This window comes from Atractosteus spatula, chromosome 21 (assembly GCF_055471065.1).
Source record: "Atractosteus spatula isolate fAtrSpa1 chromosome 21, fAtrSpa1.hap1, whole genome shotgun sequence".
Taxonomy (NCBI): Eukaryota; Metazoa; Chordata; class Actinopteri; order Semionotiformes; family Lepisosteidae; genus Atractosteus; species Atractosteus spatula.
The window spans coordinates 16,069,876-16,133,611 of NC_142726.1; the positions used below are offsets into that span (position 1 = coordinate 16,069,876).

Here is a 63,736-nt window from a genome sequence, read left to right on the forward strand (position 1 = left end):
CTCGCCAGCGCTGAGAGACTGCTGCTCTCTTTCCCCATTGCGCTTTGATGAGCTCTCTGTCCAATGCACCTGCAGTGAGTCCAGAACATAGAGCCATTCATTCCTGAAGAAAGAAAAAGAAGTAAGAGAACAAATCCCGTAATTAGCCTGTGCAGTGAGGTTTCCGATCACCAGGCCATCGCTGAACAAACAAGCCCGTGAATAATAATGAAGACCGTAAGCTTTCCCCCAGATCACGAGTTCGCACCAACCGATTCTAAAATGGGGTTGTGTGCTGTCCTGTACGGTCTCATTGACCTGTCTGTCTTGAACGGGACTGTCTTACTCACTTCCTGTACCTTGTATCTGCAGCCCAGCGGGTCCTGGAGTTCCCTGCTTCAGTCACGGTTCACTTTCTTCCGCAGGCGCCGCTCAGCTCCAGGCCTGTAGGAAACAGCTCCCCCCTGCTGGCTAGACCGGTTCGCCTCCAGCTCCAGCCAAGTGGCCTTGGGGGGAAAAATGAATTCAGATCTGGTTTTTGCGTTGTTCCTAGAGTGCGTAGCAGGGGAAAGGACAACACGCAAAAAAAAGAGATGACAGATACTATCACAAGGGAACTGAAAAGAGTGTTTAAAAAACGGTTAGTTGCTTTCCAGAAGCTGGAATGCGGCCAGCGGTGGCACTGTGAGAGACAGAGGCGTCGAGTGGACTGGCGGTGCTGCGCCCCTCCTGTGAAGATTCCCGGTGGTCCTCCTGTGGAGCTGCCAGCAGACCGGTTCCCCTGCCCACAGCCTGGGCTGGCCTGGCAGAGCTCCTGCCTCGGTTTGGGATCTGTTCGTTGTGCCAGCCAGCGTCTGCAGCACTCAGCACATGGCAGGCTTCCACAGCACTCCTCCACACCTTCTGCGCCTTCTCGCTGATCAAAGCAGGCCCTCGCTCTCGCCTGTTCCTCTGAGAAGCGATAAAAGATGTCAGCGAGTCTGACGAGAGCCCTCCCTGAGCACCCTGCAGCCATCCCATTGTGTGTGAGTGAGAGAAGGAGAGAGTGCGGGGGTGCGCAGGGGACTCAGGGAGTGTGTCGGTAACTGATCCCTTCTTGGATCGGGTGGGGAGCACAGAAACCACATGCAAGGAACGCACCTGAGACAAGCCTCACTCGTGTTTAAAGAATGGGTGAAGTATGGGTGTTTTCTTTCCCTGCTGCCCAAATCTGAAAGAATTCAAGAAATGAGTGCTCAGTCATTAGGAGCTCTGCTCTTCCAAATCTGATCTCTTTCACTGCTGAATTTGATTATAGCTCTCTTTAACTCTCATCTCACTGGTGGTGAGTTTCAGGCAATCCTGATTCCTCTGAGGTTAGATAGTGCAGTGGGTAAGCCTTCCGACTCGTGATGATCAGATAGTGGGTTTCAAGTTCCTGCTTGCAGACACTGCTGTTCTGCTTTTCAGTGAGATACTTCATGAGGGAACCAGCACTGCAGCAGGTCTCTGTAATGGACTGGTGTCTCATCCCCGGGAGGGAATCTTGATCTCTCTAGTCAGCTTAATGCCACTGCTGATCAGGTATGGACTATACCATACCTGTTCCTGCCAGTCTTTTAAGATCTCTCTTTCCGAGCAAGATCATTTTATTTCTGTCTTCCAAAGAGCTATAAGCTACAGTAGTTATCCTGCATGGTCAATCAAATCTGAGGCTCAAGTTGATAGAACTCGCTTTTAAGTATTCGTAAATCTGCTTCTCTAGCAACCTGATGAGAAGAAGATCTGGTTATTATAACAACCCACTCAGCTAAAGAAGTTCAGATGACAGAAGGCTAACTTCGTTGTCACGATACTGGATTTCAAAGCAGCAGTTTTAAGCACTAGAGCATGTAGATCACACTGCTGTTTCACAGGGGGGTTTAGTATGAGATACGCTGAAGATGACTAACAGAGTTGCTGAATGCTGAGATTTGGGACAGAAAATCACAGCAGCACAGGCCAGAGCCTGAGTTATGCTCACAAGTGGTTTCAGTCTCCCAGACCTGACAGCGACAGTCTCACATCTTCCAAGTTAATAACCCCCAACTGGAAAACAAAAGTGGAGAGATTTCACGTAGAGATGAGGTGCATTTTTTCCATCTAACACACAGCTGGCCTTGCCATTGCTTAACGTGGAGGAAATGTTCATCAAAATGTGGTTTATTTGACATTCAATTCATGCTCCATATGGGCCGCACTAAAGCTGCAGGCAAGACAATGAGTCTGCAGAGAGATTCAAAATTCTCAATTTTTCTCAAATACTAAGCAGATCTAATAACATGAAGTCCAGGTTGGGTGCAGTATGCATTTGTAAAGGAGACTGTAGCTGTCAGGGCTTTAATTACAGGCCCAGGGCAGGAAAGTGAAACATTAAACAACCCAGAATCTGGCCAGGCTCAGACCAGCACTAGGACTGCTCCCACTGGCTTAATAGGGTTTCAGATGTGCTACTCTCCATCACTAACTATATACTAATACGAGTCACTTACTAACTGCATTTCTGTTTACTGATCGCACGCCTGGTAAATAAGTGATTGTTCAGAATATTATACTAAACTTATGTTCTTCCATTCATGGGAAGATGTACATAGAACTGGACAAGAAACATTAAAAATGAAACAAATGTCTGAGCAAACACAGTATTTGGTATTTAGGGCGGAGCGGTGGCTCTGTGGCTAAGGCAGAGGAATCCTACTCCGTTGGGCCCCTGAGCAAGGCCCTTAACCCCAACTGCTCCAGGGGCGCCAACCCTGCGCTCTGACCCCCAGCTTCTCTCCCTGTCTGTGTGTCTCATGGAGAGCAAGCTGGGGTATGTGAAGACAAATTCCTAATGCAAGAAATTGTAAATGGCCAATAAAGTGGTTGGCTAAGCACTGGACCCTGGACTTTGTGAACCCATGGAAAGCCTGGCGTGCGCAGTGATCTACCTCCAGCACTTCTCCATCTGCAAGGCCCATTTCAGCATCTCGCAGTGCTGGAGAGGAAGAAGAGGGATAACTCCTCAGATCTAACAAGAGCCGAAGCAGGAGAAGAAGAGCTGCCACCCTGCTCTGGTCCCAAAGAAGCACAATGTGAAGCAGCCTAAAGGAAGGCAGGCTCTGGGCACAAAGTGAAATCTGTGTAGGACTCCAACACACCCACATCTCAAAGCACTGCAGCTCCCTTCTCTTAAGCCCAATATCTTTCACTTGCTTACGGCATCAGGACAACCCACTGCTGTCCTCATTAGTGGGACTGGTGACGATGAATATTACCAGGAGGGGGCTTTAATCAGCCACAACCATATGCCATTTAACTGGAGATAAAAGTCAAAAGGATAATTCTAACTTTAGAAAAGGATGCGGTTAACTGCGCAGCAGACCAGAGGGTGGAATCTGTTCAAGGATGACTATGCCTGACCCCATCCCCGTCCCCCTTTCAAAAACATCAGCTGAAAAAAATATTAAAAGAGCTCAAAAAACAAGTCGCACGCGGGCCATCCCTGCCTTTCTGCGTGGGAGGGTGCAAACGTGAGTTAAATGAGAAAAATGATAAAGAGTGGTTGGGGTTCCAGGAAAATAAAAAAGCCCATCATCTATTTTGACAGCTTTTGATCTGCGCTAGCCAGCTCTTTGCAGATGTTCTTTTGAGGGCTGCATCCACCATGGTCTAGCTCTGGGAAACTGCTGTTCAGAGCTATCAATATCCCCGGCGCCTTTGTAAGCGCTGTTGGTGGAAAATACTTGCAACCTTGAAGGAACACAGAGGAAATGAAAATCACATTGATCTAGGCATTAGTGTATGAATTGTGTTGACCCGAAAAGAGAAAAACTGGAATAGCTTTACACGGCTGCCCTGTCCTCCTGCTATCATACTAGGAAATAAATGTTCCTTGTGTGTTTTATTTTTCAAGGCCTTATTTGTGTAGAGGCTGTTGTCTGCTTTGCATGTCTCCTCCTTGCTCTCAGAACACAGCTCAGAAATCGTCATTTGAGTGCTTCAAAACGTCTGGAGCCTGATATAGAAGGAGTCACCAGAGGCCATTGGTGTTGCAGTTAATCACAGCACTTGCCAGGCACATTCAATCAGCCAAACCACAGTATTCTAGAAGCTGTAAAACTGTACCTTGGGATACAAAGAGAATGATATTTTAAGATGTGAAAAAATCAGATTTTCCTCCTTTGGAAAACATGTCAACTAAGTTTGCTTTGATATGAAGTGACCCAATTACTGGATGGGCCTTCAGAAAGCGCAGGAATGAAGGCCAAAGCTCAAAGAGTCAGAAACCAACTGAACAGGGCAGAGAGAGAGAGAGAATGTGTGTGTGTGTGTCCATAGGGGGTTTTAATTGACTAAAAAGATTAAAGCTCACATCTAAGGCTTTTTCAAGAGCAGGAAAGTTTATCTTTTTTTCCCCAAAGTAAAAAAAGTCTCATCTCTGGCACTTTTCAGAGTTTGGGAGTGGCATTCAAGGTTAGCAAAAACTTATCATGCTGGGTCTTTGCTGTTAGATATGCGTTGCCTACTTGTTGGACATTCATTATCAAACTCTGTTTTCTCCTTTCATCTCCGGTCCTCTGCAGTACTCAACATAAACTACACAGGCACCTTGCAGCTTGACATTTCTCCATTCATGCTGTACCTTAAACAGCATGCTGCGACATCAAAGAGGAAGAGCTGCCTTTGATGTTATAAAGAGAAAGAGCCCAGTGATTTACTAAAACCAATGGAACTTCTGGGCTGATCTCTTTCCCCCCTCCACTCCCTTTGGAAAAGATTTTTTTCCCTCTGTCTCCCACTTCATTTCTTTTTACCTTTCAGAGCAGGTTGGTTTTTTTGGCACAAAAAGGATCTTAATCTATGAACAAGAACGACAAGGATTTTTTGTTCCCCTTCCAGGGTGGACGAACCCCAACTGTTTAACATCGGCAGCGGGGAGAGGGGGGGTCTCAGCATGGGGAGAAGGAAGAAGTGGTCCGCTGCCTCGTTTTTCCAGCCCACAGGGTACAGCACCACTTTCAGACAAGACCTGTGCGGGTGATATAGGCCTGTCAGTGCATACGTTCACTTGGGGATTATTAACACACTGATCGTGAATAAACCCTGAAAACGTACTGACCGGTACCCAGCCCCATACGAATACAGCACATCCCTTTGCACACATCAGCAGTTTGTGAGCAGCAGTGAAGAATGTGCCGATCAAATAAGCACATGAGCAGTTCTTTTCTCCTGACTTCCCTTTTCACTTGTTTTTATCCATTTGCTAAAAACAAGCTGAACCAGCTCTTTTGCAGAAGTTAGCAAAGTAGAAGACTTTGCTGGAACAGAACAAGCAACAAGAAGCAATATTCTTATCAGAGGGGTGATAGCACTACATTAAGGGGCTACTGATAATTGTTGTATTAATGCTTTACACATTTTTAATATTTAATGAAGCTCTAAAGGATTAATAAAGAATTGCTGGTAGCTTATAAAATGCAGTAACGAGGGTCTTTATTCAGATATTGTACTTGTGGTATTGAGAAGTCAGGAAAATCACCACCACATTTTAATAACATTATTAATAAGCTGTAATGTTCACATTACCATGCTACTGTCCACGCTTCAACGACAATATCGATTCTGGGTCCCATGCAAAGCCCAGTTTCACCACTTCTGTACAGTGTTTTTTTTTTCATTTGCGTTTCACTTTTTGAGAAATTAGCATATAGCTTTTCCTAAAGGAGAGGTTCCACAATCCTACAGCCTGACATTTTTGAGCAAAGGCTCAGAAAACACGCTCCACTGTGAATGTGACAGAAATGAGTAGTCACCTCTAGCTTTGCCGCGGGACATGTGTAATCCTATATGTATTGAACACATTAGTAGTTCATTGATATGGAATAGGTACAAAATGCAGATCAGATGTTTCAAAAGAGCACTTCAGTGCAAAGTGTCAGTGAGCCAAGTCTATAACAATGCACCCTTCCCACATTGTAGAGGCACTGAGTCTACCGGCATCTTGCAGTGTGTATAAAACACACGACTCATCCCTGTCTACCAGCAAAGGAAAGAAAACCATCTGGGATAAATTCAAACAAGCTGCTTCCATTTACTTCCAGTGGGGCTCCACTAACAGGTTTCTGCCATTTCACAAAAGACTTTCAGGCCACTCATTTTCTTCCTTTTTCCCCCCACAATCGTTCTACAAATCAAATTCCATATTAAAATGGAATCAGACAGCAAACAGACACTGGAGAAACACCTTTCTGTATAAATGAGACAATAATGGGACCAACTATGAACTAGACTGTTCAAAGAAACAACAGAAGAGAGGTCTAGACACAGAGTCGCTGCACAGACGAGCCCCAGGCTTGACAAACCAGGCTGGTCACTGTTACATATCTCTCCCTCTAGTTCATCTATCAGAAAAGATCATGGACTCACCCATGGGAATCTTTTATGTTGATATGAATATAAACTGTCAGTGTTAAATGGTTACATATTATGTAATGGTGATACTGTGAGACTGTCCAACTGAAACTGAAAACCTTGCATTGTAATGTCTTACTCATTGTACCAGGACAAGATTGTACCAAACCCCCATTATGAATATTCACCATAGTAGACATGCAGGGAACCATTTTCCTTTGGTTTAACCATGCTTATACCATGACTGCCTCTCTCTTACCTTGTTTTTCGAGTATGGATTTGTGTCATGCCTGTCTGCTCTCCAGGCTGGAACGGGAGTGCACTGTGCATTATTTTACAATGGCAAACAGCAGTAAAGCATTAAAATGGGACTACTCCTTTTAGAAATGCAAACACAGAAAAAAGAAACACTATTCCTGTCATGTCCAGCTCCCTTAGTGCAGGGAGTAGTCAGTGCATGGACAGTGGGTCAGAGTGTAGGGCTCTCCTGTTGCCCCGCTGAGCAAGGTACTTCTCTAAGGCTCTGCTCGAGGTCCTGTTGAATGAGAGGGTCTCCAGGCCACCAAGGTCAAAACTTGAAAAAATGAATAAAATCAGAGCTAGTGGTCCCAACAAAAGAGGACCAGCAAAGTTACTCTGCTGATACAAAGATTCAGCTGAACCCTTTAACACACAAGCAGAATGATTAAATGCAACCTATTAGACTTTACAGCTTTTCTGTATCAAACTTTAATAACGCTTCCTAGTGCAATTTTCAACACTTCCCTGAGTAAATGGGAAAAGTTACTCCTAACTAGAACTGCTCATGCATGGGGTTTGATCTTTAACACTTTGTCAATTAGTCCTTTATTTAATGAACTTCAGAATTACTGAAGTGTTTCCCCCCTTCTTTTCACACATAAAAGCCCACCACACCAATTAGCCTTAATTCTTTTCTTCTTTCTTTTCTTGCTTGGAGTCGGCAAAAACTGGCGTATTCCAACGATTTACATTATCCTCCAAATCTCCTTTGAAGTTCTAAGATACTGTAAGAAAAAGGAGCCACTTATCTGCACATAAAAAATGTTCAAAGCCTATAAATACCCTGGAACAGATGTACATTATCATTGGATTTGCCTTTTTCATTTTGGTTCTGTATTGGTAAAAGAGTACCTTGTGTCCTTCTCATCCTTAGCATTTAGCATCTCCTTTCTACAGAAGCTAGCACCCCACTGTGCCAATCCACACTTCAAAGGACTCTCCCTATCTGCTGGAAACAAAGCACAAAGTGAAAACATATGGCCACTTTTAATTTTCCCACATTTAAGTCAATATCATTGCCTCTCTGCTTCTGGCAAGAACATGATAGGGTTCATCTCCCCCCCCCTTCCATAATACAAAATCTCACAGAAGGAAAAAAACACATAAAATGTGACACCCTCCCCCCCACCAACCACCACCTCCTTCTTATATACTTGCCACTGCGGTGTCTTTCTTTTAAGAGAACAACATATAAATAAATGTTTTTTTTTTTAAATTGCCTTTAATTCTCGGGGATCAAACGGCTGGATTGGGACGATGAACACGTGCCAGGAATGGCTGCCTTCTTTCCAAGATAAGCAGAGTCACAGAGGAGGAAATCTGCTCGATGTGCAGGACAGCCATCCTGTGAAGTGAACATGAGCCCCCCCTCGTTCCTTTCGTCTGGGGGCGGGGGGCACGGTCACGGACCGATATTCCCTCTGCCCTGCGTTCTGTTACTCCACCCGTTTACTCCAGAATATCCCAAGGAATACAAATACCTCTTTATAACAGCGGCGCAGATATAAATGTGGGATTTCGATCTAAATGTGTGATGGACACGGCGAGCCAGCCAACCAAGCGAGACTAAAGCTACAGCTACAGCTACAGTAGAATCGAGCAACTGCTGTGGGATACTTTGCAAAGTGCTCTTCAGGTGCTTGAAAGGCCCGCTGCTCTACAGAGGGCAGTATTAAACCAAGCCTGCCAGTTGCACATTCCAAACCAGAACCTCAATGGCTGATTTCCATTGGAGTTAGAATCAAAACAACCTCTGGCACACGGAAAGCTTTCAGCAAGTGGTACTTCCAGAACACACTGTTTGTCATGCAGGTCAAAGATTTAATTTACCTTGGACCACAGTCTCACCACCCTCAGATAATCGCCGAGAGACGCGTCCAGGGAGAGTCAAGCCAGTTGAACCTGCTCTGTTTAGCTACACTATTATCCACATGGCTGTGGTGATGGCAAGACAAACTGCAGCTGTGTCCTAGATCGTAATATCTTCCATATGGAAAGTTCCACTGCTCCCCATTTCATTCAGGACCTGCCATCAGAATAGATGCCAGCTCCCGAACAGATTAATTCCTCATAAATATCTTCCAAATGAATTGACATCAGTTAACATTTCCTGCAGGATCTGGAGGAGGGAGGGAACCACACACTCTGAGCAATGCAGGCCTAAAGATTAACTTGCACAGAAAGGGAATTGCCATTCGAGTTGTAATGACAGCATGCTAGGAAGAAGGGGCCAGAGCTAAAAAGGAGGTTGTGGTGGTGGTGGTGGTGGTGTTGGTGGGGGGTAGCCCGCAGTAAATCCACATGTGTCTGTCACATGGCGAGTTCAGAGCAGTGCAGGAATCTCACTAGCGCAGTAAGCACCACATTCCAGCCCCACAACCTCAGCACTGCTCATTCACAAGCTACAGTGCTTCATGCTGCCAAATCAGTCGGAGTCAGTTGTAATGTACCACCATCTGCACCTTGGTGGCATACCTTTGATAAGCACTTACCTTTGTCTTCAAACATTTCTTCTAAAGCAAAAAAGAACCTGTGACTTGTACTACAAAGGGGTTCGTACAGCTGAAATCCTACGTGCTCCGAGTTGAAGTTATCAGCCCGTGACCTTTATGACTTCACTCCTTGACCAGGTCCTTCACTTCTTTTCCAAGACGGGATCTAAGGAGTGAGAATCGCTGCCCACAGTCGCAATATGAGTGGGGGAGGTTGCAAACTGAACTGAATTCATCTGAATGAATTTAATACGAGAGACAATAACCGTTCTTGGGGGGCATATGGGTCATATGGGCCATTCAAATAACCAATATTTCAAACTATTGATATTAAATTATTATTAAAATACTCGAATTAATCAATCTGATTAAATAAAGCAGGAGGCTCATATTTAAGATCAAACAGGGAAGAAGTTCTCTAAAACTTCTCTAAAAAGTTCTCTAAAATGATAACATGGTTGCATGACGTTCCTGAGACTTGCTTGTGTTATCGTTATGTTGTTTAAACATAGTGACATCTACCCGCACTGCGTTTATCAATGACAGCCTCACAAGTTCAGGGGGACTCCCAGAGCATGTCCGCTCTCACCCTCACCTCTCCGCACATGCATCTGCTTGTGCCGGCTGCTGTTCAAACCTTTTACTAGTGAGCAAACGCTCCACATCACTGGAGCACCGAAAACAGGATCGGACACAGGCATTCAATCAGAGAACCTCGTTCGTACCCACAGCCAGTGAGACGTCCGCTCACACAGGCACAAATCACTGCTGCCTCTCCTGGACCATGACGAAATCAAGAGCCCAAACACTGTTTGAGGAACTAGTTTTAAACTTTTAATGAAAGAGGGTTCTCTGGGCACAGATCTGCTATTAAATAAATAAAGCATTGAATCAAAACCATCTATATATATACTATACAAAATACTGAAAGAAAATTAGGCAAAAAAATAAAACATACACCACTGTAGCTCTGACGCTGTAAAAGCTGTCACGTGCTGGAGATCTCCCACAATATGTACTAGAAAGAAGTGTCAAATAAGAGTTCTCTGCTGTCCACATCACTGGACAGAGAACATTTAGGTGGAATGATAACGTAGGCGTACTGTATGTGATAGCTTTGCAGACATACTTTTGACCAATAGTCATTTTGTTAATATAAATAAGCTTATTCCTTCAAAAAGACACTTGTATATCCTTTTCGGCTGTCATTAAAATATATACAATACCTTTCATGGGTGGGTTTCATAGACGCACGTACACACCCTTTAAATCGCACAACCTAGTGGCAACATACAGTATGTAAAATGTTTTTTTTTCCCTCTGTTTAAATACTGCAAATCCTAAATATCTTAGCAAGGTCCTACAGTATGGTGGTTGCCTGCCTTGTATTGTAAGGTACTACAATATGGATATTGAAACATCTCAGATTTTCTTTTCCTGAAAGGAGAGGCTCCCTTTCCAGAAAGGCACAGGAACACAGAAGGTGGCAGTGCCCTTTTCTCTACACCAGCCCTTGCCAGAAGCCGGGAGACACCTCTCTCCTCAGGAAGGGTTTGGTATGCTGACCCACATGACAAAAACGCCACAGCTCTGCTGATCGAAAGCAGACCCAAAGCTATGCTCCTAACAGAGTTCGAACCTCACAGAAAAACTTCATCCAGCCAGGCGAAATTACTCTTACTAGGCCACTTTGTCACTTCTGACCAACCATCAATCAGCATGAACCAGGTACACTGTAGTGTCCACAACATAGTTAATGCCTACATAATATACTATGATGTATACTTATCTCAATACTATGCAAATGTATATAATAAAGCCTATATAATATACATCCATTCGATACGCTATACAAAATGAAGATCTCACTTTTCTTTTGACCATCACACCAGTTTGTCACATTATGTGTTAGGTCTAACAGACTTTTTCTTTCCAATCAATAAAACGTGATGTGTTGCAAACTGCTAAATACTAAATACTATTCTAGAACCGTTTAGTGTCAATCTAGCACCTGGCTTGTAGATGAAAAGCAGTGATTTCAAAACATAATTACACCTTCCTACCACACTGTGGCACTATATGCTATGAGAAATCAAAACCACACAAAGAGAGCTAATGGGAAAATAATGTTAAATCAAGAAGTGAATTAGCCATAACTGAACACACCATCCTAGAAAAACATTGCCATGTCCTCTATCAAGGTTAAAACTCAAAGCAAGCCAAAATGTCTGATCAGTCTGTGGGCCAGCGCATTAGATCAGTTGGAAAGTTGGTGTTTTTTTACAACTACTCTTTGCTAGTGATGCGGCAAAATCAATAGGCACTGGACAGACTTGTGTGTTCTCTAAATCCTAAATGTCCACAGTCTCTGTCATATCTTACAACATTAATCCACAGTTATAAAAAAGAGCAAATGTACCTGAGAGTGAATGTATACTTGCCAACATTATTTAAATTGGAAATTTGTGCATGAATTTCGTGCATAATAGTCCCCTTTGTGTCAGGCAGCCACAGGTAGGCATTGTTTTAAGGATGACTACAGGGTGGCCCTTGTTAGTGAATGCAGACGAAGTGGTCTTCAGAAACACCTAAACAGCATTCTTTGATTTAAGAGCCGAAACAAAGAATCTAACAAGTGAAGAAAAGATACATGTTTCCGAGTGTGAATGGTAAGCTTCAAAACAAGACTTAGTAAAGCATGTGCTGTTGACAAGTATAGTAAGTGTTAAAAATGCAAACATATAAAAAGATTTTGTAGAGCACAATAAGGATACATGACTCTAGAGTACTTAAAAAAGACCTCCCATGTGGCACATTAAAAATCTGTCAACGAAAATAACATCTGAATAATAATAATAATAATAATAATAATAATAATAATAATAATAATAACAATAATAATTAGAATAGTAATAATCATAATAATAATAGAGGTAGCAGCTGTTGGAGATTTCAGTTTGTTTTAAAATGTTTTTCCTTTTGTTTTTTAAATGTGTCCAGTCCAGGTATTGCTTCTGGCTGGGGAATCCAGTCAGCACTGGTCCGCATCAGGAGGGCATCGCGGGTAGTCTTTCTCTCTCGCAGCCCAGTTCCGGAACAAGAGAACAGAGCACCTGGTGACTGGCGGTCAGCCGGGGAGCGGACCCAACCCTGCCACCCCAGGCCAGTCAATCAGAGTGGCATCGCTCAAGCCCAGCTGCTCTTCGAGCCGGTGAAAGCAATCTCCCACGCCCGCGCGCCCGATCTCACCCCTGCTCACCCATCCCACAGAGAGCAGGGGCCGAGGGCGTCCCGGGAGGCCGATGGGGGGCCAGCGCTGCAGGGAACCTGAGACAGAGGTCGGAGCAGGACGGTGGGCAAACACAGCAGCCCAGCCGAGCCCAGTTCCTGCTCTTCCGGTGCTCCACGCGCTCACTTCACAGCCCTTCCAGCAATCAAGGTGGAGACCGGCCCTGCTGCAGCTGGGGAGCCACCTGGCTGCCTCTGCCAGGCTACAGCGCCCTGCCCCAGCCAGGGGATCCAGTCCACAAGGGCCCCCGAGGGAAGAAATCTGGGGCTGTGTTCCTCCAGCCCGGCCGCAGTCTGCTGTCGTGTTTGTGGACGTGTAGTGGGTGCAGAGGCGATGCTGGGCGGCGAGGTGCGGGGGCTCAGGACTGGTAGAAGTGGTGGTAGTGGTGGTGGTGCTCGTGGTGGTGGTGGTGCTCGTGCCGCTGGACGACCTGGCCCAGGCCGCCCTCGTAGAGCAGCACGCCGGGCAGGTCCCGCACCTGCTCCTTCTCCAGCACGGGCCCCGGCACACCCAGGGCCCGGTACGCCTGCTGGCTCTCCTTCGCCCGCTGCTTGTGCCTCCTGTAGGGAGCCGAGGGCTGGGCCGGCGCAGGGAGGTAGGGGGCGTTCAGCCCCAGCGGCGGAGGGGGGGCGCCCCTGGTCCTCACTGCCCGGCCGGCCTGCTGCGGGTGGGGCGTCCGTCCCTGGGCCTTGGGCGACCGCACCGAGTGCTTCCCCGAGTCCTGGCCCCGCACCTTGGACCCCAGCTCCAGAGCCCGCGGGCATGGCGGCTCCGAGGGGGCACCGTGCCCGGGACCGTCTGTGGCCTGCGAGCGGCGGGGGTGCAGGGAGTAGGCGTTCTCCGGCTCATGAGACCGCGACCTGGTCTGGGTCTGGGTGCTGGCAGGATCCACATTGCTGCCTGAGATGTGGAAACAAAATGGTGTTAATACTCAGACACAACGTCTCTCCACCACGAAGATGAAAGGGAAGACACAAGGCAGTTTCTGCATACTAGTACTGATTTCAGGTGGGGAATAAGTAAAAAAGGGAAAAGTAAATAAAAAAGGGAACATTGCAGTGCTAAAACGATAATTTCATAGTTTTCTTGATCCAGTGCAAAACCTGCTGTTATTTTGAGCAAGTGGGAAGTATGCCCATTTTATTACCCTGGCTAACAAAAATCATTTCTAAAATTTATCTCATGGAGGTGGTCCTGTCATGGGTGCTCACCTGACCCAAAGCGGGAGGTGTCGTTCTTGATGCTCACCTGACCCAAAGTGGGAGGTGCCGTTCTCGATGCTCACCTGACCCAAAGCGGGAGGTGTCATTCTCGATGCTCACCTGACCCAAAGCGGGAGGTGCAGTTCTCGATGCTCACCTGACCCAAAGTGGGAGGTGCAGTTCTCGATGCTCACCTGACCCAAAGCGGGAGGTGTCGTTCTCGATGCTCACCTGACCCAAAGCGGGACGTGTAGTTCTCGATGCCAGCCAGGTCCAGGTAGTGGTTCCGGCGTTCCAGGTTCTCATCCACACAATGGCGCTGGCAGCCCTGCTGGGCGTGATGGTCGCTATGGTGACGCCTGCGGGCAAGAGAATGTGCCATTTACTTCTAATGAACACTGCAACGCCAAACACTTCACACCCCGCCGAGCTCATTCGCAGGCCCTGCTTGAGCTGGTTTCGAGAAGGAACACAAAGACCGCTTATCCCTTGCCCTGCAATGTCAGAGCATTCCAGACAAACCTGCAGAAGAGGTCAAATGCATACAGAAAGAAAGACCAGATCAGATATTCGGCCTGTCCTCTGCGCACACAGCAGGCAATGAGACCTACCTCAGGGGAGCTCGGGTTTTCTTGTCCAAGCCTTTTGGGTCCTCAGGACATCTGATCTCTGCCTTCTGCCTGGGGTGTGGGGTGTCTACGGGAGAGCAGACATCATTACTACGTCAGCTGCAATCTTTCAGACAGAAAGGCAAGACACCCAGAGACTGGCATCTGTGCAGACATCCAGGCCAGAGGCACCTTCTCCACCCATTCACCAGCTGGGTCCCCGACTTAGCAAAACGAGCTGGGGTAGCAGGGAGACAGACAGGGGTGGGGCCACCTTGCACCCCCCCGGGGGAAGACAGAGACAGCTGAAGTGGCTGCCTGCATCACAGCCCGTCACAAGTGGAGAGAAGGAATCAACAGCCACAACTGTACACAAACCCGTCTGCAGGTTCTATACACCAAACTGTAAGTATCTGTACATTATCTGGTATGTTTCTAAATTGGGGAAATGTTTGTATACAATTTCTTTTTCTGTACTCATCAGAAGTCTCTGTACTTGAAGCATTTCTGCCTGTCATCCTGTGCATGCGTCAATACTTGGGCAAAACTTGTCCAATCTTGTCACGACAATAAAGCTTCACTTCAACTGAAATGAACTTTTGTTCACAGGCTTCTCCTTTGAAGATTTATACAAGCCAGATACAATGCTCCCTTTCTTCTAATGTAAATTATAGCTCTCATAAAAAAAAAACTTATGAACAGAGGGCAAACATTTAAAATTAGGACAAGGAAATCTACCTTTCCATGAGAGGCATTTGAAAAACATACAACTGAAAAATCATATCAAAGACAACATGAGATTAACTAGATAAATTGCCTCAATTTACTTTTTAGTTGTTTGCCAAGTTTAAAGCTTTAAGCTTGGCTTGCAAAGAAAAAAAAACACACACACATTTCACCCGTTATGAAAGGAGCCCTCCAAAATGATTACTCTGCTATCAAAAGGAATATTTTCACCTCTTAAGTTTTCAAACTATTTGAAGACAGTGGGGGGTTTCTCAATGCTGTCGCAGTTCAGATCATTAAAAATAAACCCCATCGCGTTCTAGAAAGGAGAGAGATAGGAGACAGGAGAAAGAGAAAGCACAGTTTGACGAGCTTTCGAATCCAGGCCCGTCTTAATGAAAGGGTGGGTGTCACCGGAGGTCTTGGAAAAGAGAGGCACTCCCCTCTGTTGTCCTGTCATACCTCCAGTGCCCTGGGGGGCGCTCTTCCATTTCTGGCTGCCGTCTGGGGCCACGGACAACTTGACGCGCAAGGTCTTGCTGGTGCTGGGGGAGTGGTTCACCGACGCGTCCACCACCTCGTAGATGGTGTGCAGCAGGCTGGTGATGTCCTAGGAAGGGAGAGGGCTGTCATCAGAGGGGCCACAGCCGAGAGGTCGATTACTGGGGTCAGGGGTCAGACCAGCCCCTCACTTCCAACCGGCGTCTGGAGGGGACCCGTGCAAACCTCAGAGCAAAACCTCAGTGCAAACGTGCCAGCTCCCCACAGACAAGCCTCACTGCAACCTAAGAGGCAGTCGAACCCAGGACCTAGAGCTACAGGACAACAGGCCACAGTGTCTCCTGCAGAAATCCCATTTTGCAATAATTACTCCAGCCACAGAACAGGAATGCGAAAATTGTGTGTGTGTATGTTGGGGGGGGTTCTCATTTTAAAACCGTGGTACAGTGTTGGGGTGGTAGGGCATGGTTTGGCAGATTTTGTGGTGAGGTAAAGGGGAAATAAATAAAGGGGAAAGCAGCAACGGGCTTTCCAAAAGAGTGGAGCCAAACCACACACACACAAAGAAAGACTTCTGAAATCTGGAGACATGGCTTAAAAGCTTGTTTAGGAAGAGCACAACACTAAACTCCCTGGATCAAAAAACATTAGGTTTAATTATACATGTTTCAAGTCTTATTAGTGCTCTCCCTCTGAAGGTAATTACAGTCCTGCTACAAGCTCTCCCTCGACTGTCACTGTAAGAACTAGGCCCACGAAATGACTCCAAAATGAAGCCGTTTTTGCCCTATTAGTGGGGCCTTTTTCAAAAAGCTCCATCTCTGATCCGCCAGTCCCCTCCCTTCCCTCTCTCACAGGCTCCAACATAAAGGACTATTAGGAGGGTCTTCAGGGACAGCATCAAGATGCGATTTCAAACGCTAATATAAAAAAAGGCTATTCTGTCATTTTTGGTTCCCATTTTTTTGTGCTGTGAAATAAATAAAGAGTAAGAAAAAAGGATTTTTCCCCCCTTCTGTTGCATTTTTAGCAGCTACCGTCTGCTATCTTATGTGCAGGAGGGCTAGGGGCGATGCCAGAGATGGAGAGGATTCGACAGCGAGGAAGTTGTTTCATTTTCACAGCATAGCTTTAATGCGCAGGCAGAGAAAAACGACAAAAATCAATCTCCTTTTCGCCTGTCATTTTTAGATCCTTACAATCCGCCAAGAGTGTTCGAAACATTCATACTGAACTGACTCTCACCCTCCCCTCCCAATCGCTTTCACACAACAGAATGTAAATACCAGGACAGAGCTGCAGTAATTTGGAAATGACTGACCAAGATGCCCTTCAAATCAACACTTGTACAGAAAAAACTGAGCGGACATTTAACTGTGTTGTTATTTACTCAAAATCCCAGCTGTGAACCATATCTGCTTATCATTGTTGGGACAGATTTGTGATTTTTTGTAATCATCCAAGCACCAGAAATGCATTATTCATTGCTGCCTTCACCATTCTTCAGTGTCAGAAGTCCCAGAGGGTCAAAGTCAGCTGGCAGCACAAGTTTTCACATCCGCATTTAGAGATGGACATGGACGCCAGTCGAGCAGTGACAGGGAGAGGGCTCCTACCTCGCGGGTCACCTTGCCGTAGTTGTCAAAGTCGTACAGCGTGAAGGTCCACTCCTGGCGGTTGTCCTCCTCTAGAGACACGGCACATTCCAGCTCCTGGGTGGAAACCACAGCAGAAATCAGGGAAAAGTGACACGCAAGAAAAGGACATTCAGCCCTAACCAGGAGCTCAGTGAGCTCATAAGCACTGTTTCAGCATGGTTGGGTAGTTTGTAGTCTGTTGTGTTCTGTGACTGTGATTGCAGTCTGTCTGTACTGCAGGCTGATTATTCATGCTTGTACTACAAGTATTTCTATATTGGAGACCATTTCATTATTCTGTGAGATGGAATGTACAAGTGAGAAACTGCACATTTTACTGCTCTGAATTCCAGTTCCTATCCCTGCCATGACCCCCCCCCCTCCCCCAGTAAAAAAGTGATGGTGAAAAAAGGGATAGACAGAGCCCCTGAAGACGGTCACCTCACCTCAAACTTGAGCTGCTTCTTAGGTCTGCCCTGCGCCTGGCTCTCCCGGTCCTGCGGCTTCTCCTCCACACAGCCACTGTCGCTCTTCTCCGGGGGCAGAGCCACTGGGGGAGACGCACGGCAGCATGAGTAAGACGGTCAGACACATTTGGCATTTCCGAAGAGAAAAAAATCGTGCTCCCTTCATCTTACACCAAGCAAGGGCGCAGAACACTCAAAGCAAGTTAGTCAGGAAAGCAGTGCCGCAGCCCAGAGCTGGAGCCCCAGGTCAAGGGAGTAAAGCATGCAAGATGACTGCACACACACACATCAAAGAACGCCACTGTTCACACAACACGCCGGCTCTTACAACAGGGTCTTGCAATGAAATACTATGAGTCAAAGGTCCCATGGCACAGAGGTCAGGAGATGGCACCTGTGGCAACTGTGACACCTGTGGACCCCTCACGGTTGCTTCCTGCAGTGTACTACATTCGAGTTACTCCTTTCCAGCTGCTTGTCTTAATTAGCTTGTATGTACAGTACATCCGCCTTGTAACATCCTAACCCAGTACAGGGTCGCAGGAGAGCCAGAGCCTATCCCAGCAAGCAACAGGCGCAAGGCAGGACACACCCGGATGGGACATCAGACCATCATAGCCCGTGTATACAAACATGCACCTACGTGGAACCTTGTAAAATTAACGCAAGTAGCACACCCCTTCCGGTTTTGGAGAATTTCAGGGTATGCGCCTGTGTTAACTGCATGATTATTAAAAGGGTTTCCAGAGGCGAGACCGAAATCTGGCTCGATCCATGACCGGCACTTTAGCCCTCTTTCCCTGGAAAGCTAGAAGAGTGCTCGCTGATCTGCATCCAAACCTGCGTTTGCTCTTTTTCCCGATCAACCCCACCGCTCTTGCTCCGAGAAGCGTCTGGAAGTCGTTCAGGAATTGGTGAAAAAACCCACAGGCTAACAAGACAAACAGTAGTCATTCTGTTTCTTCTCCAATTCAAAGCTTCCACGTGTTTTCCTCTATCAGACACAGAGTTTAGATGTTAAATACTAAAGGCCTGGATCAGTTGTGAAGAGTTACAAAATTGGCTTTATCCCATAGGTAGTGCCTGCCAGATTAAATACTTTCCTTTACCATCTCTGCCTGCCGTACTTTGAAGCTCTATTCTCAAGCTCCGAAATGCCTTTTGGATGAAGATCAGAAGGCTTTAAACAGAATTACTAATTAATTAAGCAAAGTTAAATTTTAAACAGTGTTTGTTGTGTTAGCCAAAAGGCCAAACACAACAGCCCTCTTTTTTCTCCTCTCTCTCCCCCGACAGATCAAAGAAGATCTGTCCCTTCCTTCAGCAGAAAAAAGGGGAAGGGGAAAAAAATTAATCTTTGCAGGCTTTGACTAAGTAAGTCGAGGCAAATAACATCAGTCCTGTCGTTTGATCAGTAGAGGCTTTCAAAGGGGACATTGTGCACAAGCAGTTGCAATGTTGCCAGCTCTATTTTCTGTAGATGATTATCTCCCAAGTAATGAGAGTAAAGAATATTTTAATCCGCCACTCCCCCCCACCCTCCCAGGAATGAAAACATTGTGCCTTTGAATGTAACTATAACACGGAGAGGATCTGCAGCAGAGAGAAAGCAGGACTGGATACTGTAGGCAAAGCTTCACAGGGCAAACAGAGTATTGAACAGGGAGCAGAAGAGCACTAGTTGCAGATTTCTTTGTGCTGTTTTCTTCAAAACCTATGACTGTGGGAACTCTTTCTTTGAAAAATGTCTCCCTGGAGACTCTTTGCCATCATCCTTCAGCTTTTGATATGCATCACAAACTTCCTTAGGAGCCAGGTAGCCTCCTCCAAGGCAGGAATGATGGCACTTTTTAACAAAGCGTGCTTTCACACAGAACGAGGTGGATTGAATAGCAGATCTCACCTATCAGGTTCTCGAGGAAAGCCGCGGCTGAAAGCAGGCAAGCTGGGTCTCGATAGCGAGACTGAGGCAGGTTTAAAGCACCGAGGGCCTGCGGGAGTCAGACTTCCAGACACCACGTGCAGGAAAAACGCAGGAGACGGCAAACGATAGCGCACACAAGCCCGATTCAGGATGCAAACCTGGAATTTCTGAGACTTCCCTAACCAAAAAGTCCCATCTACCGCACATGTGGAATATCTGTGAAGAGGGGGAATAAATCTGTGCTTTTGATCTTGGATTGCTTTCCACTCGTCTGTTTGTCCTATGTTTATCTCCCCTCTCTCCTCCGGAAACACAGTGCAGCACACGTTCCAGCCCCTGTTCCTATACTCCCTGCAGTAAAACACCTCTCGGTTTGCCCTCTCCCGCCCCGGCCCTCCCTCGAGCCCTTTGCGGGAAATCCTGAACAGCGGCCTGCAGTTTCTCGCTCGCACCCCAACACCGAAACCTGAGCCCTCCAGCGCTCCCTCCCCTCGCACAGGAACACTCACACTTTCCATCCTCCAGCCGAGAGCTTTCATGTACCACAGGCCTTCAAGTCTGTCTGCTCTGGGCAACAAAGGGCACTTGTCACACCACCTCATTTACTAAAAAACACCGAGAGGCAAAAGCTCAACGTCTGCTCTGTGACAGGCTGCCCGGGATAGGAGTGTGGTGGTGGGAGGGGGGGTTGGGTTATTAATGAGACAGTCGAGTCGCCCAAGCTGGTGTTAGTCACCTAATATAGATCCCAGCCTGGCTGGGTCTCCAATGAGGTGGGTTGTGTGGTCTGTGCAGTGAAAACCCCCCCTCAAACCACCCCCAGGGGCAGGTATGGTTCCAGAGCGAGAGATGTCTATAGAGAACCCCAAATAAGCACCGGCGCCACCTGCTGGCACCCTTCCCAACTGCAGCCGGCACCCAGAAAACTGAAATGTATGTCAGTGGCAGGGGGGAGCAAGGGGGGGCGGCGGCATTCATTAAAGGGAAAGACTTTTTGCCAGGACTCAGATGCACCGCAGAGCACCAACGATCTGAAACAGAAAATCCCTTTTATCCAATGTGTATCAACAGAGCCGCGCGCGCCAAGCTGCGCTGCCAGGAGTGGAGTATAAATAGCCCTCTGTCAGGAGCTGCTGTCTCCGCGCGCCAGCTCCAGCTCCAGCTCCAGTGACAGAGCAAGTGCCATAAGCACCACCTGAGCTTGGCAGAGCGCGGCCCCCCGAGTTCCAGACGGCTGCAGCCCTCGTTCTGGGACGCAGGGAGCACGGAGCAGCGCGTGCGTCTTGAGCGTGCTGCTGCTTTCTCACCCCCCCACCACAGGAACCCCTTTCTAAACAGCTTTCGCTCAAGCACGCGACCGGGACACCACGTCTGAACCGCCCCCGCACTGGAGAGAAACGACCGGCTCTTCCTTCAGGGCAGAGGCATGGGAATGTCACCCAGACACGCTTCGTGCACGCGTCCCTGTTAAACTGAACACTGTCGTTTCACCGGATTTCAAGACCCAAGTCAGCTGCACAAAAAAAAGCTTCCTTTTGGCTTTAACGTCACGTGGCAGACATCACTGCTGGGCTACCCAAACTAGCTCTAGGGTCTTAGCCTGTAAGTGTGGAATACTGGACATGTGCTCATTTTTAGGGTGTTAACATGAACACAAACAAAATCAGCGACAGGAGTTTACTGCACCTGCGGCCTAAAGCTTTAGCCAGGCTAAAGCTTTTTTTAGAGAAATCGCCACCTAGCTGGTATGTGATCAAAGCTGATAGTCATCTGCTACAGCTGCAAGGTTCTAACTGTTATGCTGAACTTCAAAGCACAATAAGAATGAAACGTTCACTTGCAACAGCTAGTTTAAATGTTTAATTTTTTTCTGGTGACACCTCTTAACGTTCTTGCAACAAACTTCCAGTTTCTCCCTACAGGAGACAGCACTCAAGCCTGAATACATGCAGTTCATCTGCCTGTCCAGAAAGGGGAATATCTGCACAACTGGACCCTGTCCTGAGGATGGGGTGGACGCCAGAGGCCTAGCTGGGAGTGTGTGCCCCCGTCTGTGCCCAGGGCACCGCTCCAGCCCACAGCTGGGCCCATCCATTCACTAAGGCTCTCTGTGCTGCTCTGGACTTTGTTCTGTTCGCTGGGAGTTCAAAAGAAGAGAAAAGCCCTAATGCATCTGGCCCCTCTCACTTCACAGAAACCTTTAATCCGGGGGATCGTCAGCCAGCTGCGAAGAGAGACAGATTAAAGGCCACAGATTCAGGGGAAGAGAATAAAAGCTCGAGCTCGTTCAGAGGAGCAGTGTCCTACTGGACGCTGTCCACCCCTCCCCAAATGTGCGACATCGTTCTGGGATTAAGACTTGAAACAGCCTACCTTCTAAGCGGTAATGCTCGTCGCCGATCCCTTCCCCGCTCGCCTCGCCAGAAGGGTCCTGCAGAGAGAAGAGAAATTTTACACCTTCGTCCTTGTCAAGGAATGAGAAAAAAAGCCCAAGATTAAGCAACGCCATCACCAGAGCAGACCGTTCAGTCTGCCCAGCAGCTGATCAAGGATCAGGGCAAATTCTGAAGTTTAAAATAGAGCGTTAGCCTCCACAGCAATAAAAACGACAAGTTCACAAACACAAGCAGAGTCCCACAGACCTGATGAGGTTCCTCCGAAGGACTCCAAAGAGTCCCTGTCATTATTTCTGCAGCAGGTCTGTGGGTCACCAGCGGTATTTATACCCCCAGGATTAAATTAAGCTAATTTTTCACTTGACAACGGATCTTAAATTCGAGCCCATCCAGTGCCATGTATGGTCTGCGCACACATACCAGGAGATCCTGGTGGACACAGGAGCAAGGGACATGATCAGGAGCTCTGCTATGACACCGTGTGTGAAGATAAATCGCCACCTAGCTGGTATGTGATCATTTCAAAGCTGACAGTCATCTGCTACAGCTTCAGGGTTCTCACTGTTATGCCGAACTTCAAAGCACAATAAAAACAAAACATTCTTTTGCCACAGCTCATTTAAATGTTGTTGTTTTTTTCTGGTGACATTTCCTAACGTTTTTGCAAAGGTTGGCCATGATCTGCAAGCAGGCCTTCCCCACGTCAGAGAGCTGCCCCCTCTCCCCCTCAACGCTCAGCCCTCTGCCTCAACAAAAAGGGAAGAGGGCACGGTAGAGGGCTGCCAGCAGGATGGCGTGGGCACCCTAGTGGGCATCCTGCTGTCCTGTCAGCCCTATGCCCATCCACCACTGAGGACAACACCTCCATCCAACAGCAGCATTAGAACGTCAAGCACAAACCGTCCACGTTTCCCCTGAAATGCAGTGTGGCAGTCTCAAAACAGAATGGTAGGCACTTTTGGGAGTGGGAGTGTGGAACAAACTACCCAAATATCGACTACCCAAATATCGACCTTAAGCTACAGTTGGAATCTGATCAATCAGCTACTAAATACCCAACGGGCCACTGGTCAGAATGGCTTCCTCTCATGGAGTCTGTCCCTGCAAGTTAAGTAATGTACGTGACCAGCTCACTGCGCCTGTTCCTAAATGCACAGTGGAAAATTTCGCCACATTTTCCAGGTCGACCCATGAAAACTCCGAGGCTTGTAAGAGATTCTCGTCAGTCTTCCTGGCAGGGAGAGCTCTGAGCTGAGTCACGAGCCTGGGCCTTCAGTGGCAGGACCTGCAACTGGGACACACCAACCCAGTCCTTCCTGAGAAACTGGTTCAACTGTAGCTGGAAGGTCCATGAGCACTTCTCCACCTACTGCTTCATCTGCACAGTAAAATCACCTGCTCCCAGTCTTTCCTCCCTGGGACTGTAAAAAAGAAACACTTAAAAATCTCCAAAGTATTTTGAGAAAGAAGAAAAAAGAAATGTTGCAATTCTTGGTATTCCACATTCAAAATGAGGACGATGCCTCGAGTTCTCAACATTTGAGACAATCGGTAAAAATATTTAATTTCATCCAAGCAGGTCTTCATGACAGCAGGAAAATCAGTCCAAGCAGAATCTGCTTGGAGAACTAAAAGGGTTTTAAACTCTGCGTTTTATTAGATTGACTAACTAGAACCCAGCATGCCTCTTGTTAAAGCAACCAGGCATGTGAACACAATAACAGTTCCTATGACGGGATGCCATTCAGTCAATCAAGCTCATTTTTTACCTTTAGCTTCGAAACGGTCAAAGAGTAGTCTCGCTTTAACTTGCAAAACAATGACCGTTTCTATAACCTGCTGTGCCCAAAGGCCAAACTATGTGAAAAATATAAAGGCTACTGGACCCCCCCCTCTTACTCGCCTGCCCTCTAACAAGTGTGGGTGAGAAGAGTCGCATTCTGCTCACGGGAGGAAGAGACCTCTACAAAAAGGGAGATTAGAGAGTTTATCCTGGGCCTGTTCTTTAATCTGGAGAAGTCAAGATCGGCTTTTGGAAGATTGTTGCAACTCTAGCCAGGCTCCTTCAGGGCCTGCACTCGCTGGGTGGCCCAGCCAGGGAAACTCGGGAAGGAAGAAATAAAAGACGAGATAAAGTTTCAGCTTTAAAGAAGTTATCAGCAAACTATTCCGGCTTCAAACACAGATACAGGACAACCCCCCCTCCTATTTTTAAAATTCCTAAAGCAGGAGAGAGGACCCCGCAGCCCTTCGGCCAGCCCCACAGAGACCCCTCGTCCGGGAGGAGGTGGAAAGCATCGCGGATGGCTGGCGAGAGAGGAGGGCGGCCGAGTCGGATTCTGGAGCAGGACCTCCTACCCCACCCTTCCCAAACAAAATTCCACAAAAAAAAAAAAAGCACGTCGCGGAGCCTCAGTGTCCAGACTGCAGCTCTTACCTAGACCTAACGGCATGTTTGTTGTAGTTTAAAAAATCTGAGCTCATAGTTCTTCCTGTGCTGGCTGGCGGCCGGCCGCCCAGCTCTCCCCCTGCGTGGAGAAGCCCCGCTGTACAGCGCTGGCCGTGTTGAGAGCTGGGAATCTGTCACAGCCACAATGGCTGGTTACAGTCAGCCCACCGACCCCCCGCAAATCGCAGCCCTCAATTAGCATTCCTCTCGTCCCCCAGCAGAATCTCACCCCGCAATGTAGAGGGCAGCAGAGCTGTGGTTACTGCACCCCCAGACTGTAATAGCGCATCACTGCTTTTGATAAACGGCCCCAAATTATAGAGGGGCTAGCCAAGAGCATGCGAACGAGGGAAACAGGAATGCACTAATTGGCCGTTGTCTGTCGTGATGGAGAGCAGCTGTTTTAGTAGTATAATTCTTATCTTTTTTTCCCCCCAACTTTCTTCCAAAAGCGGTCCAAGCTGGGAGGAAACCCAGCGCTATTTGGCACCTTCTCGTTTTTCACAGAAAATGAATAAATCGCCAGCTCAAAGGCTGGAGCCTAACGCCTCTCAGCTCTGGCCTGACATTTCAAAAAACATGGAAAAGGAAAGTAAGATATGATCGTTCATTGTTAATTTAGTGTTTGGAATGACAAGAAGAGTTTAAAAATTCCCCACGGCTTTGCTACATTTCTGCCGAGAGCGATGCTCTCCAGGATTTTCCAGTGCTGGTCCTGGTGCAGGGTTTTGTTTGGAGTAGTTTTCCTGGATCTCCCTAAAGCAGCAGAGCTGGGACAAGTAGTTTAAGTAGGGAGCTGTGTCAGCATGCGCAGGCTGCAAAGGAGCAGGTAAAGGTTTATTCCGTGCTGAAAAGAGAAGAACGGAAACACAATGTTTCAGCTGTGGAGCCTTCTTCACGTGTGTGGGAGAAGGCCCCACAGCTGAAACACAGTGTTTCCTTTCTTCTCTTTTCAGAATGGAATAAACCTTGTTCTTTTGCAGCCTACGCATAGCTGACACAGCTCTCTACTTGAACTAATACTAGACTAGACTTTTCCTGCAATAGGAATGAAACAGACAAACAATAAAACAAAGTAAAATTAAATACTACATAGGATTGAAATTCAGGAGTATCATTGAAGTACTATAGGGGGTAGGTCATTTGCTTACAACAGGTGTTCTTTGTGTTTTGCATGCTTTATATATAGTATATTTACGACATGAACTAAAGATATGATAAAAAACACAGGAATAATTTGAATTAACTGTGCCAATTGCAATGGTGTCACACCCGAAGAAGGCTCCACAGCCAAAACGTTGTGTTTCTTTTCTTCTCTTTACTTGACTTGTTCCAGAGCTGGGAGAAGCCGTTCAAAGGCCCGGTGAAGACGATAACCAGAACTGAGGATACCTGCTCTAGACCGAGACAAACCCGCACAGCACCGTACAGCACGAGCTGTGGAAGCTCATATCGTACTCGAGAATGTTGAGGTGACATCAAGTCCAGGATCTGTGCAGAAACAGCACTGCTGCCCCCACAGGAAAAAAGACAAGGCAAGAAGAGTGAGAGGAAGAAAGTGGCACTGAGCTCGGGACCTCTGTCAGGGATGTCAGCCAGGCCACTCCAGAGGAACACGTCCAAAAAGCTGTGCCAAGAGCTTCACTATTGGGTGGGAGGAGTTCCCTCGTGCCTAGACTACACCTCTGAGGGCTTTTCTGCAAAACTATAGTGCAGATAAGAGCTGCCTTCAGGAAGTGGCCATAAAATGAAATGTACCAGCCGTTTTACAAACTGATTCCCTCTAAACCTGTCCTGTTCCATGTTAGTTACGAGTGCTGCAAATCTTGCCTCCTGGAGTTTGAGAACCTTTCTTTGTCAAAAGCGAAAACAGCCACACAACCAGCACCACAAAAATAGTGTTAGAATGCTTTTAACATTGAAACAAGAATGACTAGATTATGTAATCCCTAAATCAAACCATGGAGCGCAGTCTCTGTATTAGATTCCGAGAGAGTGCACTTCACTAAGCCTTTCATTCCAAAACAAGGATGCCAACCCCCCTCTTCAGATGAAAACCTGCCAACAGTCTATATGGCGTTACTCTGCCTGACAGAGAAGAGACAAAACTGCAGAGGTGGCCTGCTTCTTACACTAAACCTTCGAAAGGACTGAGCTGGGCAGGCCTGCCCTTAGCTATGACCACCACAGAGCTGGTGCTCCAGTGCAGGGTTTTGTTTCACAGCTACAAATGTATTTAACAGCGACCATCTCGTACACTGGGGAATGCAGGGTGAAGCAATTTACAGTAGGCAGAATAGATCTAAATGGAAACACGGGTGAAGAGCATTTAATAATACTGAACTAGCCTCCTCAGTACTTGGGGGAAAAAACAAATTGACAAACCCCATGCATTTGAGGTAGAAAAGCCTTTTCTAATTCAGCAGCAGTTCCAGTAATGGCTCCAGAAGCAGAAAGAGTTACCCCAGATGTGCAGAATGAGGATCAGGGCAAATGACACAATGGAGTCCAAAGTCCTGCCCAAGTGTCTAGTTTTAATTGCATTAAGAGTTAAACCTGGGTGCAACTGATTGACAGAAGAAGCCAGGAAAAAAGGCAGAAGAATAGGACAAGTTGTGTTTCACACATCCGGGCGCTTTCAGACACTCCAGGACTGATCGGTGACCCCCGACATTGCAATATTAAGACATAAGCCACAAAGTAAGAACGAGAGCTCGCCGCACAAGTTAGACATCCAAGAGCATTCCTGTCCTGGAGCAGAGTCGGGGTGTGTGTGTGTGTGTGTCAGTGTATGTCTGCAGCGTGCATGTAAGGGGAGTCCCACAAGTCTCCGGGCCGATGCCGCCAGTCGCCACACAGGCCGACGATTTACGAACCCAACGACAGCTCCCACTGATCCTGCGCCAGGGCCTGCTGGAGACAGCCCCGCGCTCTATTTTGGTTCATGAGAGTTTGGAGCCCAATCAAAAACAACATTCAAAATAAAAAGGAAAGAGAAAGATTGGAAACTTGGGTTTTCCTGAGCGCGGCACAACACCTTCACGCTTTGACATTTAAGCAAAACAGCAGGCGTACGAGCACAGGGGAATAAATAGAAGCAGAGAGAAAGGAAAAGATCTGGTCACGCACTGTGAGCCCCAGAACGTCCTCCGAAAGCACTGTTCACACGGACACCTTTAACTTCACACTCGCACCATAATCTAGGCATATACCAGGATCAGCCCGCATTCTGAAGTGTGAATTCGAAGTGCTTCTAGAGAGAGCAGAAGAAGGCTCAGATCAGCCCCGGGTTCAAGGAGATAGGGGGCTCAGCCCAGACAAGCACCAAAACCGAAACCAACCTACTACTTGTATGTATCGTATTGTTATTATTGTATCATTTGTTACACTGTTGCTGTGTTGTCTGTGTTAAGCTGCTGTTGCACTGCAATTTCCCTCACGGGATCAATAAAGTATCTATCTACTCAGCATCAAGTCAATGTATGGCTGAAAAATAAAGTTACTTCCAAGCCAATCGCAATGCTTTCTTTAAAAACTGTTAAATGTAAATTGAAGTCAAAGAGTTATAAAGAATGCTGAGTTCAGGAGCATCTCACAATACAGCACATCCCGACCGTGAAAGAGAAGATACGTCACAAAACAAAAGGGGCAAAAAAATGAACACAAGACAACAAAACAGGCTCAGTGCATCTTTAATACGGATCGTTCCCATCTGAAGGGTCTGGACTTCTGGAGAGCAGTGGCCTCTGTGCTTATGTGCTCTGCACTTAATGGATTGCTGCTGCCAAAATGGTCTACTACAAGCTCTCCTTCTCTCCTGTGTCACAGGAACATGCCATGTTACCAAAACTCTCTCATGGTAGCCTCCTGGCTTTATCACTGTACAATAAACCGATCCAGGGATCCGCAGATTCATCAGGGTAAAGCATCCAGTAAAGACATCAAGGACACAATGACTAAGGACAACACTTCAGGTGTGACTTTATAACATCCCAGATATGTCTGCTAACATCACAACTGCATTTGCCGACTAGCCTGCAGGATCCAAGCCTGGACCTAAATTATGCCCACAGGATCTGAAACACTGTGCCTCATTCTGAAAGGCCAGCAGAGGACATCTGGTAAAATAAACTGAACTCCTTTCATGCATTGTTTTTTAACAATGACTGAGGCCCACCATTTCCACCGGCCTGACCTCTGTTCCCCTCCACACTCGCATGGCTAGATGTCCCCTCATAATAACCATGCAGGCCCACTGCGATCCATCCCACCCAGGAGTTACACTGTGGAGTCGGGCACAGCACAGCAGTGACACTTTATACATCCTCTCAAATTGCTTCCCGGAGTTGGTGCGGAGAATCCCAGCTTGGCTCATCGGCGCAAGACCCAGAGCCTGGCACTACACGTGCTATCAATGTCACTCCATGTGTCTGGGAAGAGGGTTACCCCCAAACTGTTTTTTCCCCTGCCAAAACAGAAAATCACCCCCCTCAGCTTGGGCCAGATCTGGGACACCTCTGCTCTGCGCTAAGTGCTATGGTAGAGCAAACTGCAGTTCTGAGATTCATTAAGGCCAAAACTACAAGCACATCTTTGAGGTGTGCTCAGTGGGAGGTGAAGGAAGCTGAGTCAGACAGTGACACGTTTGATTGCCTGCGATCCCTTTACATACAGTAAACTGCCAAAGCAGCAGAATGTTGAATATTAAAAATGCCCTATTTCATGCAGATGGGCTGATTTTTCATTAGGATGCCCCTGTGATCTTTGACCTTACTGACTAAACAGTGTATTTCAGAACAGATATACTGCAAATGCCTTCATACCTGCACTTTGACAGATCGCCAACGAGATCCAGTTGACTAACTGGTAACAGAACACAGAGCTGCACCAGCCTGTCATATTTCACAGAAGATAAAATTAGTTCGTTGGCTGCAAACACTCCATCATAAAAACCTCAAAAGAAATTTACAACTGTTGTTCAGCACTTAGGAGACAGAATTATAGGCTCTGTGATATCCTAATCTTTCAGTCTTTCTGATATGAGAAGTTAGCCAAAGGTTGCATTTTAGGAGCTCTCCACCTAGGTTTTGCAACCAGAATACTTTTAGGAAATCTGTTAATCCCCCTGCTGCTGAAACAACAGGTTTTTTCAAAGAACAGGCTCTCATTATACTTTGAATATGTAACCAGGGGCAGTTCAGGGTCATCCAACCCATATTACTGCATCTGAGAAGAAAGGCCTGGAGCACCAGTCTGTAATAACAGCAGACTACTTTGCTGAAACAACGCAGCTGGGAAAAAGAGTAAAGACTACCCTTAATTCTCCCAGGATTCTCTCCTAGAGCAACCACAGGCAGCCTGCAAATCCAGCCTGGGATCTTCTCTTCTTACAGACAGGGGGATTGGAAAGGAATGGAGCCTGTCTGTCACTTACAGTCGATTTACAGTCCGCCACGTCTGCCAAGAGCAGCAAATCACCACGTTATTGCTCTTTTAATGCGAGTGCAGTTCGGTACACATGAAAACAATTAAAAGTGCGAGCTACAGTAGATGGGAGCACCCCGAGTACAGGAACCACATGGCACCTCTGAAAGCGAGCCCATTCAGATTTTTATTTTTATTTCCGCTAAATGCAGGCCATTTTACTGTTATTAAACAACGATTTCTGACATGGCCCTTAGGACACAATATTTTAATTAGTGTAGAATTACATGTACAGTATTCTTGCAGGTTACGTTTGGCAGGTTATATAGGGGATATATTTGCTTGAAAGCTGCACAGGCCAGCCAGTTAACATAACCTCGATGGGAGAACAGTCCTTCAGACACTTCTATGGTTGCGACTGCCACGCTGGAGACAGAAAGCCAGGAAAAGAGCGTCTGAGGAGAGGCTCTCCGACGCTTGACAAGAGCTCTTGGAGCAGACAAGGAGTGGCCAGCGTGCCGATTAAGTCCTCCGGGAATGAAACCCAGGAAAAGACCCCACCCAGCGCTACAGTGCTGCGATAGAACACGCGCGCACCACATCAGGAAGGTCAAAGGGCGCCTTCAGCTTCACCGTTTCCTGATCAGAAATATTTCCTCAGCCCAGGAAAGCACGCGCATGACACACAGAAATGGGAAATGTTCCTTTACAAAGTTCTGCTACAGGTCTGCCTGTAAGAGGCCATTTAAATAGAAGGAACAAGTAAAGGGTTCCTCCATGCTGAAAAGAGAAGAAAGGAAACACAACATTTCGGCTGTGGAGCCTTCTCCGGGTGCGTGCATGCCGACGCAGCTACCTACTGGAACTACTTCAATTTAGGGAGAACTCCCCCTGAAGACGACACAAAAAGGCTACAAAGCAGGAGATGCAGCAGAGAGAGCCGCCGTCAGCTCAGGCAGGTGCACCACAGGGCGCCTGCTGCTCCGCTGCCCTCCAGTCTGTGTCAGCGCTAAGACCAGATAAGACATCATAATTAAGTGTAAGCGGAGACCGCCGACGAGACACATGGCAGGAGGTTCAAGGCCCCTCTGCGCTGGCACCGCGCGCTCACACCTTGTCAGCCAGGGGCTCAGGAATTCCTGATTCCTGAATCCGTCAGCGGGCAGCAGGCGTGGAATGCCTGACCACCTCGTCCTGGCCCTCTCCGACCGTCTGATCCCTCCGGCTCTTCACAGAGAGAGGACATTCGCTCTGGATTTAAAAAAGGACGAAATTAAAGCCTTTCTCTGGGAAACAGGCTTGCGTGGCTGTGCTGTAAAACCCAGGCTTAGCTTCAAGGCCCGTGTACTCAGGGCAGGAATTCAAGCAATTCACCCCAGGTACACCTACGTAAACAGAACTAATCGGTCTACCAGTCTATTTTTTCTTCAGAATAAATCCTCTCTAAGCAACTTCATTGCTAAAAAACAATATCGGGGTTTAAGCATTCCATGAAATAAAAGCAATCCCATTGTTTCCTTGAAGATTAAAGCTTAAGCTGACTTCACAAGGACATGACACAAATCATCACTCTACTGTCTCCCTCCTCCAGCCTCATTGTCACTGTCCAGCCACTGGCTGTGCTCTCCCACATCTCGAATCACCTCCACATTCACCCCAGCCTGCGGAAAGATATGCCCTCTAACATGCGTGCGACCTTCCCCCACTGTGGAAGATTGAAGGCCATTCAACCCATCTAACTTGTTTGGTAGTTTGTAGTTTATTGATCCCAGGATCTCATCCAGCTGTTACTTGAAAGAGGCCAGAGCACGGGCTTTAACAAGATGGCTGGGCAGCTTGTCCCACACTCCCAGCAGCCACCAGGGCCACAGACAGGCCCAGGAAGATTGCCTTGCTCAAGTCTTTACTGAGGGAGGCTCAGCTGCTCACTTCACCCTCTCCAGCCCCAACCTCCGCTAAACCACAAGGCAAGCCTGCTTTGGAAGCACAGCCAAGGGCAGCCTCCACAGATCCCTTTTCGCACCCACAGGCACAGTTTCCTACAGCCGCCACGAGACTGGGCCCAGAAATAAACACTGTCTCTTCTGAGGACCCGGGACGTCACGCTACCCAGCATTCCAAACCCTCCTCCCGGAAAAATCACAACAGGTCGCCGCCGGGGCACAGCAGGAGCTGGCCTGTACTGGGAGACACTCCGCAGCCAGAACCCCCACGAACCCCACCAGCTCCTTTCGATATCGCGCGCAAAGACTCAACGAGCCCCCTTCCCCCCCCCCCCCCCCCAGACACGCCGCTTTCAGCAACGACTACGAAACATCTGTAAGAAAGGAGAAAACACGCAGGCAGGCGTGCATACCTGTGGACAAGCACATTCCATTCAACTGCAAGCCTCCCGTGGCGATGGGCTAGCCGCAAATAAAACCCCGAGCTGGCGGCTCCGGCGATGAGCTCTTCCTCCGTGCTTGCACGGCGTGGGGCTGGGCAAGAAACGGCGCTGCTCTGCCAGCCTGCCAGCTGCAGGGCTCTGCCCGCGGACAGCTCGAGCCCGCTTCCAGACGACGGAGCTGGGAGCGCCGGGGGGGAGACCGGCTGCCATTGCTGAGAGGAGCTGCTGCCACCCACGAGCTGGAAAGCCTGAATTTGTCACTGCTGTCTAATACCATCGACAAAGGAGCGCACAGCGCCCGCAGCCCCCTCTGCCCCAGAACAGGCCACCTCGCTAACTGGTACAGACCGTGGAGACGCAGCAGGGAAAAGGACCACAGTTATACAGCCACTCCTGGTAACCTGGTCTTCACTGCTCCAAATTCCATTTTAAGAAGCTGTATTCTAAGAAGCCTTGTGTATTGTATTGTTCCATTAAAGTAATCTCAAAGCACTGTACATAGGAGGGGGCCTACATGGGAATTAGGGACTGTGCAAGCACAGAATGAAATGTAGCAAGACCACAGCGTAAAAACCCTGTTTTTACCAACAAAGCCACAGGATATTCAATGACTCAGCAGTCAGGACCTTAGTTTAATGTCTCATCCGAAAGACGTCGCCACCATTGGTTTGCAAATTTTGGTTCAGGGGTAAAGAGCACCACCAACTGGTCCACCAATACCACTTGCAGCTGCATCAAAGATTGCCTTAGAGATCTCTTGGAGAGGTCTCCCCTCCCAGTACCGACCAGCCCCAGCATTGCTGAGCTACAATGTGATAGAGCTACTTACCACAATGTTCAGTGTTTCTGCTGCTTTCTGGTAACCCTGTTCTTAATATTTTTCTTTTAGATTTTTTTTCCCAATACACTCACATCCTTAGCCGCCTAAGCAGACAATTATTCACAATCACTTTAAATTAGAATAACAGCCAAGCAAAAGCCAAGCTCACCAGTTTTCCAAACGTAGCACTATTTTTAAAGCATGCATATCAAAGGCGGCGACGCAGTTCAAGCTTTGGAGCAGAACCAGAACGGTAAGTGAAAACTGGCTGGTGATCAAAACTCAGAAACCTGGGGCTTTTGCATCGAAACTTGAGGCTCCTTTCAAAGACCCCATGTGTGCAGCGCGAAAATGATTGTTCCAGTCATCAAACCCCAGCTTTGACTGGCTGTACTCCAGCTCATCAGCGATTCTGTATGAGCTCAACCCAGCAGCAACATGACCCCAAAACAGAGCGGGGTCATTCCACTGTCCACTTCTCCTTCCGCAAGAGTAGAAGACTATTTTACCAGGCTCTTTACAAGGCTCAATCAAACAAACAAACAAAAAAAAGATGAGCCTGAAAAGGCCATACTAAGTTTCAAGGAATTCATTCATTTTCATTTTCCTTATTCCTAATTGGTCAGCAGTCCAAGCTGTCACAGACCTGTCGGACTTGTACAAACTTGCCTCGCTCAGCTGCTGCAGCTGGAGCCTCAGGCTCGGCCAGGGCAGATCACGCTGTCTGCAGTTTGCCCTGCCTGCACTGCGGGTCCGAATCTCAGCACCCCCCAAACTGTTTACGTCTCCACCCAACGTCGTCATGGTCTATTTTTAGCCCTTAAAATCAAAGCATTCACACACCACAAACGTCTCCAAATGAATATTCATAAACCATGCATGCTTTCCAATTAAACAGCCACCAAGGATGCTAAATCTCCAGATTAAATGCTTTAATTTCAGAATAATTGAACATTTATGATTAAAATACCTTTGAGAGAAATGTGGCATCTCGTTTACATTCAATTCCCCCACGCGCACACACTGGTCTCACCGTTTGCAAACATCCGAAAGAGCCTTTTCTGCACCCCAGCGATGCATTACAGCCTTTAACTGAGAATCAATCCATCTCTGACTTAACTCTTCAAAACGGTGGACACCTCAGCATGCTCCTTGAGACTGGCAGCACCGCACACCAAATTTCTGTAAGACACCCACAATCTCATTCACACATGGAAATTCCAGGTCTCGCATACAAAGTGGGACAGTTTGTAATAATAAAATAGATAAAGCAGCAGCTCAACAAAGAGATGACTATTTCAGGCTGCCCAGAGCACATAATACTTAAGTTCAGTCATCTGGAAGGAGATCTTTCAGCCCTGCAGGCTACTTGTGGCACGTAAAACACCTCAACTGTTTGTGCAATATATGCCAGGGACCTGTGCAATACATTTATATTTATATTTATATTTATATCTATAGTTACTCTGTGTTCTGTGTACTGTTCTGTTCTAGTTTGTTCTTGTGCATCCGGACTGTGAGTAACCTTGTATTGTATTGTATTGTATGTATTGTACCATTATTATATAATTCGTTACACTGTGGCTGTGTTGTGTGTGTTAAGCTGCTGTTGCACTGCAATTTCCCTCACGGGATCAATAAAGTATCTATCTATCTAACTGACAAGGCCCTGATTTTCAATATGCTGGCTGTTCTGCGTGGGGTTCCTGCAACAAACATATCTATTTGTGCATCATACTGCTTGGAGCTAACAGGCGGGAGATAAGCAAGAAGGCGCGAGACAGCACAATGATTCCAAAACCACAGTTTATTTAAACTCCACTTCCTGCCCCTGCTGTCGGACAGCCCTGCGCCTAAGGAAGGGTTCTCCTGGACGGGTCCTGCCCTGTTCGGACTTCCATTTGTCCCAGAAGCTGCCGCTCTAATCAGGCTGCACAGAACTCTCAGTACAAGTCACTCTCCTGCGCAAAGTCCTGCTCCATTTCGCACAGCTGTAACCATGCAGGCAAGTCAAGGAGTGTATTTTAAACTAGCTTAAAAACTGCATCCACCCCCATGGGACAAGCACAACAAAGAGGGTGAAGAGAATTCTCTAGATTTTAAATATATAGGAACCTTCGACAAGGGCTTTGAATGAGTATTGTTACAATAAGCAGGCCAATGTAAAAATCACATACTTCCCCCTAAAACAGAGCAGAACCCAGAGGAAAGCTGTGGCATAACATTAGACGAGTTCTCTTCCTTTCTTCCTGTCCCAGCTCCCTTCTTAAGAGCTCTCCAGTCCCGAAAGCTGAGCCCCCGTAGGCCCTTTCTGGAGCAGCTCTGTGAACTCTTACACGCTAAAAAAATAAATAAATAAAATCCACTTCACGCCAACTGGAGTCTTGGCTTGAAAGCAAAGACCAATCACCGTAGGAACATGAAACTGGTCTGCTATTCTCATCTAAAACATTCCCATGGGCTCGTCTTCCAGGCCGGTGCTAAAACGGAGCTGCTGCAGGCGTCCGCTGTTCGCGCCCACCCTGACAGACCTGGGCATCACAGGGAACTCCTCCTGGGAGCGTTCTTACCCAAGCACGGACCCCCAATGTCAGGAGCTCATAGGAAAGCAGTGGAACACATAAAATGAACAGGGGAGGCTGAAAAATATCCTGCAAATGCAAAGCGTTACGGTACTGCTTCTAGTGTTCATCAACAGCTTTTACCACTGGCATGTGCTTGGATGCTGAGAGCACCAAACAGTGCACATTTAAAAAAAAGGTGCAGAAAGGTCTCTTGGAAGTAACAGACTTTAGCTGATGGGATATGATACAAGGAAATTCCACCCCAACTATAATAAGATAAGATCACTTTATTGGCCATTTACAATTTCTTGCATTAGGAATTTGTCTTTTCGCATACCCCAGCTTGCTCTCCATGAGACACACAGACAGGGAGAGAAGCTGGGGGTCAGAGCGCAGGGTCGGCACCCCTGGAGCAGCTGGGGTTAAGGGCCTTGCTCAGGGGCCCAACGGAGTAGGATTCCCCTGCCGGCCACGGGATACGAACTGGCAACCTTCCAGCCACAGGCACAGATCCTGAGCCATAGAGCCACCGTTCCGCCCAATAATTCCACCATATTGCTTAAAATGAGGAACGAGGAAGAAATCCTGGGCTCAGGAGTTCTCAGCGCATTTCCCCAGGAAGGCTTTGATCTGTGGAGCGCGGCAGTGCAAAACAGCACCATTGCAGAGAGAACACGGGCACAGTGTGTGAGGTACTAGACGTTGCAGGGGTGGGCTGCCTGTGTCTGAGTGCACACACACACCGCAGTCTAGCGCCTCACACACCCCCGACTGTACGCCTGCTCCCAGCCTGCTCACTCAGAGGGGGCCAAGGAATATATTCAACCAGAAGAGAGAACAGCAGTCTTCCTCATCCTTTGTCTCGTGAGGGAAGCGTTCAACTTCAAGCCAAAGATTGAAAACTGGATTGGGTCCCGCTCAAGAAAAGAAGAAAAAATTAAAAGGAGGGCTGGCTTTTCCCCCACAGCCTCAGCTCCATTTTTCCAGATAAGGCCTGACAATTCTGACATTCCTAAAAGCAGTGGAAAATGCACTTATCTTCAAACTGAAGCTTCCAAATCTCTTGATGATGCTTCTGAAAACCAGATGGAGGAATTTTAAGGGGGGATACCTTGTCTGTGCGCCTAGACGGGCACCATCCACAGGACCGCCCTGGGATATACATTAACATTTGATGGAGTAGATGTGGGGGGGTAACACAGTGGGGCAGTGGTCAGCATTACTGCCTCGCAGAGCTGGGGCCCTGGCTTCAATTCCTGGGGTGCTGTCTGTGTGGAGTTTGCATGTTCTGCCCAGGATTGCATGGTTCTCCTCCCACAATGCAAGGGTATACTGGTAGGTTAACTGGCTTCTGCAATTTCCCCTGTGTGAGTGTGTGCCCTGTGATGACTAACCAGCCCAGATTACACCCTGGATCCCCTGTGATGATGTGATTAGAAGATGGGTGGAGTAAGTGACACCAGACCCAGATAAATTCCAGAGCCTCTCCTCTCATCACCTTCAAAATCGAAGCTCTCCATTGACCATGAGTTCTACCAGCACGCTCCACCTCCCAGAAACACCTACAAACTACTGCCTGCTTCTTCAAAGGGCAACAGGAGCTCTCTGCCAGGGAAAGCACTACAGCATGACAGGACCGGAGCTACGGCACACAACATTAAGGAGGAAGCATACTAGCGAATTCTGTTTCAAGAAGGTGGTTCGCCTCGGAGTTCACCAAAAACGCGGGGAAAGCACGCAGCAGACGAGAGCAGCCAACATCAAAGGCTCCTGACAACAGCCAACACTTCAAAAAAAAAATCCTTTTCTTGCAGCTTCATAGGAGGCGGTAAGATGACATACTTGGAAATCTTTAAAGCTCTATTAAAATTGGAGCCTCTGCAGGTCTTAGAACATCGCAGAGCAATGTTTCTGCGTAGAGCATTTCAGCCCAAGGAAAGACAGAGAGCAACCCAGCGAGAACCCTCCTCTGGCAGGCCAAGGTTTCTGCTGCTAACGAGCACTCTTCTAAAAGAATTCACCAAACTACCTCAGTCACGAGAAGTACACCTCCCATTCCGCGCACTGTCCGCGTCAGGCCTCCCACACCACAGCCCCCTGCTCTTACTGGGGACTCCGAGAGGTCCTGCTCCATCCTGCTAGACAGCAGGCGGGCAGCCGGCTCCGCGAGGAGGGGATAGAGTTTCACAGCATCCGCCTGCTCCATGCCGGGGTCTTATTTCACCAGCTCCTTCCTGCAGCGCCGCACGCGGGCAACGGGAGGAGTCTGGGAAAGGGGGAGTCGGGGGCGGAGAGAGGTGTGCGCAGGAAGCAGGGGGGGCACTGTGGGGAGAACCGAAAAGGGCGCTGGCAGGGCAAGCCGCTGAAGTCCACGAGCGCGAGAGGGGCATGCTGTCAACGCGGACGCCCGTGTGTCTGTGAGGCCCCGCACCTCCCCATACTGACAGACAGGCCCAGCTCAGCCCAGACCCCCCTCTCTCTTTACTTTTCGAAAATCACCACAGATTGCAGAAATAATAAAAGCACATCAATGGGCCAGAGGAGGCTGACCTCCTGCTGAGTACCGGGCCATCAGATAGGGGTGTAAGCCCAGCGTCCTGGCCAAATTTCCCATTGGCCCTTACCAATCATGGCCTCCTAATAATCCCCATCTCTGAACTGGCTTCATTATTCTGTTCTCCTCCCCATAGCTGGTGTGTGGGGAGCATACTGGTGCACCGGTGTACTGGGTGGGGCTGCACACTGGTGGTGGTGGAGGAGGTCCCCATGACCTGTAAAGCTCTTTGAGCACAAGTGTCCAGAAAAGCGCTATAGAAGAGTAAGCTATTATTATAATTATCACTATCAGGGCTTTCTGACATAAGAATCCGCACCAGCTCCTTTTCCATACAAAGGACAGGGCTCAGAAATGCTCAAATAAATATACAAAAGTTTTTTTTTATTAAGGAACAGACTTTATTACTGCTTAGAATTGAATGACCAGCCAGAGATCACCTGAATCAAACAATCCCTTACCTGTCCGAGGCTAAACGTGCAAAGCCTTTGTCACCTCCTGTTGTGTTTTCAGGAATTGTGTGTGGTTGGAGGGTTGAATGAAAAAAGAAAAGAAGGCATTTTGTGTACCTATACCCTTCGGTATCCCACAGTGGGGGGAAAAAAAGTCTCGGAATGGCTAATTGTGTAAGAAAAATCAGACCAAAAGAACTTCTGACTGCTGCCATCTCCTTCGCTCCTGCCAAGGAGACCAGAGAAGTCAACACTATTCCTACCAGGTAGACGTCAAAGGACAGCCTTGAATAACTGCGAACTATACAACCACGAAAATATAACCGCGCGTCTCAATTCTACAAATAGTTGCCCAGCACCGCTAAACACAAAAACAGTCCAAAATCATTTTAAAATGAAAAAATCCCAAAGTGAATCTGGCCTGCATCAGGTCTCACAATCCACCAAGCTAGTGAGGGAAGAGAAGTGTTATGGAGTTGGGCTCAGTCTGAGCCCCGGGGGAAATGTAACAGTTTTACTACAGGAAGACATCTTTCAGACGCTGTTCAGAACACTGACCAGATCCACTGCCACCACCACCATCACCACACTGCAGTCCCTCACTGCTACACACCTGCAGCACTTTCACACAAGCAGAACCCTCTCGTCCTTTATTGACCACGATGAGACAAAAAACAGTTATGTCACAGAAGGAGCAGCAGCCCTTTTAGGAATATTTCTGAAAGCTCCAGGGTGCACAGATTCCAGCGTCTGACTCCATAAAAAAACAACCTCAGCTGTCGCAGGCCGTCTGACCCCTCATCCTCTCGGCCTAAAATTCTGCTAAGCAGCCGAAACTTAATATTTTTCAAAAGGCGGGTGCCTGGGTCTCTCCAACAGCATAGTTTAAATTCCCATCCTGTTGGCTGTGTTGCTATGTTCGCATCCATATATCCTGCATCGTAAAAAAGTCCACGGGACACAGGAGGCCTTTCCCATTCCTGAAGTTTCTCTTCACCCCCCAGAGGTTTCCAGGGATTAGACACGAAGGGGAAAGAGAGTTTTAGCAGAACGCCAGCAGACTCGTTGAAACCTCCCAGTGCTAGAGAAACTGCTGTGGACGGGAATAGTGGGTTCTGCATGGACTGGGACGGTTTTAATCTTCAGGAGAAGAAAGCAAAACAAGGCAAAAAATGTGGTAGATAAATCCAGCCACTTGTTTTCAAGATCTGTTTTCTCTCGCAAAGGCAAGACTGCAGGACGCCAGTCCAACACAGTGTACATGATGCCTGTTAACCTGGACTGCAAAGACCATAGAAGGGGAACAACGAGGGCACCCAGAGGAAACGGTCTTTCCCTGTTTACATGCAAACTCCGTGCAGAAGGTATTCCAAACTGGAATCAAACCCAGGATCCAAGAGCTGTGACCAAAATCCCATTTGGTGTTTCTGACTTCATTCAGAATGTTTTAAGCAAATTAATACACAGCCAGCTATAACCTATAATAGGGCAATGTCCTAGACAGCCAAGCCTGTAGGGGTTAGAGTCCAGCAGGCTGTTCGCAGCAGAGATCAGCGATGTAGACTGAAGGTGCCCATTGTCCAGGCCAAGCTCGCTCCAGTGGAATAAAATCAAACAGACGTTTCTCAACACAAGAGAAATGTTGTCTCCCTCCAGCTCCGCCTTGCATCTGGACGACACGGGAACGTTTCGCTTTTGAAAAAGAGCCCAACACGAAAATAAATGATGACATCCAGATTTGCCCAGACAGGGCAGCTGTTTTTGTTTCACGGTGTGGTACGGTTTGGGCTGCCTGCCGGGCAAACAGTGGAAAAACGACATTCCCCGGCAAACCCACCCTCCCTCGAGTTGGCGTTTCCACGATCGGCTCAAGCGCAACAACCGTTTTCTTACCAGTTCCGCACAGGAGTCCTGGAGCGGCACAAAACCGTTCCAAGACATTAACGATCCATGTTAGAGAGAAAGAATGCAGCAGTCGTATTAACAACTTCAAGACGCCTATTAAAAGACTAGACATCGGTGCGGTTTAATGCCGCTGTAGCGCACCTCCTGATGCACAGATGCACAGTTACATTCGGTCTGAACATTTATGGTAAAACAATTATGGAGATAACCTTTTTTTCCTCCCAGACTCCGAGATTATCTACATCAACATCTGAAAAAAATCACAACTGCACGGGAGACTAGTGCTTAATGTCCCACTTCACGTGCAACAGCTCCGTACCACGTTGTTTTTATCATTTTTTTCCACAGCGAAATTTCACTCTTACTCGTATTCTGCAGTTATCAAGGGGAGGGGGGTATTCTCGTTGTTTCACCACAACAGCTATCTTTCATACACACCTTGCTCCGCTTCTCACCGGACAGCCGTAAGAGCCTGGCAGGAACGCGCCCACAATGCACCGAGCCAAACCACTTTGCTCAGCAGAGACCTCCAGTCTGAGCCCAGTGACAGCTGGCCTGATTAACTTTCACTTACAGGGATAACGCGGTAATGTTCCCTTCTGCTTCCGCGTTACGGTAGCTGCAAAGAAGACGTATCAAAATACTTGTAGCCAGACCAATATCTATCCTAGCCTTGGGGTTGACGATGTCACAGACGTCTTTTAGTTCGGACTCCACAAAGCATGGACAGACGCCGATTAAGGCGCAGAAATTAGAATATGTACTTAGACTCGCGATTTAGATCCAACTTCTCTTTAAAGCATAAAAAAAAACTTTTGCAATGCCTCGTTTGAGCGTGCATATAGTGAGTGAAAGTAGTTTAGGCTTCTTGGGGCGACACCAGCGGAGGTCCAGACCACAGCCGCATCCCCGCGTACCACAGGCGGCTGTAAAACTGAGGAGGGAACCTTCTGCAGCACAGACCCAATAAACCCAGTCGAAATTCAGTGAACACATGCGAAAGAAAACGCACTTTGAAACTTATCGAGAGATGCATACTCGTCTTTTAAGGAGAGGACGCTAAACGAAAAGCGAATATTTACGGGGTAGATTACTCAGGGACCCCGTGTATTCCCACTGAAATGCTACATGATCGTCGGCAACTGTAAATCGAAGTCTCAGAAACCATCTCGGGATTTTTTTTCTGGTTAACCGTTAACCGTAAAAACAGTTCTTCGTGAACGATTGTCTTCTGATTCATTCTGTAAAAGCATCATAGTGGAGTACGATATCACCTGATACTACTACCTGATATTACTATGACCAGATACTACTATGGTGCCCAGGTCAAAAAGAGCACTTCCAGTCTTTCACGAAATCCCTGCGCTAACCGCTGCGCCTGGAGTGCCTGTGCTGTCAAATGCGCACACAGCAACCTGACAGTTTTAAAGGAAAGTTTCAGAAGGACGTGGATCTCTAGATACACACGAACGCCGAGAACAAACTCGTTAAGAGTAGTAAAAATTCCAGCCGCTGTGTAATACCGATCGCAACCCATTTAACTTGCGAGGTTTCTCACAACACCGCTAATGACGGACCGGTAATTATCCTTCGCAGTCCCGGGCAAGTTCTATTGAAGCCATCGCCCTTCTTGACAGATGAAACATCAGTGGCGTACAGCTCAACATAACAGTTTTTAGAACATCGTACGCCCAAGTGTTTTTGAAAGCTGAAACGGCACCGTAGGCGGTACACAGTGGCCGCCGCTGACTGAGCTCGCTGGCCGGGCGAGAAGCGCATTTTTCGCACGGAGAGCCCCGGTCCACAAGATACACACCGGACAAACGTGGCATGGCATCCTTCACGCAATTTGAAAACGTCGGTATTAAAAAAAAAACAAAGGGACTAATGCGCATTTAAAGTATGGCCACTTTCTTCCTGATGCCTATCCAGAGAAAGAACATCCAGAAGCTAAAACCCGAAAAAATAAACTTTTTTTAGCTAAAAAAAATTAACAAACGCTACAACAAACTGATAACCTATACGCTGCTACGACACATTATTAAGTAAAAGAACTTTGAAAACATCCTAATGAATAAATTGTTTAGCAGCTCTCCCGAAAGCGTTGAGCGCCCCAGTTAAGACATTCATCTCCTTTTAGAAAACTCGGGACGACTCCTTAAGGATCACGAAGAACTGAGAACAAATATTTAAAAGACTTGCTCAGAGCCAGTCCGAAAAACACCCCCAGTGCCCACGGGACGACAATTAACCAAGGACCGGAGAGGCCGACCCCCCTCCCAGAGAGACGGTCAAGCAGGTCTCACAGATCTCCCTTTAAAGACTTGCGACACGTGAGTTTGTCGAGAGAACTGGCGAAACTGAACTGGTTTGGTCAGAAACGGCCAGGTGCTGTACCAGGTTATCGTTTCGGATGATCGCCCAACTATCGATTTGCCCCAATCACCCCCCACCCGGCGTGGCCAAAACGAAATTGTTCCACGAGTTTAAAATTGATTACTTCAAAATGGGATCAACAATAGCACCAGTGACCGACCGCTGTGCGCTCAAGCGCACAAGTCACAAAACTTGGCGTTTTAAAAGTGCGTCTTCCGCAAATCCTACTGAAAACTTACCGAACAAGACTGGCAGCTACTTTGTATTTCAGAGAAGAACAACAGCCAAAAAACAACCTCATCTTACCCGTGTCGCCAGACTGCAGCTCGCTTTATGCAGACAGTCCGGTTGCTCCAGCCTCGAACCGGTGCAATAGTATTTCTGTTTAACGATCCAATCGTCGATGCCTCTCCGCGACAAACAGGCGTTCACTACAAAGCTGTCGCCTACAGATAACACAAAAAAACCCAACATATCCTCGTTAAAACCGTGCGCTTCGCAAAGTCCGAAGTTTGTGAGCTCCTGAGACTTTTCTCCCCCCCGGTCCACCACAGAGGAGCCAGTGCGTCTTCACAAGCATGGCTCGAATTGAGCGAACCCGGCTCGGACAAATCTTTCAAAAGTTATCTTTAAGGAAAGGCACATGCGGCGTTAATAGACTTCGTTTTATGAAATCAATGCTTGCTTACCTTCGGGGCTCTCCCTGGGTTTACAAACAGCAGCTTCTCGAGGAGGGGAAGCGTGGAAGAAAACAAGAGCAGATGGTTAGGGTTACTCCAAAGACCGTTCAGTACTAAAGTGTCTTAAAAGCGATCGCTAGCACTCACCATGTTTAGAATGAAGTTTACCCATTTCTCTGCACTGGTTTAATCATGAGAAACATTTGATTCGTTTATAATCCAGAGAGCAAAGTCCGTCCGCTCAGAGCCGTGTGCGAGAAGACTCGCAGCTCAAACGCATCCTACAGCGACAGAGCCCCACAGTCTCTGATCCAATCTTTTCTTTTCTCCCTGTCTCCCAGAGAGGGAGGAGGCGGTTACAGAGACCCGCACTCCAGCCACCAGAGGAACATGATTGACACCTCCCCTAGATTAGACCACTTGCAGCCAGACTCTGTCTTTCATTGGACCAAGGCGGCACATGAAAGGGACCCGAGATTCTTTTGGAGTCTCCAAAAATAAAGAGAGCAGCCCCCCCATTCCGCGCACCATTCGCTGCCAGCCAGACACAGCCAGCGGAGCGCCGAGCAACGGAGGAAGACTGGAAATAAACTGTTTAAAAAGTAACTGGCAATCGATCATTTCCATCGTGTGTTGCGCAACTGCACTGAACAGCCCTGATGGACAACCTGTCGGGTCTGTTTAACTTTGTGTAGCACAGGAACGATGTGCCGAATTTCATTTAAAAAAAATGCACGGAATCATCAGGAAAGTAGCTAAGCATTAAAAAGATAAGGTTACGTTATGAGGGAAATGCTTTAAAATATCAAGAAGACAGCACCTGTGCTACGACAGCCTGTGGGGCAAAATGTTGGCTTGTCCTGCCCCCAGGCCCTCCGAGAGCTCAGATGAGGCGCCCTCATTGTTTGGGAAGAGGGGTAAAAAATATTTTAATATAAAGAATGGCATGATGGGAAGATTAAGGCGGGCATTTTGAAACTCCTAAAGAACGTAGATTCAGCACTGAAAGGGAGATGTTTTTTCACAGCCGTGGACTTCAGTCGAGAATCACAGTATGTGGTAAAAGTTCCAAATTCGACTCAAGTGGAGAAACACAGCCAAAGGGTTAAAGTGGGGGGGCCATGCACCGTGGGCTGAGGTGAGACCCCCCTGTGAGGTGAGGCCCTGGCCAAACGGCCCTGCTGGCCTCCCCCTTTCATAGGGACTGCATACCCCAGCTTCTCTGAAAGAGCAATGTAGCCATTAGCTACTGGGAAGTGACCCTTATTCTGCTGTCTTCTGTGTGTGTCTAACCAGGCTGCCCAGTGCCCAGTGGGGTTCTGGGGCGTCACCAGTTTAAACCTGGGGTTCATACACCCAAAGACTGTCATCCCACATTTCCCCTCGGAGAACCCACATGCTGCAGAATGAAGGCAGTGCTGAAGTGGAACAGGGCCCAAACCATCACAAGCCTGAGCCTCACGAGGAGGTGGGAGCTGAGCAGCAGGACAAGAAGGAACAATCACCTGCAGGGACGATCTCTCTGGGCCACCTGGAGGCGGGAGAGCCTAGCCAAACCATGCAGTGACACCTCTGGGTCTTCTCGTGGCCTGGTGACACTGCACCCAGGAGGTCAGCCAGAACTTCGTCAACCCTGGCATTGGGTCTCCAGGCTCCTTGCAAGCCGTAGATCTGGATCCCACAGTGCGCTGTTTACTCAAGGCTTCTTCTGGCTCCCTGGCAGGCAAAGAGTTTGTCCAATTTCCTGAAGGATTCTGTAGAAGAATTAAGAAACTCTGACCCTGTAGAGTGGTTCTATAGAGGATGTCTGGCCCCATAGCGAGATTCACTCTGGAAATTTCTATAGAATTCCAGAAAATGGGATGGATGCACCTCCCGCAGTAAGGTGATTCCCAGCCTGCTGGCAGCTGTCGTCCCCACTAGCAAGCAGACTTGCGTTCTCCGCCCGCTCCTGTGGGCGTAGGCAATGCCCCGTTGGCAGACGCCGACAAGCCCAGTGGGTGGCAGAGATAATCATTGGCACTGGCCTGGAATAGCGCACGTGCTGCCAACTACAAACCACTCCGATCCACCTCTCCTTCTTAGATGCGGGTGAAGTGTGGCGAAGGGGTTATCTCTGTAGGCAGGTGGGCACGGTGCTGGGAAGATAACCACAGTAAAGGTATGAAGCCACGCTGTGGAAAGTAGAGCTGCCATGTCTCTTCCAAGACAATGAAGGCACTTATTGCATTCAGCAGCACTGAGGCTTAAACAGGGCCCCTGTTCAAGAGAATGATACAGCACCTATAGCTAAGCAGACAGAGCTTAGCCAGGTACCCAAAGCGTGCACTGAGCAGGAACTGGATATTTCTGACAACCATAATTGTCAGCAGCCAAAAGCATCGCATGATAACAGTTGCTACTGCACTCTGGCAGATACCTACAGACTGCAGCTCACTCTTGATAAGAATTATTATTAAAAGAAGACATTGGACAGCAGCAAGTTCAAGTCTACATTCGTGGAGACTCCTCTGAAATGTCAGGTTTCAGATGACCAAGTTTTAAGATGCGATGAACAAGCTGGCCCGAACAAGCACAAAATGGTCTCTGTGACAGAGCCCTGCAGTGTGTTTCTGCCTCAGCGTGGCTTCTACATCCTGAAGCTGTCATCAAATGAAGGAGAGGAATCAAGCCCCACTTTGAACTAATCGACTACAAACACACAGATGGGCTCATTATTATAGCCGGGTGTCTGTTACTGGAGAAGGAGTCTGGTACCAGTGACACATTTCCTGTCCTTTGAAGAACAAGTCAATAGAGACATGGCTTTGTGGAACGCAGTTGGGAGGAGTGACTTTGCTGCGTGCAACAGAGCTTCTTTTTACCAGAACTGAGGCTCGTGAATGTCCAGCTTCCCCCTCTCCTTGTGTTGATAAGCTCTGCCAAGTGTAATTTCAAAAGGATTTAACATCACAAAGACTGCGCTGTGAAACAAGTAAATGTTTCAAAATTGGTAAATCTGACACAATACCAATGTATTACTCCAACACACGCACATAACCCCCCCTCACACACACACACACAAATGACTCCTCAGATGCAGAATCATCTGCCACACTCGCAGAGAGTGTGTGGCTCAGGCGTTGCCCCCAGACTGACTCCAGTCTTTTGTTTTCCGATGTCAAGCACTGTTTACTGTTTACTTTAAAAAATGTGATGCACAAAAATCCAATGACCAAAACGTTATTTTTCCTGCACAATTACAGCACAGGTAAAGCACCAAGAAGGAAAACAAAGAAATCAGCTATTGTTTAAGAGTGGCCTTCTTTCCCCTCACTCTTCCTCATGCTCTGTGGACCTCTCCTGTCACCTCTACCCCCAGCCTCTCCCTCTCTGCCCTCTTCTCCTCCGTGTCACTCTGCTATGCTCCTTCCTCTTGTCACGATCGCTACTCCTCCTCTTAAGGGCGCTGCAGCTCATCCCCGTTCAGCCTCATTCCCCGCACCTGTTCCTTATTCTAACCCCCTTTCAGTCCGCCTTAATAGCCAGGCGCTCATGTCATTCGAGGCTCTACATTGAATCCCGTTTCATGTGAGCCCGGGTCCTGCTGCGTCTGGCTCCGTCATGTTTTTAACTTTGTGTTCCTTTTCTCCCCGCCGGTCCCGACCCAGTTCCTGTTTTTATTCTACTGGATGGATCACCTGGCCCTGGACTTATGCTTGTGTTTTGGATTCCCCATTTGGACTTCCTCTTAGATTGTTCGCCCCGGACTCACTCCCCCTGGACACCTGCACACCAAGGACACGCCCCCTGTCTCCATTCCCGTCTCCTGCATGACTTTTCCCCCAGTGTTTCCTCACCATTCCGGATTGCGTCGCCTGCATAGGGCCCGGAAAGAACTGTTCGTGACACCTCTTCTCCTTGAAAATGCAGACACAGAAACTGCCCTTTCCTCACAGTTTATTCCACACAGTTCCTAATCCTGGCCCTGGTTCTCTCTCGTCTACACTGCTGAAACGCCCCCTTGGCCGGCTTCCTTGCCTGCTCTGTCCACCTGCTCTGGCCCACGCAGGATTCTGCAAGCTCAGGAATCAGACCTCACCTTGAATTGTTTATCCTGTTCCTCCTGTCCCTCCCACCGGCTCCCTCTCCTTCAAACATCCGACTCAAAATCCTAGTGCTCATCTACCTTGCTGTACCAGCACGACTGTTTCTTGTAATTGCACACAGAGTAAATTCTGGCTGTAGTGTTGCACACTCTGGATTAGGGCTTCTGCCAAGCAAAAAATACAGGAGGGATATTGGAGATAAACAAGTTAAAATACCTGGATGTCTTTCTTCTTGTAAAATGCCCAGAGGTCCTACCCTGGTGACCAGGCTGTGAGCAGAAATTCATTCACCAATAACAACCAGCATTCCCCTGACAGAGCTCATTCCTGCTCACAATGGGGGCATTCAGTCGAAGACAGTGGGCCACTGCCTTTGATCTGGGGATCTAATGGCTTGTATGTGTTTATGCCCTCAGAACAATGTTAGCAGGGCGGCCCGAGGAATTAGAAACAAGAAAGTGTGTTTCCAAGGGGAGGGGAGGAGATCAAGAGGGGACAGCCGGCCTGCAGTGTGTTTAAAGCACAAAATTGTGACTGTTGCCCTTTTACGGAGTAAAGGAGGAATGTTGCTAACGCCGGACGCCGATTGAAATACAATTATTTTCAGGGGTCTCCCTCTCCATTTGAAAGCTTTTTCCAGGAGGAGCTGTGAGTTTGGCTGGTCAGCGAGAGGAGTGTAGAAGATGACCTTCCCTACTCTTGTCCAGATGAGCACCATCCATCTTACCTCACTGAGCACAAAGTCATGCCGCACTGACAGGATCTCCATCCCTGGGGCTCCCAGCAGGCAGTAGTCAGGGACCACAATGCTTTGTGGTTTTTGTTCCTCCCAGGGTTCTTAACTTTTTATTTTTGAGACAATTCGTCACAATGACCATCTTTCCTGGGACTTTAGCAGGTGAAACGTATTAAACCTAGAGGAACAGGCATTCCTATTTACCAGTTTTGGGGCGTCAGCAACTGTGATTCAAGGGGAATAATACTGGAAAATACCTGATATCCTGAAGTCTACAGCCACTGGATACTCACAAACGTTTGGCTGCTGGTGATTTGCAGCTACTTAATGCTATCAGTGAGGAGTATTAGGGACTTGGGCATTACAGCTAAAAAAAAGCATGTCAGGCCCACTTATTCTATACTCTGTTACTCAGCCATTAAAGGAAACTTTTGACTATAAGGTCACCTGTGTCACTTCCACATGTCAGCGGAACAGTGTTTAGCATGCAGGGATATGGGATCAGACTGCGTAACATCAACACACCACTAAAAGGATGTGCATGAACTTTGCTAACATTATTTTGCAACAGAGCTCCAAGGACACATTTCACATGTAGTACAGTAAAGTCCCTGTAATGCCTCAGACATCCTGTGCCCTTTGTCTGTTACTATTCGTACATAGTGGTGAAAACTGCAGTGGATACTTGTATATTCCATATATAAACCCTATCGTATCTATTCAAAACCTGCCACAGTTTGCTATGCAGCACCTCCCCGATTCAGAGGAGCATCAAAGAGAAGCAGAAATTTAAAAAGGGAGCATTGCATATTAAAATAAATTATAAAGCTGCTCTACATATGAAAGTGCCTTGCTGGCAGAGCTTTGTTTTTAAGACGCGTCTAAATTAGGTGCTGATACTGTATTTTATTTTCTTGGCTTGTAGCGCAAGGGGGAGAAGGGAAACGAAATGCTACTGTCCCACTTTAAAATTCCTTTTTATCTAATAACCCAAACAGGGCCTTAAGCTCCCTGCGCAAATGAACCTAATTCATCCAAATGAAAGCGAATAAACCGACATTCTGAAAAATCTTCAACGAGTTTTCAGAAAAGGAGTGAGGAAAACAGAAAAGTTTTCTTGATTAATGCTGCACCTTGATTGTTGGCAAACGTAGCTCAATAATCAATAATTTCTGCTTTCGTACCGTCCTCTTTCCTATCTGTACCAGTGCTGTCTGGCTTTTGAAGCACCCTGGATTTAGCCTGCTCCAGAACGAACTCACAATTAGTGTATTCAGCAGAGAACAGTAGGAGATCCCCTTTGAAGTAGGGATCAAATGAAGAGCTGTGTGTTTTTGTCCAAAATGACAGCCTTGCCAGGTTTACTAATGGGTAGCTAATAGAAAGAGAGTTTTATGATACCCATTAATTACACAGCCTGTCATGCGCTGGAAGGAGGGAACTAAGGTAGACACAGGAAGAAAGAAGACGAACGGGGGAGCGACTGAGGAGGGGGGAGGGTGAGAGACAGGCCCGGGGGGGGGGGGGGGGGAGCTGTGAAAGGGAAAAAGGAAAGGGGGCCCCACCAGCAAGAGGGGTAGAGTCAGGCAGGGAGGGGGAGCCGAGGGAAGGTGGCCCAGCAGATGAAAGACGCAGGGGAGATGAAGAACAGACCCGAGAGAGGAGAGGAAGAGAAAGAAAGGCAGAAGCGAAGGGGAGCCGAGGGCAGGAGATAGGGGAGATGGACACGAAGGGAGATGGGCCAGGAGAGGAGAGGGAGGAGACACGAGCTTCAGAGAGAACAGCGCCAGTCTAGCTCCCCCACAGGCAGCGCACACACGGCCCAGGACAGGGCCTGCCCACATCCCCACGCTGCCCGCTCCACCGGACAGCCTGACACTCACCTCTGTGGAGCGCCCACTTGGTCCAGACACTGCTCTCGAACGTTGGAATAAACTGGGTGTTTTACGAGAATGTCGGTTTTGATGGCGAATACTTCTCAAAAGGCAGTCGATTTAATTGAGCAGTCAACTCGACTTTCACCAGGCAATTTTAAAAGCGCAGCATGTCTTGAAATGAGGACTCGACAAGCTGCAGACCAACACTGGGATGCCATTTTCACCCTGTTCCACCTGAGGCCTGATTGACCCCACTCTTACAGACAGTTCAACTGCTGACAGGGTGGCCATTGACTTTTCCTACACTGACATGCCATAAACCTGAGCCATGATAGTCTCAAACAGAGAAGACTGACCTGACTGAAGTATTCAAAGTCCACAAAGCAGATGTTGATGGAGTTTATTAGTCCTTATTTGGATAGGGAACTGCTCTGTTTTGAATAGTTTTGTTTAGAAACTGTACTTCTTTGTAATTCCTCAGTCTGGGGACTATATATTCTAACATCTTCAGCATATTACCAGCACAAAAAGACAATGAGTGTGGGACTCACAGGTATTTAACAAACCTCATTGCCCATTACAGCCTTTTTGAATAATATTGCTGGGCTTTGTATAACAAGAAGTCTTCCTCTGCACATTTCACCAACCAACTATCTGAAACAGTTTCTCCTAAATGTTGATAGGAATGAACAAAATACAATTTTTCTTATGTATACATAGAAAATTAGCTCTCGTTTTCATGTGACATAAACCTTTTTTGTTAAAACAACACAAGTATTTTTAATAATGCCATTTATTTTACCAGTGGGATTTATGAACAAGCAACATTTAATTTATTATCTATTGTGTATATATAAAGTTTTATTATACTTACTGGTGTATTATACTTATATTACACTCATTACTGCAGATTTAAACTATTTTAACTGACTAGATGTCACTTTCAAATGCCACCTGATTGTTCACTTTTTTCATGACGTTTTAAACTCTTTCCTTAAAATCCAATGGAAGCAGCCGTGTTCAAGAGAAACAAGGGCCAAAGAGACAGACGGCCAGGGAAATGTGCTCTGTGGGTAACCATGACAAAGTAAGAGAAACTGGAGAAGTACCGGGCCCACTTGCTGTGGTTAAGCACTGCTGATGGAGGCACACCAAGGGACAGAGCCGAACAAATGGAGGAAGATGAAGACCCAGGCTGAGCTCTGGAATTAACCCCAGGACACTGACTTATGGAATACTGCTGGGAAAAACGATTAAATCAGCTGGCTGCTGGCTCAAATATATTGTTTTTGTGATTGTTCAAATCAAACTTTGTCCTTGTTTATTCTATGTATTGTACACTGGCCACACCACAGGGACGCTCCTGTGATCATTATTGTACACACTCCTAACCTGTCCAGCAATCAGTATCCTGTACAGCTCCCTCTACACATTCTAGAAAATGACAAACATGAAGACAGTGAGAGTCTTTGGGTCTCTCCTCGTGCATATTTTGTTTCTGTTTCAGCATGGGTTGGTTCTTTTAGATAGCTGTTATTCAGAGATAGTGCTGAAAAAAGCACCAAAAGCATACAGGAAGTTCTGCTACTATTAATAATAATTTTAAAAATTGACATTCAATATGTAGAGAGATTTTTCTCAAGATCTAAAGCTGTGGGAAATTATGTATAAATCAGAATGCAGGTTGTCACCAGTTACAGGATAAATACACTTTTCACCTTTGAGGAAACAATGGTTGAAACTTTAAAAGTCTAGATGTTTAATAACACAGACAGCAGAAATTTTGTTTGTGTTAAAACTTTTTTTTTCTTTTTACTAACACCGTAAAAAAAAGACTTTACTGGCTGAACACTTTGCCCATTTTCTTTTTAAAAATACATTGTTATTGTTTGACTTGCGAGCCCAGTGTGAATCATCACATCTGGGGAGAGAGAAACACAATACTAAAAAAAGACCTTCTGAGAGGAGTGTTGTTGCTCATAAAAGACAAGTTTGAAGAGTCTGTTCTTTTAAAAAAAATGACTTTAAAATGAGTTTTTCCACTGTAGCAGAGCTTTCTGCTGGGGTGTCTGTCTGTGACACCAGTGTTTGTCTGTGTCCTGCGTTGCCGTGCTCAACCAGCCCTGGTGTGAGAGGTACGTTGAAGGCAAACGGGGTTCCAGAGGAATTCTGGACCAGCAGAAAGAGTCTGGACACCATTCAAAGTGGCCATTGTCTGTTAATGATCCTGCCCTTTGTTTCTAATTACATTTTGCTGATGAAGGAGCTCGGGTCCTCTTTCACCACAAATGGCAATCCTACGCGATTCCTGCTAAACAATCCGTCAGGAATATGTTCTGTTTGTTTGCTGGGATCCCACAGGATTCTCTCCGAAGTGGGCCCGCACATCAAAGTGCCGGCTGTTTGTTTTGATCCTGGAGAGGCCCGCAGTCCAGGAGAAGGACAGAGCTGGGGTTCCCGCTTCTCTGGCTGAGGAAATCTCTGTTTCCTCCAGGACCTGATCAAACGCTGGGCAGGATCTTGCAAAAACTCCCAGTTCCTCTCTCCCACAGCACGCACCCTTGAACCAATTGCCAGATGCAAGCATCCTGGACTTCCATCTTCACTTCTCCACCCACTGTCGGAGGGAGGGAGGGTGTTTACTCCACATGCAACCACCTGCGTTAGGGAGCCATTGTCTTCCAGAGCCCCTTATTTCTCCAGATTCTTTTGTGATTCCCAGCTGACTCGGAGTCTTTTCATGCTGTGGCAGCCTGGCTCCAAAGTACAACTGCGTCAACCACGGGGCTGTAGGGGGAGGACCCTCTCCTTTCATGAGGCACAACTCCAGACTCTTTGGGGGTCTGTTTAGGTTCGACTGCCACAGCCACAGTGCTCTCAGAGAGGCATTAACCCATCTAACTATAAAATCTAGCGAGACTCGGCTTTACTGATTCCTAACTAGGCACATCTGCAGAAAGACCGATATGAAAAAGATTAATGTTGTGGGGGATCTTTCACTTTCATCTCCCTGGATTCTTTCAGTATAAAAGCTGGGTTTGTCCAAGGAAAGAGAATTGTTTTTCCTACCTGTGCACGGAGAGATAGGCAGAACAATGCACAAGACCACCGAGACTCTACTAACGTTCACAAACCCTCCGAGCCTGATGATCAGCACAGTTGCAGCAGGTGACACAACGATCGGTATGGACAGAGCTTTTGGCACAGATCTATTTTGGTTCCGGCTTTCGAGAAAACTAGTACATTTCGTGAGGCGGCTTCAGGGGCACGAGCCTAAAGGAGCTGCATCTGAATTCCTTTTGTTGCTGCCTTTTAGACCATGAAAAACACTGTAGAATTTTTTGGGGGCTTTAGCAAAAAGAAAGTACAAAACATGCACTGATCTAAATGTCTGATACACACTGACCAGAAAAGGTGCCAAAGACAATAAAAGTTCAAGGAAAAGACACAGTTCATATGGGGTAAAAAGATCCCAAATGTCATTCCTATTGTTTTCCCATACCAGATTGTGGCTGTGCAGCACCTGATTCTGATATCTTGGGAACTGCCCCATAACAAGGCTTAGTTTGTTGCCTAATATAGTGCCCCCTGCCTCTTCTGAGCTGGGCAGCTAGACATGAGCAGGAATCAGCTGGCCCCCACCCACAATGGGACAATTCATCTTCCTAATGAAGCTGCACAGAGCTGGGGGGGTGGTGGGCAGCTCTGTCCCAGTAAGGACTGTAACGATGGGCTTTTCTGTTGAGGCCAAGGGGGTGGCGGGTCCCTGGAGGACAATGATGATGTCATCTGACAGAGTGCCAGCTTTTTTCTTTTTTGTCGCCCACTCACGCCTGGGAAAGAAACTGCGGAGCGGAGAGCGGTGGCACTCTCTACGCTGGTGGGAATCGCAACAATTCCACATGAAGTGCCGCCCAAGGCCGCGGCTCGGGTCACATGCACAGGCAGGCCGAGGGGAGGGAGGGAGAGAAGGAAGGGGATGGGAAGGGAGATGGTCCCCTTGAACAGTTTCAGCCAAAGCTGCAAGATTCACTTCCTCAGGGTTCCTGTTCTGCATCAAAGATCGAATTCCTGGTCTCGCATACTCCTGTGTTGCCCCTGTTGAAACAGAGGGGCGGATCATTCTATAGGGACATTTTTAAAATCATGGGAGTCCATTTCCATCTCAAAGCTGCCTGGCACCTCACTGCCTTGCTGACTGCTTGTCTTAGTCTAGTCCTGAAAGTTGACTTCATTGCTGGTCACTTCTGCACCATGATCCTCCAGTTATATTAACGACAAAATGTCATTCCTAGGAGGCATAATAATATTGTAAGGTCCCACAAAATTGAGACCAAAAGGGAGTAACCTCTCAAACACTAGCTTTTGTTTTTGCAACGTAGCTCAAAGAGCCCTCACCACCAGAAATACAATCAGGCATCAAGAATGAGAGGGAAAATCGCTGAAGGTGTAATTACAGCCAGGCTTAGATTTTCGTTTTCCCAAGATGTTTGATTGGCTTCCACTGCAAGGCTGTTAAGTCGTGTTTTATATCTTTCTCTAAATCAGGATTGCAAAAACACAGGAATTCGGACAGAACACAGTGGAATGTGGGGCCCACTGCAGAACTCCCAACTGTTTCTGTTCACCAGGGGAGCTGGGGGGGGGGGTGGGGGTGGCAGGGGGAGAGCTGACTTGTTCCACCTGCATATATCTCACCATCTGGCAGGCGTCTGGGTTCACTTGCCAGGAGACAGAGAGGCCGAGGCATGTGGGCGAGTATGTGCGGGGTTCAATAAATAAGGCAACGTTTTCAAACAACTGCCAAAGGCCCAGTCTCGGGCTCCAAACGCCAACACAGGAGGCCGAAGAAAGGACTAGAGCATGAAGATGGCACACCTGGTAGTTTGCCAAGGTAATGCCGCACACAGATGAAATAAAATGCTTTGTTGTTGTGGCTTGCATGAAAGGCTCTGGTGTTCTCAGAAATCCTGCACTCACTTACTCCTTAAAATAAATTAATTCTTCCCCGAAAATCATCAACAATCAATTATTAACTTTTCTCTTAAAACCAAAGTGATTGATTGCAAAGCTTGCACAGAATTAGACGAATCAGAAAGAAATAAACAAGCATGCATGGTATCCCTGTTTACTTCAGATTGCTTTCGGTGTTTTTCCCTTTATTGTGACTGTGGTAGGTGCACTGTGCTTTAGAGTCACCAGCAAATTCATTGCGTAAAGGCTCTGACATTGCAGGTGGCCGATAATGGCACAGAAAAATGAAGAGACAGACAGTCAGGAAGAGCATGAGGCTCCGGATGTGTGTTTGTGTGAGGTGTGCTTGGAGATCAACAGAGCTGCCCACTTCTCACCCACTCCACAGCAGCACCAAACACACAGAGGACCAACAGAAAGGCCTCCACATTCCTTGCTCACATATGTTATTAATTAGGGCTGGCTTTGCTGTTGGTTTACAAGACCCAGAAGTGCTTAAGGCTCTCGGCCTCAACTTTCCTGCTTTTCTGTTTGATTTATGACCTGCTAATTAGGTATAAAATTAGCTAAGAAAGTGAAATTCCAGTCTGATTCCAGAATACACGGTTTAGAAAGCCGGAACATCAACCCAAACTGAGCTCGGTGTCGGCAAAGACTGCTGACAGAGGGATACAGGACGCACATCTGCAGCTCCCCGTCTGCACACCACAGCACTGTTCATCTGCAATGGCCTTGACAATAGCTATTCCCTTCTCAGGTAGAACTAAATTAATAGATCCCTTCACCAGAATACAGTCCTGAGCAGAAACAGTGAAGATACCCTTTCTATCAGACCAGTCCTTCCTGAGTGCTGCTCTACATATGTCTGTACTATTAATTATTGCATTTCAGGAACATATTTCCTGCTACAGTACTCCACAAGTGTCCCAGTCCTCTCCCGAAATGCCCCGTTTTGAACCACAGCAGTCCCAGATGTGTGAAGCAGTATTTGTGAGACCTTTAATTCTCCAGGATGCTCAGCTCTCTTCATGTGGATAGGCCTTGGCCCCTCTCCCCCTCCCCAGTGCAGTTAAATCCATAATTAAGAATGTTCTGAAGTGCTGTGTACAGAAATCTCCCAATCCGAAATGTAAGGAATGTGTTTTAAGCCACAGCTGACTGCCAACGAGAACCCATCGAACCCTGGAGTCTTAGAAGCACATACACACAGAAAAACTGGGCCATAAAATAATCTGACAAAGAAAAACAAAGAACATCTAAAAATGACTTTCTGAGCCAACAGAAGAAAAGAAAAATGAGAAATGCAAGTTTCTCATCCAGCATTTCAATTTCTTTTAAGCTTTTTTTTTACCCTCAGAGGGATTTTATGGCTTTCGATATGTGTTAAATATTTTCAAGCCCAACTGGTTTTCCTTTCTCCCTCCATCCTTGCAGAGTGTCTGCACTGGCCCAGTTCACTTCAATCACCCGCTGTCTGGCCTGAGCGAGCCAACAGCAGGAAATGGACTCAGCACCAGGGTGCCTCAGACAGCACATAGCAGTGTGTGCAGATCATGCAGGCTGAGAAGCCACCGACTGGTCATGGTCAGCTGAAGGCACAAGCTGGACAGACTGCGGCTGTGGAACCTGCTCTGGTTTATCTGTCCAGAGGGGTTCAAGACAAGAAAGGCCCCACCTGTAGGACAGGAACACTGTCGGCCAGGGCTGACTGTTGGTGGAGCAGCTGTGCTCCAGCTCAAGCACTTCGAGCTAGTGCTTGCTGACATGAGAGCTGGACCGTTCCTATGCAGTATCTTGACTTTTCCATAACTGAAAATGACAAAAAAGACGCTTCAGTGCCTTTAAAAACCTTGTGCACTTTGTTTATTGAAGGTCTCAGGTTCTCCCTCGTTTTCAAGTTCAGAATATCTACAGATTCTCCCATTAGGCAACATGTGCTCATAATTGAGACCAGATGGAAAGCCCTTGCGCACCATAGCTCTCTCCCAGCATGCTTACACAGTGATGTCAGCGTTACCCGTCTCGGGAGCTCACAGCGGGCAGCTGTAGGGTACAGAGATGGAGGTGTTCCAAGGATGCAGTCAACACAGAGGGGCGTCTGACAGGACTGAAGTGGCAAAACTCCCTGTTGAGCTGGACTGGGGTGAGCAAAACACAGCAATGAAATATTAAAAATCGCCTAGGTGGTAACACTTTGTCCTCAGTTGCTAATGGCCTGTGGAAAGGGCTTCTACTTTTCAGCACATTAAAAGCACATTTGAGGTTACTCCTCGCCATCCCTTGGAATCAGGCTTAGAAAGGTTTTTCAGATGCAACATATAAAGCAGGTGTTAACCCTTCATTCACTGTCACAAGCGGGTTTATAATGCATTAATAAGCACACACCTGTCTGAAATCTTATATTTTAAAATATATGTGTATTTAAGCATTTTAAACATATGGATGCAATCTATGAGGTGCTAAACTCTACAAAATGCAGGACTTCTGTGTGAAAGCACTGAAAGACACCAAAGAACCACAGACACATCCATGACAGTTTGGGCTCAAAATGCTCCAGAATATACTGTATACAATCGCTCTGGACAGTGCAGAGGTCAGCATAGCCTTCTGCTCTGGAGCAGAGTGGAGAAGTAGGTTATTCAACAGAGGGCAGCATTTATATACTGTTCTTCATAATGATTTCAGGCCACTTAGTGTAAAATAAGCTTTCCGGCGTAGGCTCTGGCTCCACTGCAACCCTGAACTGCATAAAGCTGAAAATGGATGGATATATACAATATACACAACCATTAGTCGAAAATGGTAATAAAAGATCTCAAGAACAAAAAACGGCCTGCTATACTCGAGGTGTCTGTCTAGTATGTTTTACTGATAAAAGAGAGGTGCTGAAAATGCACATTTTCACATGTTCAAAGATGAGCGGCTTTGAAACAAACATCCTTCTTCTAGGCACCCAGTTCAAAATGAATGAAATATGAATCTATAGAGGGAAATACATTTCTCAGCCTGAAGCTCAGCATCTTTCTTAAAATAAACACATAGTGCAAACCTTCTGAAAAAAGGCAACTGGGAAAAAATCGAAACAGCACGTCTCAAGATGAGCCAGCTGGAGGAAAAAGACTTTTATGACCAGTCATTTCTCCAAAGAAACTAATGAATAAGCAACCCCTCTAAAATATAATAAAGAATAATTGAAACATCACAAATATCGGCATTGCGGCTTCCTCCCTCCTCTTCTGTTTACCAATGCAGAATTTGTCTCTCATTAATGCAGAAAAATAACTTTAATCATCTAAAGCAAACAAAGAACAGGAGTGCTGTGGGGGTTCTCCTTCTGCCTGCAAGATGTCCCGCTATTTTACACTGCATCGGAGAGAAGAGACTACCATACTCCCAGCGAGCAGTCCGAGAGCCAGGATCAGAGAGCAACAGGGCCATTGTGCCGACACGGAGCCAATTAATCACCGACACCGGTCAAAGGTCACACACAGAACTGCATGCTGGGAGTGGCGGCAGGTACTGCTGGAGGCGAGGGCAGGAGTGCTGCACAGTGGTGATGGTGAGATGGGGAGTTGATGGGGCCTCATCCAAGGTTTCTCGAGCAGCCTGATACTGGCAATAAAGACTAATTGGCAAAAATGTTGTAACTGCCTAGGTACTGATTGCATACCCCACTTGTACTATATGAATATTGTTATCCGCGGAGGCAGGTTGACACCATTGTTAGAAGTTGCTATGGAGCAACAGTGCTGGTTGGTTTCTATAGTGAGAGACAAAGGGAGTGACAAGGGTGAGGGGCCTCAAACATTTACTGCGCTAGTGCAGCAGAAATTTCCTCCATATAAATTATTAACTGGACCTCCCATTTACACATAGTAAAAGAAAAAATAAAGGCTCTGCAGAATACTTCTGTTACCACTAACATCAATCATCTTTTCTTTAAAACCTTTACAGGTGTCCATGTCCAGGTGAGATGTTAGAGCTGTGGTTTAAGATGCTCACGTTTTATTCCAGGCCGTCTGGTCTCTTGTGAGGGGCTGCAGACTGTTACTTTATTGTTTGTCTTCCCAAGCAGGTATGAGACATCCCAAAGGAGAAGACAGATTGAACTCACCCTTTTCAGACAGAAACTGAAGCAGGCTGTTATTCCTGCAAGCAAACGTGCATAAATATTAGCTCAAGACGTTCTCATCGTTATTATCATAAACTTACAGAGCTATGTATTAATGTCCCAACTGACTCTGGAGAAACATGAAAATAAGAACATCATTTTGACATCAGCCCAAAGGTTTGTGACTCGTTTGATCTCACGGTCCTGTTCTGTTAAATTTCCAACCACCCTCTGTTTTACAGACCGGTTATCGAACTTCAAAATATCTCTGCTCTCAGATGGTCAATGTAATTTTGATCAACTTAGTCCCCTTTGATCCTGAAACCCTTGCGCTGATCTGCTCAGTGAGAGTTCAAACTGATTCTGTCATCCCAGGCCGGAGTGCTCTATCCACTAAGATTCCAAATCGGAGCTAAGCTGTTCCAGGCTGCCAGAGCTCAAGACAGACATGCCGAGTTGAAAGCGATTCTAATTCTGATGATCAGTGTGGCTGACTTGCTGTTAATGGGCTGTGCTCTGTTCTTCTCCATCAGTTTTAGAATAGTCACGTTCTTTCTTTTCCTTCAAAAGCCTATGAAGTTTGCAAATTGTCTTATTTGTTCCTGTATTCTTGTGGTTTTTATCCAGACAGGATGACAGCTCTTTTAAGCAGTTTTTTGCCTTGTTAGTATTTTTTATTGAAGCACCCCCAGTTATTTGCAGCTCCGGTACTGCAGGGGTGACACCCAGACAGAGCAGGAGTGGGGCGCACCAGGAGGCTACCAGGTAGGGACCCTGGAATGAAGCTCTTCAGTTATTTATTAAACCTAACAGCCTAATGATTATTTCTTTTTTATCTCACACCTTTCAAGTCCTTTACTACTTCATCTTCACTAAAATCCCTGACTTTACATCAAGTACATGGAAGTAATATTTGTTTTCCCTTTTCTAAAATACGTCCCAATCACATTGGCAGGATATAGCCCCAGGGAAAGCAGACAGTGATCAGTGGATAAAATGTGTGAGACACTTTGTATCCCTGTTGGCAGAATAATGTCACAGGCTGACTTGTGGCTTCAATGTACTGGAGTAAATGAAATGAAAAACACATTGTTACACACATTTGCTGTATAAGCTGAAGAAGTATTCTAATTGTTCTGCATGTGTCTGACCTTTCCCCACAATAAGGTCAGCTTCCTGCTTTCTCTTTGCGATATCAAGTTCATAACCATTGCGAATGAGAATCAATAACTTCCAGAAACCTTAACTGCCAAGCGTTGATAAATCACCTGCATTTGCATATGCTGTAAGAACAATGTATTCCTCCTTGCTCTAATAAGCTCCAAGCACTAACTTGTTCCCTTTTGTAAACACATCTTTGATGTTTCAATTACCTGACAATTACTGAGGCCAAACTTTTCCCACTGTGGAGGGAAAATCTTGGGAGTTTACCCGAGTGTCAGGGAATTGGTCTTTTCTTCTTTTAAGACTTCAGACGATCCCGACCTTGTCTAAGTGGGCCCCATTTATCATCATTTAAATGTACTTGAGTGTAATTGCAATTAATTAATTCCTACGACAACTGTCTGACAGTGCTTCTGAGAATTATTTGGCGGCCAGGCTACGCAAGGTCTGACAAACAAGGTTTCGGAGTCTCTTTCCCACAGTGTCCGGGGCCTGGGATGACTTTGCTGTTGTGTGAGAGGAATTCTCTGAGCTCCATGGTAGAGGAGTCCCTTTCAGCCTCTGCAGAAATATGCAAGAAATTTGCAAAGAATTTACTTGTCTCCTAAGGGTCATATTCATGGCTAATGAAACCATTTGTCATAATTTTAGCATGCTTTGGAGCACAGACATAAAATGTAATTAATTAATTCCGAAGGCAACTGTCTACCAATTACAAGATTTCTAGGGAGAAAAGTACGATGTAGCCAATGTGTATTAATAATGTAACCTTTTTAATTTGTTTATTAGCAGAAAGCAACTCTCATGAAGTCTTGGGTCAGAGCCCGCTCATTATCAAAGAATCTTCAATCAGGTTGTGGTTCGCAGAATGTTTGTGGCTGCATATGCTTGTTTGCCTCAACAAAAACAAGTAAAACAGAACAAAAAGGGCTGTTTTATTACACTTAAGGTGTCAATGGGAAAACTCCACGGACATTTGTTATTTTGTAGTATAAATAAGTGCTCATTCAACATTATTCTCAATAAAAAAAAAACTTTTAAAGCTGTTTTTATGCTAATGTCTATCTTAATTGGCATTAGAAAAATTGCTATGGCATGCTGTGGGGCTCCAGATTAGCTAAAAGAGAAAGAACAAGATAAAGCCTTCAAAAGGCCCATTTCAGAGGAATTATAGCTTCCTTTGAACATCTTCCAAGTTTTAAATACATTAAAGCCTGTTGGCATACATGTAAATTAAGCAGTACCAAAGCATTCCAATAAAACTCGCCATGAATCAGAGCACGGGTGTTAGGACAGGCTCAGAGGAAATTTAGCCCAGAAAGCCAGGCTGACCAACTGGCAGGAGTTTTAATTGACCCCACTGCCCTCTTCTTTCTCTCCCTCTCTCTTTCTCTTCTCCCCTGCTCTCGCTTTCTCCTTTGCCTCAAGATTTCCCCCCTGACGTTTTTCAGGCGCAGATGAAAAGAGCTGTGGCCCCAGTTGCCAATTCAGGAGTGCCAAGATCGGGGCACAGCGAAGAACCATATCTCCCCCACTGTTCCCCTAGCAAAGCACCACTGCACACGTGCTGACCGCCGCAGTCCACCGCCAAAGCACAGAGGATCAAGCCAAATTCATCCGACTCCGGCAGTTTGCAGACATACTAATGTGTGATCTTTGGCTGGTGTGTTAATAGATGCAAAAAAATTTGGAAGCTGTCTGACATGTCATACATACGCTTTACATTTTTCGCTAAACCAGCCTGTCACTGATTATTGCAAGTCATTACTTGCAATGCGGAGCTATCCGGTTTTCATCTACTGCTCAACATACTAATCTACGAACATATGGACTGTCATTCTTTTTGTTCGGATTACCTACATTTATATCTATTTGATGCTTTTATCACATGTGGTCAAGATGCAAGAGGTTCATATAACAGTTGTGTAAAAAAACATTAAACCACAAACTGAAGGTGGGCACGGCAACTACAACAGTGCCAAAGGCCAGCCTAAAAAAAACACACGCATGCTAGTAATTCCGAACTGTATCAAACAGTGTAATACAGGAGTGACTCTGCTACTGTGGGGAGTGCAGAGACAATGCATGTCCACAGCATCCCTAACAGACACCTACACAGCCACTCACAGCCTTATCTGTCTGCGACTGTCTGTGGTGAGAGTGTGGAGAAGTCAGATCTATCAGTGCCCAGATGAGTTCCATTGTGTGGAGCACCACAGGTCAGCCTGTGGCACTGTGACCTTTGCCCCCCCCCCCGGGGGTCCGTGAAAGCGTGCCTGAGAGCATGAGAGATTGTGGCACTGGAGGCTCACAGAGTGCTTATCCGCTCGGGACTCATGATAAACAAGGGAGACACCTTGCTAATGGTAAGAGGTGCTGGGTGATAACAGGCAGCCGCCTGCTGGGGTTTCAGTTTGTACTACACATCCCTGGTGCTTGTGCCAAGGAGGAAGTGAAGGAAGAGTCCATGCCACACTGTGTCCTGTCTCCAATAGGGCTCATTTATTTATTAAGCAGCTCTGCATGTTTGCAGTGGTTGAGCTCTGCTAAGCAACGCAAAATTCCACCCCATAAAAAAAAAACACACTTCTTTACCCAAAGACCTGTGCTGTGTGGAACACGTTGTCTGATGACGTTGTAGAAGCCGAACCACTGGGATTCCTCAGAAATCTAGTACTTTGAATCAAATACCCTGAAGCTGTAGCCAGACAAAAGGATAACATCCTCTTGTCTGCAACTTTACACATGCCTTCAGGTTTTTAATCATCAGATCACGCTCTGTTAAAATGTCCCAGGGACCAGCATCTGATTTAATAAACATCAAGTGTTTTATAAAAAATAGGAGGTTCTATATTAAAGAACAAACAGAATGCAGCATGGTCTGAGCTCTGCATTTTAACAGGACACTCATAGGATATCTCACATTCAAATTCAATCCTAACCCTCACTCTGAGATGCTGAGTTCAAGTTTTCTCTGCATTAATAGAATTCGGAAAGATACATGTGAGCTTCCAGACACCCAGAAACCCCCCCAAACCAGCACCATTCCTGCTCTCCAGCAATAGTGAGTCCATCCTCTGCACAGCATGTTTTGCTGTCAGTTCAATATGCTGATGCCTAACATTAGATTGGGCTCTAATACTAATGTTTTAACTATACATCGAAAGATCAAAATATTTATTTTCCAGGAGGCTTTATGTCCAAAAATGAAAAGTGACTTGAAAGCTTGGATCTTCAAAAGTCT

The 63,736-nt window shown here is 46.9% G+C and overlaps 1 protein-coding gene across 1 annotated transcript; it reads right to left on the minus strand.

The window, feature by feature from the left end:
* Window positions 1–9,993: 9,993 nt before the first annotated feature.
* Window positions 9,994–43,874, minus strand: nkd1 (NKD inhibitor of WNT signaling pathway 1). The gene is made up of 10 exons (XM_088939013.1): window positions 43,690–43,874; window positions 43,552–43,584; window positions 43,169–43,308; window positions 21,910–21,967; window positions 17,592–17,695; window positions 17,125–17,220; window positions 15,470–15,617; window positions 14,285–14,369; window positions 13,905–14,032; window positions 9,994–13,371 (listed from the first exon to the last, which is right to left on the minus strand). Exons 1-10 carry the CDS (start codon window positions 43,712–43,714, stop codon window positions 12,830–12,832), a joined length of 1,359 nt encoding a protein of 452 aa, XP_088795139.1. The 5' UTR covers window positions 43,715–43,874; the 3' UTR covers window positions 9,994–12,829.
* Between the last annotated feature and the right edge of the window lie 19,862 nt (window positions 43,875–63,736).

Excerpts from the sequence above, each read along its gene's own strand:
- nkd1 (XM_088939013.1), bottom strand. The coding sequence starts at position 43,714 with ATGGGTAAACTTCATTCTAAACATG. Across the intron at positions 43,309-43,551 it reads ACCCAGGGAGAGCCCCGAAG|GCGACAGCTTTGTAGTGAAC; the intron begins GTAAGCAAGCAT and ends TGTTATCTGTAG. Across the intron at positions 15,618-17,124 it reads ACGGCAAGGTGACCCGCGAG|GACATCACCAGCCTGCTGCA; the intron begins GTAGGAGCCCTC and ends CTCCCTTCCTAG.